Here is a 71,383-nt window from a genome sequence, read left to right as displayed (position 1 = left end):
AAAAAAGTGTATCATGTAATGACTTCCTCATGATCAGTCCCTCAAACTGTGTGAGATCCGCTTCATCCCTTCCTTGAATATGCTGTCTCCAACCACGTCCCTTCCTTGAAGATGCTGTCTCCAACCACCGAGCCCCTGCATGTGTGGAAGGTTGGAGGATCCACAGAAATCCTATCCAAGGGGCCTCTTCATTCCTGCGGCTCTAATTGTACTTACCGCCCTGGGGCTTGAGGGTTCTCCTAAGTCACAGAGCTGCAGCCAGTTCCCCCAGCCTTCACCCCAGTGAGCCCAGAGACCTCAGCATCCGCATATGCCACGCTGGCATCATCATTTTTTTCTCCCCAGTCTCTGCTCATCCTTGTGGTCCCGATCAGAAAACGGCACTCCTGCTTCCCTCCACCCTGGCGGGAAAGCTGCACGCACATTGCTTCTGCTCCCTCTCCCTTTCTCTCTCCCTTGCCTTTCTCTCACCAGCAGGTCACTGGGTTGCCAGGGATTCCCCTCCCTCCCACCTGCCTCTTTTAGCCCCATCCCCCCAGCCAGAGCCCTTCAACATTGACTGCCAGTGCAGGTGCTGGCGTAAGAAGCTGGGACTCTGCACACCCCTGGGTCCGTGGCCCCTGCAGGGTGGGGCTGATACCACCTTCCACAGACTTCCACCCAAGGTTGCAGCCTTGAGAGGTTTCCTCCTTCCCCGGCCTGCAACCCGCTCTCTCACAGGTAGGTCTCACCAAGATTAATTCCTTGATAAAGCTCTTGCATGTGAATCTTTATCTCAGGGTCTGCTTCTGGAGCGCCCGACCGCAGGCACCTCTTGCTCCCAGTAGACCAGTCTACACACCATCAGGTCAGTGCTCTGTTTTCTCCCCACTCCAGGAGATCCCGGCCTCTGAAATGTTCTTCCCTTTCCTTATTGCCGGGTCTACCGATACTCAAGGTCCCTTCCAACACTGCACGCCAGGAAACCTTTTCCTGTTGGCTCACCTTCCCTCTGGCTTTAGCAGAGTGCAACTGGGCTGTGTGCTGCCCGTGACCTGAGGCCCTGGGTGTACCGCGTGCACTCAGCCCCGGCGCTGCCGTGTCAGGGAGGGAAGGCGTGCACAGCCCTCCACCCTCCCCGTGTACATAGGTAAGAACATGCTCACTTGACTTTGCGTCTTCTATCTCTTTGTCAAGCTCCTGGATTATTCCAGTTGCTCAGCAAACATCTTTTTTCAGCCCTGGTAAGAATCAGGGCTGAAATTTCCCATGTCCCTCCCAGTAAGGCCATGGAGACAGTGAAAACGTTTGATGCGATCATGCTGGTTGATTCTGTGCCCTGACCACCCGGTCCCTCCCCAGCACTCCTAGATCCCTCCACGGGCCCACATTTAATGGGTGACCTTGGCACAGCAGAAAGCTTGGGGACCTGCCCCAGCATCTCAGCAAACGGCCAGTCCAGTGCCTGGCATGTTGTTAAATATTTTGGGGTGTAAGTTCTATTTGTGTTGATAATTTCAGGCAAGAACAAGCAGAATCATTACCACAAAAATCCGCAGGGCCAGCGCACAGTGACCTGTGCCTCTTGGCCCTTTCCGGGCCAAGTCAGCCCTGGTGCCCAGGCAGATGAGACGCACATGCACAGCACCCCCATGGCAACAATGAGGCGGCTCTGGCACTAAGCAAGAATGGCGGGCGGGCAGCAGCCTCCTGGGCACAGAAGCACACCAGGTCCGTGACAGTTGGGAAGGAAAGCTTTCTACCTAACACCTCCTCTGCTCCAGGACAGTTTGGACAAGTGTGGTCTGGACCCAGAGCAAAGGAGCATTGGCAGGAGCCCACCACCAACCAAAGGGCAGGCTGTTGCCCCTACTGAGCCCCCTGCAGAGAGGCCAGCATATCACATGCAGCATTTTTCCAGGTCATGCCAAAGTTGAGAGCTGTTTCCAAGCAGGGCACAAAGGATTCCTACTTAGTGCTTTAATGCAGACACCCTGAGTAATTTCAGGCTGGTTTAGACATGCAGGATTTGAAGCAGAGCACAGCAAAACAGTTTATAGAATTAATTAGGACATGAATCAGTGCAATTTGTTAGACACTGCAATATTGCCTTTCATGCTAATTTTTAAATGGCAGAGACCATCAGGGGCTGGTGGGGACCAGTGTTCAGTGTCCCGTCATTAGGAAGAGAGGAATAACGTCATAGTCTGATGATCAACGCTACACTCCTGGGCAGATGCTTTGGGGGGGCCTTATATTGATTGTCTAAATCTCACCAGGTTTGGCAGGACAGGACTGCTGGTGTCCACAGCTGTGGAAAGTTCAAGAGATCACGTAGGCTGGGCGCAGTGGCTCACTCCTGTAATCTCAGCACTTTGAGAGGCTGAGACAGGTGGTTCACCTGAGGTCAGGAGTTCGAGGCCAGCCTGACCAACATGGTGGGATCCTGTCTCTACTAAAAATACAAAACTTAGCCAGGCGTGGTGGCAGGCACCTGTAATCCTAGCTACTTGGGAGGCTGAGGCAGGAGAATTGCTTGAACCCAGGGGGTGGAGGTTGCAGTGAACTGAGATTGTGTCACTGCATTCTAGCCTGGGCAACAAGAACAAAACTGTGTCTCAAAAAAAAAAAAGAAAAAAAAAAGAGAGAGAGATAAAGTATCCTTGGCTGAATAAGGACTAAAACTCTACACACACACACACACACACTTTATGAGAGGCACATGCTCTGATATTGTGTAAAAATAGTATAAATAAATTGACATGAATATGGCTTCAAAAGCAGATGAGTTCAGTTATGAGTTAGATTTTTTTCCTGTTGGCTGAAGTGGGTTAACTTAAACAAATAATGCTTTTGCAATAAAGAAGGAGCTACATTTCCGTCACAAGTAGGCAGACTTGGATGAGATGAACGATGCTTGGCACATGTCTGTCAGCATTCAGTCACACCTGTAGTTACACATCCTTGCTGATTTCATCTCATTTTGTTTTCCTGGAAGGGCCTTCAAGCTGCTGCTTGAAAATTACATGTCAGTGGTGGGAAAAAGAAAACAACAACAAAAAAGTGGCTTTTCTTGACTAGCTGTCAGTCGTGGGGGTTTGTGTGGAGTCGGAAACCATTTCTCCTGTGACTGGCAATTGCCACTTATGGATCTATTTATTTGGAGGAGAAAAGAGCTGACACAAAAGGCTCCCTCTGAAACTCTGTACATAGAACAAAGCAGCACACGGCGAGATGCAGAATTCCATTAGAGGACAGCCCTTGCGCTCGCTGTCCTTCACGACGACCACCCTGCAGGCCCATGAATAGAAGCATCATCCACCCAGCGGCCTCAGTGCCCGGCAGCGTGTCTCCAGGAAGGAGAGGCCCGGGCACAATGCATTTCTCTCAGGCTTAGCTCAGCTTCTCCGGGGGTTTGCACGACTGCAGAGAAAGCTCCTTCAGGGACTCACAGTTGGGGAGGCCACTCCATGCTGTCACTCCTTTCTGTCCCTCTGAAACATTTCTTCCTCCTATTCCTCTGTCTTAGATGACATTTTAACTGGCATTTTTAAAAAATATTTTTTTGCCGGGCGCGGTGGCTCAAGCCTGTAATCCCAGCACTTTGGGAGGCCGAGGCGGGTGGATCACAAGGTCAAGAGATCGAGACCATCCTGGTCAACATGGTGAAACCCCGTCTCTACTAAAAATACAAAAAATTAGCTGGGCATGGTGGCACGTGCCTGTCATCCCAGCTACTCAGGAGGCTGAGGCAGGAGAATTGCCTGAACCCAGGAGGCGGAGGTTGCGGTGAGCCGAGATCGCGCCATTGCACTCCAGCCTGGGTAACAAGAGCAAAACTCCGTCTCAAAAAAAAAAAAAAAAAAAAAAATTTTTTAAGTAAACAATTAAATAAAGTCTTGAGTTTCAAGTTCCCCTGAGCAAAAATATTCGGTGCCTCAAACTCAGCAGAGGCAAAAAAACAAACTCACTGAAGTCTCCTGCATCCCTTCCTACACTCCCTACTTGCGTTAGAGGTGTCAGCACAGTGGCGAGTCAATCTCACAGCCCCTGACTGTGGTTGTCCCCCAGGCCCCTGCATCTATCTTCCTGTTCCCTATCCTGGCCCCTCTCTTCTGTTTCCAGTGACATGCCCCGAGTACACAGACTCTGCCCACCCTCCTGCCCCAGCGAGAGACTGTCCCCAGCAGTGCCTCCTCCACACCACTGCCAGCTGCCCACCCCTGCCACCCCCATCCCAAGAGAGAGTGTGCACACATACATCCAATACACACACAACTCAGCCAACACACACAACACACCCACAACACACCCACCCAACACACACAACTCACAATATACCCAGCACACACCATAACCAAGACACACCCTAACATGCAACACACACTCAACACACACAACATACACCCAACAACCCAACACAGACATCCACACACAACACACATACACTACACACAACAAACACACACCATACCCAACAACACATACCCAATACATACACACAATACAGCCAATGCACACAACCTAACCAACACACATCACACAACACATGCCCAACACACATACAACTCACACAAAAACACATACCCAATACACGCAACACAGCCAACACACGTACAACACACATCAGACAACACACCCAACACATATCACACAATCACACACCCACAACCCACACACCCAACACACAAAACACATACCCAACACACATACCCAACAAACACATCACAGCCAACACATACACCCAAACACATACAACACACATCACACAACACATACCCAACACACATCACACAACCAACACACACCCACAACACACACATAACACATACCCAACAAACAGCCAATATACACCACACACACCCAACACACAACACACATCACATAACGCATACCCAACATACATACAACACAGCCAATATACACACAATATACATCATACAACACACACCCAATGCACACACACAACCAACACACACCTAATACACACCCAACACATACCCAACACACACCCACAAGAAACATGCCCAGCACACAGAAAACACACCCAACACACACCCACAACACACTCAACACATGCTCAACACACACACACCACACACATACCCAACACACAACACATACACAACATACACCCAACACACAACAAACTCACCACTCACAAACATACCCCACGCCCCAACATGCACACCTCAATACACATGCACACAACAGGAAGACAACACACACAAACACACATATACAACACACACATTATACCCAACACACACCTGCAACATACACATACACAATACGCACACAACACACACATTTCCCAAAATACACAGCACACAATATACTCAACAAACACAGCACACATACCCAATACACACATCACACATACATCTCCAACACACATAATATCCACAATACACCCAACAAATACACACCATGCTCAATAACACACACCCCAACACATGACATATACAAGACACACACAACACATACACTCAAGATTTCAAGACACACACAACCAACACACAGACAACACACAAACACAGATACATGCTCCTATCGGCCTTTCATGATGTTCAGGATAACACCTGTAAACCATCCCAGCCTGATGTATAAAGCCTGCCACAGATTACTCCAGCCCGCTTCTCTTCACTTTCTTTCCCAACTCGCTCCAAAGATGACACATTTAGGGACTATTTGAAATAAACTATCACTTGCAGTCAAAAGAATTTTCAGTGGAATATTTTGTGGTTGTGTTTATCTGTTCTGTAGGCGACAACAAAACATATACATACACATACACATATACATGTATATACAGATACACACATATATACGCATATACACACATACATATACACGCACATACACACATACACATATATATGCAGGCATACATGTATACATATATACACACATGCAGGCATGTACACATACATGTACACACCTACACATATACACACATACATACACATGCATGTATACACCCACATATGAAGTTTAACACATTTGTGTATGGAGAGAAGGGATCTTGTTCAAAGGCAGGCTCTCTGCCCTTGCAACTTTGGAGTGGAGATAGGGTGAGGTTCCCACAGAATCTAGACGCTGATGCAGCAGATCTACTAGCTCATAGTTGGCATCTTAGTTACAACTCATCACAGCAGCTGTAATCCCCAATTTATATGTCAGTGACTGAATGAAGATTCTTCCAGGGCAGGGGTCGTGTCTTCATTTGCACGTACTGGGTGGTCCCCGCAGGGTGTGAGCTGGGCTTGAAACCGCTATAATCTATACAGAACCAGGATCTGAGAGCTCTCCTGTACCAGGGGATGGAATGTGGAGTGGCGTGGGGTCGTGGTTCTCAGTAATTTGGGTGTGAACCTCCATAAGCCTGCATTTGCAAACAGCTCCTAAAAGTAACTTTCAGTAAGCTTCCAAAACCCTTCAGGCAAAATGCTTTTTGGGCATGGGGGTGCTCCTTAAGCCATTCCACAGCACTGTGGACTCCTTGGAGACACTGAAGCAGGGGCCGGCCTAGGGGAGATGGCTGGAATCTTGTGATGGAATTTACAGTCTTAGAAAGGCCTGGTTGTCCCCAAAATATCTTCCCCTACTAAACCTGTCATCACATGAGAAATCCTCCCTCTGGTTGTGTGGCTGTGGATCTCAGCCCTGGCTGTACCTTAGAATCACCTGCAAAGCTCAAGCTGGATGCTCGAAGCTTCCACCAAAGATTTCAGTTCTATGATCTGGGGTAAGCCTGGCATCAGTTCTTTAAAAGCTCTCCAGATGATTCTAAGGGGTGGTCAGGATTGAGAGCCCTCACTGACATGCCAGGAGCCACAAAGCAGCAGGTCCTCTTCTTTATGCTTCTCCACCAGCATTCATGAGATTGTTTCAAAAGAGTTACTGTGATTGAGCTGCCAATGGTACCTGCTTCCATTTTCACTTTAAAATAAGAAATGTATGCAACAATTATTTCAAAATTATCCCCTTAGAGCTTGCTACCTGTTAGTGTTCAGGAGTGAGCCCATGTGGCCCTCAGCAAAGGAAGACTCAGATTTTGCTATTCAGTTTCCTGAGTACAGCCAGGTGGGTACATCTGACAGCCACATAATTTTTCTCTTTCCTTCCTTCCTTCCTTCCTTCCTTCTTTCTTTCTGACATGGGGTCTCGTCTGGTCTTGAACTCCTGGCCTCAAGTGATCATCCTAGCTCAGCCTCCAGACATTATTCTTTTTTTTTTTTTTTGAGACGGAGTTTCGCTCTTGTTACCCAGGCTGGAGTGCAATGGCGCGATCTCGGCTCACCGCAACCTCCGCCTCCTGGGTTCAGGCAATTCTCCTGCCTCAGCCTCCTGAGTAGCTGGGATTACAGGCACGCGCCACCATGCCCAGCTAATTTTTTTTTGTATTTTTAGTAGAGACGGGGTTTCACCATGTTGACCAGGTTGGTCTCGATCTGTCGACCTTGTGATCCACCCGCCTCGGCCTCCCAAAGTGCTGGGATTACAGGCTTGAGCCACCGCGCCCGGCCCTGACATTATTCTTAATCTTAGTTTTATATGGATTAATTTACACCCAAAATGGACATTGGCTAAATAAATAGAGTATTTGAAGCACTGGCATTTATACATTCATGAAGAAAATAACGATTATGTTATTTTCCGATTATATTAAGTATTCCACAAATATTTTACCAATTACATTCATTGAATTGAAACTCTTAAAGGACATCAGTCTCTAGTGTCTCAAAAATCTTGTCTAGAAGAGGAAATATAGTGATTCTTTAATCTAATTACTTTTCCGTTTATTAAACATAAAACTCAACAAAGGAGACATCTTCTCTCTTACCATTTTCAGACAAAATATAAACATTTTAGAGAATTGAGGTCATAATCCATTCTTGATGCCCTAAGTATGATTCACTTCAACTTGCATTTTACCATTTGCTGTTTGCTCAAATCAAACACAATATAACAGGTCATTTTAAGAATGGTTTGTCAATAAATTATGCTTTCTCATGTGAAAGTGGGACATGGTGACTCAGGCCTGTAATCCCAGCACTTTGGGATGCAAAGGTGGAAGGATCACTTGACCCTAGGAGTTGGCGACCAGGCTGGGCAACATAGCGAGACTACAAAAAATTAAAAACAAAACATTAGCCAGATGTGGTTGTAGCTACTCAGGAGGCTGAGGCAGGAGGTTCACTTGAGCTCAGGAGTTTGAGGCTGCAGTGAGCTATGCTCACGCCACTGCACTCTAACCTGGGTGGCAGAACCAGACCTTGTCTCTTAAAAAAAAAAAGAAAGAAAGAAACCGGGCACGGTGCCTCACACCTGTAATAGCAGCACTTGGATCACTTGAGGTCAGGAGTTTGAGACCAGCCTGGCCAACATGGTGAAACCCCATCTCTACTAAAAATATAAAATTAGCTGGGTGTGGTGGCGCGTGCCTATATTCCCAGCTACTCAGGAGGCTGAGGCAGGAGAATGTCTTGAAGCCAGGAGGTGGAGGTTGCAGTGAGCTGAGATGGCACCACTGTATGATCTGTAGCTTGGGCAACAGAGCAAGACTCTGTCTCAAAAAAAAAAAAAAAAAAGAAAAGAAAAAGAAAAAAGAAAAAAGAAGTTGACATTTGTCAGAATCAAAATGGAGTCACTTGTGTCAAACGTTGACAAAATGGAGCTGGGTAAGACACAGAAAACTCTGCCCAAACCAGGCCACTGCAACCTTACACAAAAAATATTTCTGCAAGAAAATCTGCCCAGCAAGTGCCTTGGACTGATGCCATGCTTGTTATTGATCAGTGTAACCAAGGATACTTGTTTCAACACAACTTATGTAACCCTCCTCATTTGACCTTTAAAAACACTTGTCTTCCCATGCCTCCCTCAATATGCCCACAGTTTGCTATGGCACACATATTCAGCACTGTGATGCCCATTCCTAAATAAACTCATTGTCTTTGGAAAATCTTCCTCTGTTATTCAGACTCACACTCATATAAAATTAAAGTATGTTAAATAGCACAAGCCACCCATTAAATGAGAAAAGTGAGAATGCATCAAACAAATTAGGATCATCATTAATATTACATTCAAAACACTTTGTAAGACATCCTTCAACATAGTGATCTAAAATAAGATACTGACATTAAGATACTGTGTGCTCAATGGCATGTAAAAATAATACATTTTTATTTTAAAGGTGATTTTCATATTATACATTATGTGAAAGAGGTTCGTAGGCCAAATACTTTTGGGAAACAGTATCTTTTTTCTTTCTTCCTCTTCTTCTTTTTTTTTTTTTTTTTTTTTTTGAGATGGAGTCTCTGTCTCCCAGGCTGGGGTGCAATGGCGTGATCTTGGCTCACTACAACCTCCACCTCCCAGGTTCAAGTGATTCTCCTGCCTCAGCCTCCTGAGTAGCTGGAATTACAGGTGCCTGCCACTGTGCCCAGCTAACTTTTGCATTTTTAGTAGAGATGGGATTTCACCATGTTGGCCAGGCTGGTCTCACATTCCTGACCTCGTGATCCACCTGCCTCGGCCTCCTAACAGCTTCTTTTCTTTAACTTGGTTATTGGACTCACACAGTAACTGGTTAAACAGAGACTTTGGGTTCCCACCCAAACCCAGGAAACAGAGCATCCAAGAGAAATGCCAGGCCCCCTCTGTTTTTAATAAGCACCCCAGATGATTCTGATGATGAACCTGATCTGGGAAACACCCATCTTGTTAGAAAGTAGGTCCCCAGGGCAGAAAGAAGCCAGAATATCATGCTTGCTGGCAGGGGAAGGAACGGGCTGGGTAGAAGGAGGCCAGATCTGAGTGTAGTCCTGCCCTGGAAGATCCTAGAAAGCTGAGGTAAAGGCAGGACGAGCCAAAAGGGATGAACGGCGGATTTGGCGAGGCTTAAAGATAGAACGCGGTAGACCCAAATACTTATCTCTGATGTGCCTCCTGTTATGTAACCTTGGGAAAGTTACTGACCTCAGGTTCCTTGTCTTTATAATGGGGATTTTTTTAAAAAAATCAGTGTTGTCAGATTGCTGTAAGGATTAAATAAAATCATCTAGGCCAGCTTTTAAACCCAAAGCAGCTAAACATACACTGAGAACCCAAGAGCCTGAGAATGGCTCTGAAGAGTGATTTTGGCTGTCTTTGACCTGTCTTAGTGAAATTATTATATTTCGTGAAACTTTCCTATTCTTTTAGGGATGAACAGTTTCTTCATAAATCCCACCAGTCTGGGATCCCATGTCATTTTACTTGGCTGGTCCTTCAGTAATTAAACATTCTCTCCAAGCCTGGAAATTATGATTCTTTGAGGTGGTTAAGTTAAAGCATTTAGTGAATAAGGCTAGACAATGCTGTGTTTTTAACATAGTTTCTGCAAGATTTTCTGGGTGAAGATGAGTGCTCTAGAGAAAGGGGGTTTTATGTTGCCAACCTCTATGAAGTGAGCAAAGAAGCTAGGCTGGGGGTTGGGAGCTGCACATGCTGAGACCTTTGATTTAATTCTCACTGAAAGCAATCTTTTATTTAACATCTTTCTGCAATGAAAATATAATTGTTAGGTTTACAAATTGGAGGTATAATTCTAAAGACCATAGAGTAACTCACTGGAAACATGCTAGCTGGTAATGAGATTAGAGGCTGAACTCTCAGACATCACAGGGAATAAAATACATATTCAAATGCCCTCCTGTATCTTTCAGGAAACCAGGGATGGGCTCCCAGTGCAAATAGATGTTAATGCAAATACAGTGTGCATATATTAGAGAAGTGATGAAAAATAGAAAGTAATCTTGAAACCTCCCTTTTCCTTAAAGAGATGTGGCTGTTTCTGAATTGCTCCTCTGCAAGGCTGCCTCTGCCTCCTCTCCGTGTGGCTGGCTTTGCAGAGGCTGAAGGGGACGGCCTGGGAAGACACATGGAAATGAACCCAGCCTGGCTGCTGGGCAACCAGCATGCTCAAGATGCAAACTGAACTCCAGCAATAAAGTCAAAAGGAGGGGAAAGAATGAAATGGCGATTTTCATCTTTGTCCCTTGTGGTTAGGCATGGTTCCTCTCAATCTATTGTTAGACTTGATTGTATTTCCCTAAGTCTACTTGCCTTTCAGACACAATGCTCATCGCTGCTTAAAATGATTAGCATATTCCGGCAGCAATTCCTACAGCAGAATTATGCCACATGGTGATAATTCTTTGTATCAGAAGAATGGTATCGGGAGTTTGGGACATTCCTGTTCATAAAGTTACATATCCATAGGTTCTCTCCTTGATTTTTTCTCTCAGTCTATAGTCTGACTAAAATCCAGCACAAGAAAGGTGTAAGTGAATTTTATAAGAAGAACATGAATCATCTGCTACAACAAATCCGATGTGCCATTTAAAATTTACTAGAAAGGTCTAAAGCCAATGCCTTTCAAATCGTGAACTCATCTGGGTTTGGTGGTACAAGTCTGTAGTCCCAGTTACTCAGGAGGCTGAGGAGGGAGGATTGTTTGAGGCCAGGTGTTTGAGGCCACAGTGCACTCTCAACATGTCTGGAAATAACCATCGCACTCCAGTCTGGGCAACACAGGGAGACCTCATCTCTGAAAAAATGTTTTTTAATATTATGAACTCAATCTGTAAGTGAGCTCATTACCATGGAGAAAGTTTCCCTTTAAATGGGTGAGGCGGGGAGCAGTGGCTCATGCCTGTAATCCCAGCACTTTGGGAGGCTGAAGCAGACGGATCACTGGAGGTTGGGAGTTAGAGAGCAGCCTGGCCAACACGATGAAACCCCAACTCTACTAAAAATACAAAAATTAGCCAGGCATGGTGGCACATGCCTGTAATCCCAGCTAGTTGGGAGGCTGAGGCATGAGAATCGCTTGAACCTGGGAGGTGGAGGTTGCAGTGAGACGATATCATGCCACTGCATTCCAGCCTGGGTGTCAGGGCAAGATAGAAAAAAAAAAGTGAGAAAATGGGGAAAATAACAAATGGTCTGATGTCTATGTGTGACCCCAAACCTTATTATCCAGGTAGCATTCTCTAGAAGGGTCAGAGACCATGACCACTTACTAAGTGTTAGACAACGCTGTGCAGACCTCATTAACTGTATAGGTTACTTTTGCACCAACCTATACAGATTTCTTCTACTTGGAAATAAAACTGTGGTGGAATTAAAAAATTGATGTGGGAACTTACCAGCGGTACCAGATAATCAGTTTCTAGAATATCATGCTTCCTTTCCCGCAGTCCCTGAAAGACTGATGATTAATGATCTCTTAGACTAATAAATCTAAATTTGAAAAAGATAATAGAAACCCTGACCACTTAGTTACTTCCCAAACCACAGAGTACTTGTTTATCTTTTTTTTTTTTTGAGACGGAGTCTTGCTCTGTCACCCAGGCTGGAGTGTGTTGACATGATCTTGGCTCACGCAACCTCTGCCTCCGGGGTTCAAGCAATTCTTCTGCCTCAGCCACCCAAGTAGCTGGGATTCTAGGTGCCCACCGCCATCCCCAGTTAATTTTTGTATTTTTAGTAGAGAAGGGGGTTTCACCATGTTGGCCAGGCTGGTCTTGAACTCCTGACCTCAGGCGATCTGCTCTCTTTGGCTTCTCAAAGTGCTGGGATTACAGGCATGAGCCACCACACCTGGCCTGTTTATCTTGATTTAAGAAACAGAGTACAGAATAACTCTCTGCTCATATTGATGCTGCTCTTACTCTATTTGCTACCTGGTAATAAAAATATGTTGAAGGAAGGAGTGGTAAAAGGATGGAAAAATGTGGGCAAAGAGGAATTTTATAGGGAAAGAATATATTTTTGTTACAGTTACAGAATATATTTTTATTACAGTTGGATAAATATATTTTTTAAAAATTAAAAATTGGATAGTCATAGGTTTTGCATCTGGATTTATAATTAGCAAACTGAAAAAAAAAAAAAGGACAAGTTCCAGATCACCGGCAAAGTTACCAACGCATTTAGGAGTTTCATTTCCTTAGGAAGTGTGCTTGTTCATAACATGTTGTCATAGAAACTTTTTTTTTCTCAGCAAGAGTCTCACTCTGTCGCCCAGGCTGGAGTGCAGTGGCGCGATCTCAGCTCACTACAACCTCTGCCTCCCAGGTTCAAGCGATTCTCCTGCCTCAGCCTCCTGAATAGCTGGGATTACAGGTATGTGCCACAACGCCCGGTGGCTAATTTTTGTTATTTCAGTTGAGATGGGGTTTCACCATGTTGGCCAGGCTGGTCTTGAACTCCTGACCTCATGATTCACCCGCCTTGGCCTCCCAATGCTGGGATTACAGGTGTGAGCCATGGCACCCGGCCAGAAACTTTGTTAAAGTGTTGTTTTCTGGTCATTTTGTTGTTCCACTGAACGGCCTGGGAGAATACCCACCAAGTACTGGGTTAAGAAGAGAGGATACCAAAGTCTCCCACACCTTTGCCTCCCTCCTTCCCACGCTCCCCAACTAAGAGAAAAATGTGTTCATCATTCCTCAGGCAGAAGAGTTCCTGGAAATGCTTTTGTTTGAAAACACTGACTGTGCCTCACTGCTCAGAGCCAAGAACAGAGGATGAGTCCCGCTATTAAGGAATAAACCTTGTGAAGCAGGCGGTGGTGGAAGCCACCGTCCACTTCCTGTACAGTGGAGAATCTGATTTGGGGTAATTTGGGATATGGGCAAATATGTTTACCCACCTTACTAAGATGTGTTTAATTTGATATTTATGTGAAACAGTTAAACGTTTGAGAACGGCCTGAATAATGTGTGGTGCCCTGTCTGTTTCCTGTAGGTCTGTGATTTGAAGCAGGGTATTCCCAGATTCGCTGTCATTTTCCCCTGGCCAGTCTCCCTTCCTCTTTTCTTATACTTCATGAGGGAAAATGAACAGCCACAGCCACAGAGAAGTGAAATCCATCGGCTATGCCCCGTCGGCTATGTCCAACTATATCCTTAGTTGTTAATGTCATTCATTTTTTTGGAAGCCACTTCAAATCCTTTTTGGAATAAAAATAGTTATTATACATAATTGAGCAGTATGTGTGCAGTTGCATTCTAGGAGGAATTACATTTCTTCTAATGTTGGACTCAAAAATGAATTCATTAGAAAATACTCTTTTCAATTCCATTTTCTCTCACTTGGAAAAATACAGACGATGTGTCAAACCTGTTTTCCTGAAAGGGGCCAGAAGCAGCAAAATTAATCACCAAGGGCTGTTTTCATTGAATATTAAGTTACAAAAAGGTCTCTGAAGACCAGACAGTGCTTCAACTACATGCGGGTGTGGTTATGGATGTGAAATATGTGAAGAGCATGTGATTGCTGTTTGCATGCCCGAAGCATGCCCACACGGCTGCCTGGGTAGCCCAGCTATCTCACAGGGATTGCCTTTAAGCAAAACCATCTGTCACTGTGGTCTGAAAGGCGTGGCGTGGGCAGCGACTTTGGGTTTGAGCCTGCCTCTGAAAGGCAGCGCACTGGCAAACTGAGAAATCTAACTTACTGTCAGACTAGGATTTGCTGACGCTGAACCTGGAGTGGAGTTCTAGAAGGAGTATAATCAGCATCAAAAGAGATGCCAGTCTGCTGAACTTTAAAATAGGTTATTAACAAAAAGCAAAAGCTGCAGAGTAGTCTGCAATTGCATAGCTTCTAAACTACGGCTGTGGTTTAGCCTAAAGTTGCTCATCAGAAATAGCACTGGTTTCTAGAATATACACAGCGGGACAGGAGTGGGAACAGCATAAAGATCCTCAAGCATAAACTTGCACACACACACACACACACACACACACACACTCCTTGCTCAGATAACATAAGCATTATCAGTAACTTTAATTATTTGTAAAATAAGTAAAAAGCAAATGTTCCAGTTATTCTTAGTTCTTCAACCATTGACCTAAATTGGATGCTTTTGGAAAGCAGTTTATATCTCCTTATAGATCTATTTACTTATTTTTTAAATCTTGGCCTTGTGACTTCTGCTCTGGGCTAACTGTGATCAGGTAGTTTTGAGTATCTGAGTTAGAGGACTCCTGAGAAAAGAAACTTCAATTATTTTTCTGTCTGGATGAGTGTCAGAACAATTCATCCTAACAACTGCTATGAATGCACGTAATTCTGTAAAAGTTGCTCCTTGAATCAAGACATGGGCATTTGTTCCATTGCCTTGAGCTTCTTTCTGGCTTCAGTTCACCAAACCCTTTTTGCTTGGGCAGAATTTAAGCCCCGTGGGTGAGGTATACACAGTCATAAGACAATGAATCACAGAAATTCGACCACTAGCTAAAATATTTGGGAGGTGCAGACAACTAAGGTAAGTATTTGGGCTGCGCTTGGAAGCAAATATTCTGGCCAACTAGAGAGAAGGAGAGAAGGGTAAAATAGAGGCTTTCACTGAAATACACTTGTCTGTATTCAGCAAACCTGGGTGAAAATATGAATACACAAAAAAGCCAAAAGGGAATCAGGATGTGATTATTTGTTTTAGAAAGGAGGGTGACGTGGGACTCTAATGTTCTCTTGGCTTGCAGTAAGATCTCTTCAAACATCATCTTGACATAAACTTTCCCCCACTTACTTAGACTAGCCTTCAAGAAGAATCAAAATCGTGTCAGTGACACAAAGAGAAATAAACCAGGGCTTCCCATCCTGTACGGGAAAACTTCTTGTCTTGTATATCACAGTAATGCTCTTGAGATTCTCACAGAAAGGCCACAGGAGGGAGGAGACAAAGACACAGGAAGAGCCTAAAGTCGCCTGGAGGGTGTGGACGGGAACATGGTGGCAGGCAGGAGGGACTTCGGAATGGCAGCCAGCATACACCACCACCTCACGGAAGCCAAGCCATGTCTGTGAATTGTGCATTGCAAGTGGTGAGAAGCTGCTTGTCCTGTCCTCATTGGGCCAGGAACCTCCAAGAGTACCCACCTGCCCATCTCTGTCCAAACACCTCGATGAGCCCCCTCGTGTTACCTTCCTTGAATGGCCCAAACCATACAATTCCCCCCAAAACAGCATGGGTCCTTGCTATTCAGAGATGCTGTTGGGGACAAATCCAAGCCTGTTATGTGGGTGAAGCTAAGTGGTGAAATATGCCACCTGCTACAAATTCACGTCCATTCAAATAAATGTATAGACATTTAGTCAAACCGTATCTTTCCAGGAGCCTGTCTACTCCATCAGGTAAGGGACAATGGAACTGAGCCTTGGTTTTCTGAACCAAGAGCTCTTGCTCACCTAGTCCTAAGTGGATGACCGTGTGATTAGATTGAGGCTGCACAAAATGAACAAAATGCTGGACACATAGATATGAGCAGGTACCAAATGAGGTAGACTCAACCCCAAACCCCTCCACAACTCCCTGAATGAGACTGAAGGATCTCAATCCCCTTTTTACTCCCTCATAGAATAAAAGCACGACTGGGTACCAGTCTAGAAAGTCTCTATGTTCCATGATACTACTCATGCAAATACAGTCAGGACAACATCTGTGCCCTGCAGGGCATTAATGATTTTTTAGGTATTTTTATTTTTATTTTTTTATTTTTTAAGATGGGGTTTCACCATGATGGCCAGGTTGGTCTTGAACTCCTGACCTCAGGTGATTCACTCACCTTGGCCTCCCAAAGTGCTAGGATTATAAGTGTGAGCCACTGTGCCTGGCCTGGCATTAATGATTTTACAACCAACATTCACTACAGTTATGATCACAAAAGTCCTTTTCTCTAAAGTCCTCTTCAGCTAGAATGTTAAATGATGCTATTAAAGTTTAGTTGAATATCTATCTCGGGGCATTTGGGTGTAAAATTCAATATTCTGGACTTAATTTGCTTGGGGGGGGGCTGTTGTCTGTTTTGGTGAGTGGCGTGTGACAAGCCAGGGCTTCTCAGGAATAAGGGGGCTTTAAAAACAGCTGCTGCCACACTAGTCATCACCCTGTGGATAAGTCTATGATGCTGTATTACAAGTTCATGGCTCCATGAATTCGTATTACACACAAAACACAGTGTTGATTGATTTTGGTTCTTTTTCTTGACCTTTGACTCAGTGAATAATAACCAGTTTGGGACTAATTTTAATGTGCTTGATAAAAAAAATCATAGCCATGAATGCTTAAATAGAATCTGAGCCTTAATATCACTGTGAGAATGTCAGTAGAAATAAGCTGGGCATGGTGGCTCACATCTGTAACCCCAGCACTTTGGGAGGCCGAGGCTGGCGAATCACGACATCAGGAGTTCAAGACCAACCTGACCAACATGGAGAAACCCTGTCTCTACCAAAAATACAAAAATTAGCCGGGTGTTGTCCCGCACACCTATAATCCCAGCTATGGTGCTGTGAGCTTGTAATCCCAGCTAGTTGGAAGGCTGAGGCAGGAGAAATGCTTGAACCCAGGAGGCAGAGGTTGCAGTGAGCCTAGATCACGCCACTACACTCCAGCCTGGGTGGCAGAGGGAGACTCTGTCTCAAAAAAGAAAAAGAAAAACAAACAAACAAAAAAAACGAGAAAGTCAGTAGAAATAAATGGTTTCTCAAGGCAGACAACCGGTCCTTGAAACCATGTTTAGATTATCTGTATATTAAAAGGAGTATAAATACAAATATTATTCTCCCTCTCCAACCTTTTCTTGGAAAAATTTTCAAATATTCAGAAAAGTTAATAGAACAGTATAATAAAGGCCTAAATCCTTTCTCTTAGATACAACAACTATTCACGTTTTGCTGTATATGCTTCCTAGATTCACCTACTGAATTATTTACTTATTTATTGTGAAACCAGTTGAAAGACAGTTTTTAACCTCACAACACTTCATTACTGAGTACTTCAGCATGCAAAGCCTAAAAACAAGAACACTGCCAATGCAAAATACCGTTATTGTACTTAAGAAAATAAACAAAGGCCAGGCGCGGTGGCTCACGCTTGTAATCCCAGCACTTTGGGAGGCCAAGGCAGGCGGATCACCTGAGGTCAGGAGTTCGCGACCAGCCTGGACAACATGGTGAAACCCTGTCTCCAGAAAAAAAAAAAAAGAAGAAAATAAACAAAACTTCTGAAATATCATTTGCATCCTGTTTATATTTAAGTTTTCCCAGTGGCCTAAGAATTATTCCCTATGCTTATGATATAGTTTCATTTTTATGTACTAGGACATAAAAATTCATTGACAGTTGGCTTTACTCTGACGTCAGAAAGCAGTATTTGAGAGGCTAATCTAATACTGAAATTAGCATATTGGTAAATGCACCCCTAAAACCAGTTACTTGAAGGCATTTTATCTGAGAACAAAGTTTACCTGGCAAGATCACTAGAAATCTATGTTGGGGAACTGTCTATATGTATGGCCATGTAGCCGACAATTAGCAAAGGTTACTTTGAACTTTTCCCAGGTCCAAATCACCATGGAGCACTTTACAGCAGATGAAGCTGGGGTCTTGATGATCTGCTGTTCATGTGTTAGGACAGCTTCCAGTCTACTGGAAATTTCAGTTGCAGAGTCTCCTCATTTCATCACCAAATAGACTTAAGAGGTTCCTCAGATGTTGTGAGGATTATCAGACCCAGATAGGAATTTTTACATGAAAAGATGTCCATCCTACAATCCCAGTGCTCAGATCTATTTTTAAAAGCATGTGGAGGCCGGGTGTGGTAGCTCATACCTGTAATCCCAGCACTTTGGGAGGCCGAGGCAGACAGATCACCTGAGGTCAGGAGTTCGAGACCAGCCTGACCAATATGGTAAAACCCTGTCTCTACTAAAAACACAAAAATTAATTGGGCCTGGTGGTGGGCATCTATAGTCCCAGCTACTCGGGAGGCTGAGGCAGGAGAAGTGCTTGAACCTGGAGAGGGTTGCACTGCACTCCAGCCAGACTCTGTTTCAGAAAAAAAAAGCATGTGGGTATACCCTCAGCCAACAAGACAGGATACCTGCACTGCCCCTGGGCGGAGAACGCAACCTTCACCATTTGCTGCTCTTGGGACACGGCAGTCTGCAGAACAGAAGAGGGCCCTCCTGTCACAGGATGTACATGCTAGTGAGGAGACAGGTCATAATTCCTGCATGCCGTACACTCTGAAGAAACACAAAACACATTGAGACAGAATGATGGGCAGGGGAGGGAGTGAGCGCTTCCAGATGGGTGGCCAAAAAGGGCCTCTCTGAGTCGGTGGTGAATTCAAGCCGATATCAGGGAGGGAGCCATTCGGGAGGATGCAGGGCAGAGTTTCAGGCTGGCACAGCAGCGACCACAAAGCGCTAGATATGCCAGGGACCCGAAGGGCAGATCTAGGAGGAATGTACCAGAGAATGCAGGAGTGTGAGGGATACAATGAAAGGCTGGGGGGACAGTGTGAGGCACAGGCCTTGTAGAAGCCTTGCAGGTCAGGCTAAGATTGCGGAGTTTAACTTTGAAGCATTAGAGGGAAGCCATTCGCAACCCACATTTAGTAACTGAATGGACTTCGATGGCCTGCTTATCTGTGGACCAATTTTCCTCTGCTCCTCTTTGTTTTCTACGTTTTCCCAGGCCTTAAATTCTAATTTATCCATTTTTTATTGTATGTATATTTTGGCAAGTCATCTTAAATCTTTTGTGGAATCAAATAAGACACATCTGTATCTACATAGTTGTATCTATGTTTCTATCTATCCATGTGGGAAAAATTCAAAAGTTACATTACTTGTTTGGGGCTTATATTACTGGTTAATATGAAGACCGATGTCTGCTCAAAACATATGAGAACCATTCTGGCCAACATGGTGAAACCCTGTCTCTAGTAAAATATAAAAAATTAGCTGGGCGTGGTGGCGCACGTCTGTAGTCCCAGCTACTCTGGAGGCTGAGGCAGAAGAATTGCTTGAACCCGGGAGGCGAAGGTTGCAGTAAGCCAAGATCACACCACTGCACTCCAGCCTGGTGCCTAGCGACAGAACAAGACTCTGTCTCAAAAAAAAAAAAAAAAAAAACACCAAACATATCAGAACAAAGTTCAGGCACAGAAATTTTATTTTTATTCAGAATATAAGAAAACGCTGAATCCAAGTGTAGCAATGATCTCTTATTTAATCTAACCATATGAAGAGATCCCATGTTTGTTGTGATGTAACAGATAGTTCCAGCATAAATATTATGGGCAAACATTATGTCACTATGTCTCAAGTCAATGTTGATTTCAAAATATTTCAGATTTGTACTTCAAACTTCCCTTATTTTTCCTACATAGTTTCCACAAACAAGCTAACTCTGCTCATGCTAGCCTATAGAAAGTAGGCTGAGTGAATGTCTCAATGAGCTAATAAATGTAAAAAACATAGTTTAGCTTCAACTCCCAAAATAATGTTAAATCACTTAACATATGAATGCATTCACACCATTAGGGAAAATACAGTGGGTTGTGGAGGAGGTACAAACTGTCCATAGGCTGTTTCCTGAATAACCTCACAGCTTATATATTTATTTTAGGAATGTTTAGTGGAATGCCAGTATGTGAAAAGCATAAAACCCCAGTGCCCCGCCCCGCTCCGCCACCATCCATAGGATTATTTAGTGCTGTGACTAATGCTGATCATCTTGGGTTTTCATTGATTTTTAGGAGTCTGGGTGTTCAAAAATGGCAACTTAAATTTAGCAAATAGCTCAGTGGCAGCTTAGGCCTTGAGTCACAAATTCCATCCTTAGAAAGCTAGCAGCATGAAACATAATTCATACTGGCAGAAATTTGCAGAAATGAGATAGTCAGGATTGAGGCTGGGACAGCTTTGGAATAGCTAGGCTGAGAAGGAATACACAGATAAAAGATTCATAGAGAATTCACACTGCACAGAGTCTCGGTGATCATCTGCAACGCCCCACCCCCCCCCCCACTTTCTTTGTATTTGAGGAACAGACACAGGGTGAGTACGAGTAATGGGCTGTGGTCACATAGATATCTCATCTGCAGTGACAAAAGAGAAGTGACCTTGGAGATAATTCAAAGAATAATTTGCTTCGATGAACTTTCAAATTACTGCACCAGTGCCTGTTCATTGCATTAAATTTGGAAAACACAAAAAATGCACAAGGAAAAAGAAAAGTCAGTAATCCCACTCTTGAGAGATGATCACCATGAACATTTTAGTTTGACTCCTTTTAAGATGGTTCCTGCCTGGGATATGAATGAGCCTCCAGTAAAACCTAGACTTGATGATAGGTTGTGAAATTTTCCCCAATGTCTCATTACTGGCCCTTCACAAGATCAAGGGACGGCATTGTTCCTGTGGGAAAACCAGTGTTGGCTCTTGTCTTTCATTCACTTATCCATTTGATAGCTATTTAGTGAGCATTTATCATGTGTCGGGTACTGTGCTAGGCACTGGGAATACAAATAGGAATGAGTGAGTTCTAGTCCCTGCCTTTGTGGAGATTACACTCCAGCAAGGAAAACATAACAAACACTCATTATAATTACGAACCAAGGCAGGCCACCAGGAGATGGCACAATAGTGTCTCTTGACATATCCCAGACCAAGTGAGGCCTATGCTAGGATCAGCCTTGCTGCTCAGTGTGACCAGCAGATGGTCATGAGCTCTGGCAGCCTGTCAGAAATGCAGAATCCCAGGCTCCGCCTAGGCCTCCTGAATCAGAATTTACTTTGTAACAAGTTCCCGGGAAATTCACAGGCACTGGAGGGTTTGAAAAGCCCTGGTCTATGGCCGGGTGTGGTGGCTCCTGCCTGTAATCCAAGCACTTTGGAGGCCAAGGCTGGCGGATCATCTGAGGTCAGGAGTTCAAGACCAGCCTGACCAACATGGTGAAACCCTGTCTTGAAAAAAAAAAAAAAAGAAAAAGAAAAGAAAAGAAAAGCCCTGGTCTAAAGCAAGAGTAGGAATGAGCAGTTCAGGGCAGGTGTGGGAGAGATGCCAGGCTGAGGGCCTGTGAGCAGTTCCCCTAGGGAAGGCACAGGGCCTTTGGAGACCCTGAACACCAGTGTGCTGGCACCCCGGTCAGATCAGGGGGTGAATCTGCAGGAGCTGGGCCAAGCAGGGTCTTCACGTAGGGGTAGCCTGCCACCGGGGGCCTCTCCAGACCCTCTTGGAGGAGCCTTATTTCCTCGATTGCTAAGGACCCAGGATCTCTTCCTGCCCTCCCTGGGCTGTTGTGAGGATCAAATTGGTTACTGTATCTGAAAACATTCACAACTCTGAGGTCCCATTCCTTTGGTTTTGAAAAGAAACAGAGAAGAGCTGCAGTTTTTGCTGTTGCCGTTTTTTGAGCCAGAGCTTCGCTCTGTCACCAGGCTGAAGTTCAGTGGCGTGATCTCGGCTCACTGCAATCTCTGCCTCCGGGGTTCGAGCGATTCTCCAGCCTCAGCCTCCCAAGTAGCTGGGACTACAGGCCTACAGGTGCGTGCCACCATGCCCAGCTAATTTCTGTATTTTCAGTTTGGTGAAACATGGGGTTTCACCATGTTGGCCAGGATGGTTTCAATCTCCTGACCTCGTGATTCACCTGCCTCAGCCTTTCAAAGTGCTGGGATTAACAGGTGTGAGCCACCACACCAGGCCAAGAGCTGCAGTTTTGCGGGATGTTCACTGAACTATTTTACCGTGTCTAGAACAACTGTGTCTAGAACAACTGACCGGTGAGGCAGAACTGAACATGCAAATCATGGTGTTTTTGTGAACAGCTTGTCAATCACATGAAGCTCCAAACTCTTTGCAAACACATGTAGTGATTAAAAACAAAAAAGACCCTCTTTAGTTCTCCCTTCCGGGGTTGGGAGAAGTAACGTAGGTGGGATGGAATGGGGGTTACATATAGCGGAACCTGTGGGGTTAGGGCACCCCAGGGCCAGCATCTCCTCTCCCATCCCACACTCACTGCTCACTTCTGGCTCTAGAAGTTAATCTTACTGATCAGACTCTGGGCAGCATAGGGCCCGCTATTGTGCTGTCAGCTGCCAGATGAATGGGTCACAGAGGGAAACCTGGAGGGATGCCTCCTGGCCTTTGCGTTGTCTTCCTCTTCACTTTGAGGGCCAGGGAGAATAAATAGCACTTAAAAAAAGAAAATCTAAATCCAAACAAAACCGCCACTGAAGAAAATAAACAGGACACCCCAACACCCCTCAGAAGAAAGGCCTTGAGTTTCATGAAGTCTTCTCATTACTTACTCGTATTCATCGGATTGAGGTATCTGGTTTCCAAAGCTCTTACCTACAACAGGGCTCCTCCTTGGCTACACCTTTGTAATTCTAAACCAGGCTTGGAAGATGGGCGGGTGACCCTGAGGGCTCCTCTTTGTTCTCCATTTGCAGATTCTATTATGTAACATCCCCAGCTAATCAGCTGGATTTACAACCCGAAACCGCTCGGCCTCCTCTGTATCTGTTATTGACATTTATATAACACAAGTCCTCAAAGGTGCCCACGGCACCCTTTCGGCCTGTATCATTTTATTTATCCTCACAACAGTCATGGGCCTTTCATTTTTTTTTTAAATTCCCATTTCATGGAAAGGCAAATGGAAGCAAAGACAAATCAAGTGAGCAGTTTAGACTACACAACTGGACTTAATCAGTGGCTGGGTAGGACCAATAGTTAGAAGTAGTCAGAAGTTTTAATACTCACTAAATAGATTCTTTCATCATCATCATTATTTGAAATTTTTTTTTGTCTATTTAATATCTTTAATAATTATATCATTTCTAAAGCTTTCCTCCACAAAGGGGCATTAGAGTTCTTCAATTTACTGCAAACATATCTTTTTTTTTTGAGACAGTTTCGCTCTTGTTACCCAGGCTGGAGTGCAATGGCGCAACCTCCGCCTCCTGGGGTCAAGAAATTCTCCTGCCTCAGCCTCCTTAGTAGCTGGGATTACAGGCATGTGCCACCATGCCCAGCTAATTTTTTTGTATTTTTAGTAGAGACGGGGTTTCACCATGTTGACCAGGATGATCTCGATCTCTCGACCTCGTGATCCACCCGCCTCAGCCTCCCAAAGTGCTGGGATTACAGGCTTGAGCCACCGCGCCCGGCAACATATCTTTTTTAAAGAAGTCGGTCCTTATATTGAAGCTATAATACAAATTTTCTATTTTCTTTTCTTTTCTTTTTTTTTTTTTTTGAGACAGAGTTTCATTCTTCTTGCCCAGCCTGAAGAGCAATGGTGCAATCCACAATCACAAGCCTCCCAGGTTCAAGTGATTCTCCTGCCTCAGCCTCCTGAGTATCTGAGATTACAGGTATGTGCCACCATGCCCGGCTAATTCTGTATTTTTAATAGAGACAGGGATTCTCCATTTTGGTGAGGCTGGTCTCAAACTCCCGACATCAGGTGATCCACCCTCCTCGGCCTCCCAAAGTGCTGGGATTACAGGTGTGAGCCACCACGCCCGGCTATAAAAGAAATTTTAAAATTACGGGCATTATACCGTAAAGCATGATGAAGAACATCTTATTTATTTACTTGAGACAGGGTCTCACTCTGTTACCCAGGCTGGAGTACAGTGGCGTAACTTCGGCTCATTGCAACCTTCACCTTCTGGGTTCAAGAGATTCTCGTGCCTCAGCCTCCCGAGTAGCTGGGATTACAGGCACCTTCCACCACGCTTGGGTCGTTTTTTTGTAGTTTTAGTAGGGACAGGGTTTCACCATTTTGGTCAGGCTGGTCTTGAACTCCTGACCTCAGGTGATCCACCCACCTTGGCCTCCCAAAATACTGTGCCCAGCCATAAAATCTTATCTAAGTAAAAAAAGGGATTTATATTTCACAGGGCAATAAATGCAGCAGATTTCTTATCTTTCCATATCTACAACCAATGATGATATTTTATGGGCTAATTTCTAAAGAATGATAAAAGCCACGTTTTGTTTAGAAATACTACTGTTCACCAGACCACGTTAAGTTGTTTTACAGCAGACACCAGTTTGCCAGGCTGCAGACGGCAAAATGCTAAATTGTGAGTTCAGTAGTGTCCAGCAAGTTGTTTTTCTGAGATCCGGCAGCATGTACTATTGAGAGAGGACACCGTGTTGCCGTCACTTCTCATAGCTGAATCTGCTATGGTAGACCATTCATGTTCTTAAGATGCAAGTCTTAGCAAAAAGCCTCCCACAAATCCACTGGAGAGATCACAATGTTCTGTTTAATCCATTCTATTGCTCCTTCAATTGTATGGTTGATTTCAGGTGCTCCTTTATTTGCTCATTTCTTAGTCTGTCTTTTTGCTTTGTTTATGTCTTTTTTAATTCTCTTCCAGTCAGTTTGGAAGTCACTGCAGTTGCTGCAAGCTTCCCAACTTTTTCGGGAGCAAAAATCCTGCATACCAGCCAGTCACACCACACATTCCAATCTGGGTAGCTACTGAATATTTTTCCTTCTCTTTTTTGATATGGAGTCTCCTTCTGTTGCCCAGGCTGGAGTGCAGTGGCATGATCTGGGCTCACTGAAACCTCTGCCTCCTGGGTTCAAGCGATTATTCTGCGTCAGCCTCCTGAGTAGCTGGGATTACAGGCTTGTGCCACCACACCCGGCTAATTTTGTATTTTTAGTAGAGATGGGCGTTCACCATGTTGGTCAGGCTGGTCTTGATCACCTAACTTCGTAATCTGCCCGCCTCAGCCTCCCAAAGTGCTAGGATTACAGGTGTGAGCCACCTCGCCCGGCGCTACTGAGTATTTTTCTGTAACACCATAGGTCCCAAACTGGGGTCAAATACTCAGTCCTACCGCTGATGTCTTCTTGCATACTTAATTAAATCCAACACTTCATAACAGTCGTCATCACTTTCAAATTCTTGGGGACTGGGGTTAGAAGTCACCATGATACCACGGGTGGCCTATTTTGGGGTGGCCCCTGCCTGCCCTCCTCTTCCTGGCACTTTCAGAAAATAAGTAACAAAAAATACTGAGAAGAAAATATGAATAGTCTTATTAAGCAAATGGGCTTGTCACCGGTGGAGGGTGTCCAGGTTCTCAGAGTCTTGAACAAAGAATCGGACAAAACACACAAAGCAAGGAAGGAATGAAAGAGATTTATTGAAAATGAAAATACACTCCACAGCGTGGGAGCAGCCCAAGCATAGGGGCTCAAAGGCCCCATTACAGAATTTTGGGGAGTTTAAATACCCCCTAGAGGATTCCATTGGTTACTTCGCTTACACCCGATGTAAATATGTAGGATAAAGTCAAGTCTTTTACAGCGTATACCCTTTGGAGAGGTTATTTCCTGTTACAGCTGAAGCGTGAATTGGTCCTATGTTCCCAGCCTCCCGACCCTGTTTTCCTGCCTCAGGCTCACTGCCCGATGTACACAGAAGCCAATACCATGGTACTGGCTTTTGAGAAAAGAAAGGCTTTATTGCAAGACCAGCCGGCAAGGAGACAGGAGGCAGGTTCAAATCTTTCTCCCTGATTTGGGGTCTGGGGCAAGTTTTAAGGAAGCAGAGGGCAAAGGAAAGGACTTAGGAACGTTGGCTTGGCAGGGTCTGTTTGACGGCCTTCAAATTTGGCCATTTATGGTAAGTATGTCGAGGTGGATTTTAGTCCCTATCTTCTGGGCCCAGAGACCCTTCCCTTCTGAGAGTTCGCATGTTCGGGTTCCAGTCACGTCCCAGTCTTCTTCGTTCCAAGGAGACGAATAGCTGCTGCCAGCGTTGTGAGATCAAATCTTTTTCTATTGTGCATGCCTAGGGCTTTGTGACTTAAGAGTTTTTGGCTCTGCTATACCTGTAAGGTAACTCAACATTTTGTTATAAACAAAGTAGGCCCATTTGGGCTAGTCCCGTCGTTACAAGAGCACTTATCCTCACCACCTAGAGTCAAGCGCTGCTGGCACACTGGCTATTTACTTCCAGTTCCCACGGCCCCTGTTTCCATACACAAAATGACACGGGAAACATATGTGTTATTTAACGAACGAGTGTATGTAAGAACACAGACAAAGGAAAAGTCTCTCCTGGCACTCTCCATCTTGACCTGTCCACCAGACCAGGTGAAGGACTGTGAAGCTAGGCTATCTGCAAGTCACTGGCGCAGTCATAACAAAAGCTGGTTATGGTGGTGGGGGACATCTGGGTCGGGAGTGACTCGAGGCAGGCCATCTGCCTTGGGCCTCCAACATTTCGGTGCCGCGCTGGGCTTTCAAGGCTTTTCAGAGCGCCGCGGGGGCAGGGACGGGGGGTGGAGTGGGGTGAGGGGCTCGCCCTGGCTCTCCCACCCCTGCCTACACGCTGTGAGGTCACTCGAGTCATTTCTGGAGCTAACTTGTAATTCTAAAGCACTATTAATTCTCTTCCCAGTAGGAACGGCCTCAGTAACGCGTGGCTGAGTCCGTTTTCAATGCGGGCCGTTTCCCCAAGTCCACTCCCGAGTCCCCTCAAGCGCACCCACGGCGTCCGGCTCCCCCGGGCGCTCTTTCCCAGGAAACCACCTTTTCGCCAGTTTTCTCCTCTCTTCCCACTTCTCCGAGGGCTGCCCAGCGGTCTGTCCGGCCGCGGCCCGGGCCTTGGCGCGGCTAAGGCACGAACGGAATGCGCGGGAGGACGCGGGGCAGGGACGCGGGGCAAGGAGGGGACGCGGGGCACTGAGGGCCGGCCGGAACCTGGGCCCTCCTCGGGGCGGGTGGGGGCGGCGCTCGGCCCGGCCCGCGCCCCCCGCCCCGACATTCGCGGCTCCGCCTCCGGACCCCCGGCAGTTGCCATCCTCTCGCGGGCCGGGTGGGGCGCGCAGCTCCCAGCCCTGGGAGGTCCCAAGGATCGCGAAACGGAAAGAGAAAAAAGTCTGCGCTGAGCGCTTGGCGAGCAGAGCCCGCCCCGCCTCCCTTCCCGGCTGGTCCAGTCACCGACCTGCGGCTCCGGGGCTCCGAGGGAGGAGGCGCGGGGGGGCGCTAAGAGCTAGGCAGGGGCGAGCGCTCGGGGATCGGGCCAGCTCCCGGCTCCGGGGGTTCCCGCGGCCGCAGCAGCAAGGGCTCTGCGGAGGCGGCGGGGGCGCGGCCGGCCAGACCTCTTCCCTTCCAGGGCTGCCCGCGGCGCCCGTTTCCCGGGAGGCGGGCAGGAGGCGGACGCGGCCGGGCCTCGACGTCGACGACCGCGCCGCCCGCGCCTCCCGCGATGGGAAGCGCCTTATAAAGCCGCGCCCTGCCGGCCCCAGCCACTTGCCGCCGCGCCGCCCCGAGCGCGGGCCGCACGCAGCCTCCTGGAGTGCCGGGCCGACCTCGGACGACCCCGGTCCCGGACGCGTCCCGGACGACCCCGGCCCCGGACCGACCCGGGACGACTCCGGACCGACCCGGGACGACTCCCGCCCGGACTGACTCCGTACGACCCAGACCCCGGCCCCGGACACGCCCCGAGCGATCCCGACCCGGGACTACCCCGGCCGGGGCGCGCCTCCTGCGGGCGAGCGGGCGGGCAGGCGGCGGGGCCGGGGCGCCCTTGGCGGGGGCATGCGCGTGGCATGGCCTCGGCGGTGTTTGAGGGCACGTCGCTCGTGAACATGTTCGTGCGCGGCTGCTGGGTGAACGGCATCCGCAGGCTCATCGTCAGCCGGCGCGGCGACGAGGAGGAGTTCTTCGAGATCCGCACGGAGTGGTCGGACCGCAGCGTGCTCTACCTGCACCGCAGCCTCGCCGACCTGGGCCGCCTCTGGCAGCGCCTGCGCGACGCCTTCCCCGAGGACCGGCCCGAGCTGGCGCGGGGGCCGCTGCGGCAAGGTGTGGGGCCGGGGACGCGAGGCCGGGGTCGCGGAGCCGAGGGCGCGGGGCCGTGGCCGCCTGGAAGCGCACGGAGGAGGCGGGGAAGAAACTTCACCCGAGATTGCGACTTCTCCCTCCTGCCCGCAGACTAGGGGTGCCTGGGCGGCGGGTAGGGGGACGGGGGCCTGCTGAGCCTGGTGGCGCCCCCGGCGGAGGAGCGAAATGGATCGGGAAAGGGTCGAGACCGGCAGGGCGGGCGGCGGACCGTCCCGGGGACGAGTCACTTCCGAGGAGGGCGGGAAAGCCCGGTGCTGAGCGGCTCCCAGGGTCGGCCGGGCCCCAGCCCACTGCTAGGTACCTCGGAAGGGCAGGCCGGCGGGCGCTCTGGGAAAGCGTCTGGGAGCGGTTAACTGTGGAGTTCGAGGCCAGGAGTCGCGTCGGGTCTAGCAGCCACCCCCGAGTTCTCCCCGCGGAGGGCGCGCCCCAGCTCTTTGAGTTCGAGGGTGCCACGCAGCCCTTCCGTCCCTCTTTGGAGGGGCCGCCCCGCCAGCGGCTGCCGCAGACAACCAGGGTTCCCCCACCCCACCCCAGGGGGCTAGTCCCACTCGCATTTGATCAGCTGCGCCGCTTCCTCCCCGACCTTGTGACCGTCCTGGCCCTCGGGAATTGTTTTCAGAAACCGTGGTGGCTTCCCTTTTCCTACGGCTCTGCCTGAACTTCCTTTTGGAGGCCAAGCTGAGAGGGGGCTGGAGGCAGGGAGGACTCAAGAGAGAGGTGCTGGAGTTGAGACGGGAGGAATTTCGGGGTGTTGGGGGGAGGCGGGGAGAGGAGCTGCCTGTGAGGGCCAGGACGGGAGGAGTGGGAAGAGGACTTCCGAGCCGGGCCTCCCCCCACTCCCCAGTGTGTGACCACCTGTAGCTCAGATCATTGGGACAGTGACCCAATAGCCTTCCTTTTCGAAGTCGTCCTGTAAGCAGAGACTCCCCCCCTACCCCGAAGCTTAGGGCCAAGTTACTAAAGCAGAGGGTGGCCCATGCAAGTCTCCCTAGCCTCCTGTTTGGCTTCGGTCTTGAGATAGCCTCGGCTTCCCCCATGGTGATGGCCCCCACCCCGGTGTGTGAATTGCGTGGATAATTAGCTGGGTTCTCATGACGCATCGTTTGGAAGGGCTCCCACAGCCAGCCAGTTGGGGCCCTGAGTGAGAAGGCCCGCCTTTCAGGCCTCCCTCTGCTCCCCCAGAGCCTCACATTTATAGCTGTTCTCCAGACAGTTTGGTGTTATTTCAAGCATGGAAGCAGTTTTCCTTGGATTTGCTATTTGTTATGATATTTTAAATTTAACAAATGAATGCCCAAATCAGGAAAGCGTCGTGAAGGAACAGCGGTTTATTCAATGACCTTTCCTGGAACAGGGCTTAAATACATGGAATCCCTGAGCCTGGCTGTGGTCAGGCGTCCTAGCTCTGTGACCCCAGGCAGGCTGGTTGCAGCAGGCTCCCCGTGGGGCTCCTCCCCTGTTAACTTTGCACCTGTGGCTTCTGACGTTTGTGAGGACTGAAAGAAAGGCACAGCGGAGGGTCTGACAAGAGCAGGTCTTTCATAAATGCCGGTTGTCATTGTTACCACCCGCATCAGCTGCTTCTGGCTGGGGTTGGGCCAGACAGTGGAAAGAGGGTGTGGTTTCAGTAGCCTCCACGCAGGTGGAAATGCCTGACCTGGAGCAGCAGGGAGGGCGTGTGTGGAACTAGACTTGCCCTGCACACGCCCTGGCTCCACCTCTTTTGCGCTCCTGTGAATTGTGAATTATGCTGGGTCCCTTACATGGTCACCAGGTGTGTGGACATGCAAGAATGTCTCCAAAGAGTGAAGAAAGGTTGAAGACGTGCATGATTACCACCATGGAGAAAAGACTCGGAAGGGATATCAGAGCTACCTCCAAGTACCTCAAGGGGAACTTGAATCAGAAATAGGGGTCAGAGGATGGTGGCGGGGTTGGTGGGTAGTAAGTGTGAGGCCCAGCGGCTGGGTGTAAAGGATTTTTTTTTTTGGAGGTGGGGTGGAGGGACAGAGTTTCTCTCTATTATCCAGGCTGGCGTGCAGTGGTGCCATCTTGGTTCATTGCAACCTCCTCCTCCTGGGTTCAAGTGATTCTCCTGCCTCAGCCTCCAGAGTAGCTGGGACTACAGGCTCGTGCCACCATGCCTGGCTAATTTTTTGTATATTTAGTAGAGACAGGGTTTCATCATGTGAGCCAGGATGGTCTTGATCTCCTGACCTCATGATCTGCCCGTGTCAGCCTCCCAAGAAAAGGATTTTCTAACAGCTCACCATGGAACTGTTGAAGCTGCTGCCTCGGTTGAGTCCTGGTGGTGGAGACTCCTGCAAGGGCCAGTCTGGCACCCCCTGGAGGGGGTAAAGAAGGGAGCCTGGAGGGCAGAGCGGGAACCATAAGTCCTGCCTCCTTTCTAGTCCTTGGTTTTCTTTGGGACAGTTAGCTGGTCCTTGCCCAGTACCACGTGAGTTTTGTTGTGCAGCGCCAGGGAATTCCTTTCCTTTTCTTTGATCCTTTTAAGTCCAGGAAAATTATTTGCCAAGTAAAATATATCCCAGTAATGTAAAAGCAGATTGCACCTTATTTCCATGCAGATTTATTTTTTGCATAAAAAGATTGTCTGGATATACGAACTATAAACACAAAAGGCAGCCAGATGTGTGTGCTCTGCTGTGCTGTATTGACAATGCCAGCTTTTCTCTGCATAATTCCCTATCAGATTCCCCAGTTTACATGTTTTGAACTGTTTCTGGGCTGGGTTAGATTTGCGTCCTCTAGTTCCATTTAAGAGCTTTGTGAGGAAGTCTGGGTTTCTGAGCTTCTGCTGGCTCTTGGAAGTGTCTGCACGTCCTTAGAGGGTGTGGGAAACTTGGCCCCATTTGCAGTTTTGAATCTGCTAGCAATTAAAGGGGTGCTGAGCCCTTTTCTTGGTCCCTTGAGTATTGCAGTGGGAAAGAAGTGCTTTTTTTCTCTCTGCACACACACTGCGGAGTGGTGCTTGCTTGGAGGCCATCCTTGGGCCTTGTATGTTTCACATCTGCTGGGATACAGTCAGCTCTTGCCTGGGGTGGCGGCACAGTGCTCACTAGCGCACCCTGCTGGCCTTCTGTTTGTGTGAGGTTGGGCCAGGCTGTCCTCAGGACTTGCCCACCTTCTGTTCTCTAGCCCCTTACCCCGCACTCTCGTTCTCCCGCGGGACCTTCTCCATCTGGTTCGGATATGCCCCGCCTCCCTTTCTTGTCTCCCAGCCTTAGGGGAGGGAGCTAGCTGTTTCCTGGGGATATTATCGCTGGGTTACCAAGGTGTTCCATTCTTGTGTTTTCCAAGCTCAACAGCAGTGGGCCCCAGTCTTTCATTTAAATGCCCTCTGTGTGATACCTAACATGGTTCAGGGTTACCCTTTATTTACATCTCTCACATGTAGGAAGGTTTAGGCTTTAAAACATTAACATGCTGGATTTCCATATTGGCAGTTTGAGGCTCCTAGACTTTTTTGGTCATTGTTTTCATAGTTTCTGAGCCAACCACATCACCCCTGCAGCAACAAATTGTATTCCCGAGTAGTCAGGTGATCTTTGAGTCTTGGCAGCTGTACAATCCACGTTTCGGTTTTACATTCATTCATTCCATCCAATGTCTGCACAGTGCCTACCATGTGTCTAGGTGAGGGTGGCACAACAGTGAACAGGAGACCGAGAACATACCTGCCCTCATGATTCTTATATTCTGGTTGGGAGAAATCCAATAATAAACAAGGCAAACAAGTAACAAAATATAAGAGACACTGATAATGTTCAAAAGAAAAAAGTAAGCAAAGAAAGGAGCTGTGACTTGCAGGAGCAGGGAAGGGGTTTTGTGTTTATATGGGGAGATCAGGGACAAGTGACCTTTGAATAGAGACCTGAAGGAAAGTGGGGAGCAAGCCAGTGGGTACCTGGGGAAGAGGATTCGAAGCAGTGGGAAGAGCAGTGCAAAGGCCCTGAGGCCTGGTGGGGTTGGGGAGTGAGGAGGTGCAATGGCTGGTGTGGAGAGTGTTGGTCAGGCAGGGAGGGAGAGGGGCATGTTGTGGTCATATTTGGGCTCTTTGATTCAGAGAGGGCTCTGAGCAGAGAAGTGATGTGGCCTGACTCAAACTCGGGCTGCTGTCCGGAGAAAGACCAAGGGAGGCAGGTAGTGGGGCCTGGTGCAGCAGAGCAGGTGGGAGAAGTGGGCAAATGCTGATTTGAGTTGAGGGAGAGCCACAGGGGCACTGCAAGGCCAGACGTGGGACGCAGAGGAGTGTGCGGATGACCCCAGCGTTTTCAGCCTGAGGTGCAGGACTGGCAGGATTGCCATGAAGGAGTCTACGGGAGGAGCTGGCATGAGGCGAAAGGTGGCTCAGGAGGGCAGCTTGGGAGGCGGGATTTTAGCTTTTTTTCTTAGTCAGGCCCGTGATCATGAGCCTGTGTGGTGCTAATGTACCTGCCTGTGCTCACCTTCATCACCAAGGACATTCATCTACCTGCATGCTAGGAGACTCTCAGACTTGAGAGCTGAGTACAGCGAACTAGCATCCGGGACATTACCAGAAAAGGGCTGGACACAGGTGTGACCGCCTGAGTCCCACAGCCGTGACAGCTCTAGGAAGTTGCGTGCTTCGATCCAGAGCCTGAACCCACTCATGCTGTTCTCAGGTGGACAATGACGGGGGAAGCTCTGTGTTACCCTGAAACACAAGGGAGACTCCCACCCGAGGGGCCAACTGCAAAGCCAGGGAGTTTACTTTCTTAGTAACAAGTGGCTAAAAAATGATCATGGGCCACACGAGTCCCAGGCAGCAGAGCAGGGGCACAGAGGCGCCATCTCTGGCCCAGCTGGTGGGCCCTTGCAAGTGGGGTGCTGGGTGAGCCTGCCCTTTGCCTCCAGCCACAGCCCTGCCCCCATGCAGAACTTCACCTGTGTCCTTCGGCCCCACCCAGCAGGGGTAGTTTCACTTCTCAGGGGACTTGGATCTTCTTTTCTGACTCACAGACCTATTTTTGACTCTCTTGACCTGGCCAAGTCACCACGCACTGGGGGCGCCCTGCCGGAGCTCCCGTGGGACCACCCACCTTCACGCAGCCTTCTCTTTCTTCTGTCTGGCTCTTCTTTCCGAAGCCCAAAGCCTGCCTTCCACTCTGCTTCTCCTATCCTGCTGTACCTGGGATCCTCTTCCTTTTCTGTAAAGGGCCACTGGGCTGCGTTTGGTTTGCGGCCCCTGACATCTCAGATTGAGCTCCTGGACCCCAGGTGACACCTAAGCTCACCTCCCAGCTGGAGAATGGACATGGACCTGCCTCCAGGGCTACTGCCTTCCACGGTGGCGGTTGGTGCTGAAAAGCCGCAGCTTCGTCGCAGAGCAGCCAGGACTCGAGAGGAGCTGAGCGCTCACCATGTGTGGTGACATTTTCCAGACAGACACCTCTTGCCATGCCCCCTCTTGCCCTGCCCCACAGGGAGTGGGGACATCAGACAGACCATGCAGCTCTTTTGCCAACTTACACCTGCAGGGTTTCTTCCCATTTTTAAGAAGCTGCTTATGTGTTAGACTCAGAGGAAGACACAAGGTGGGCAGGCGTTGGACGGGGCACAGAGCGGGAGGGCAGAGCTTGCAGTTCAGACTTTGACGGGTACCAGCTCTCAGTCTCACCACAGATGATCGAGGCCTGCCAGATTTCTGGGTCACCCACCTGGGACACAGCTGGGCCGTGGTGGGAGGGGTCAGCCCCTGGCTCAGCCACCCGGGACACAGCTCAGTTACAGTGAGAAGGGTTAGGTTCAGGGATTCCCCACCTGGGGACACAGCCAGGCCTTCATAGGAGAGGTCAGACTGAAAGCACTGGCTTTGGACCCAGACAGGTGGGGTTGGATGCTGGCTTTGCCACCTACATGTCACTCCAGGCAAGTGGCTCAGTTCCTCAAGCCTTGGGTGCGTTGTTGATGTTATAGCAGTAATAACATCTGCACGCAGGGCGGTTGTGAGCACCGAAAACAGTGGTATCCGCAGAGTGCCGAGCACCAGGCTGGATGCGTGCAGGCTGCTGGCTTTGGGACCATCCGCCCTTTGCCCTGGCATGTGCTGCATTCCCTTGATGACAGTGGTCTGCGGGAGAGTGCTGGAGGCTGGCTCTTGGCAGGACCGGCTCACTCATGGGCCTACCCCCTTCTGAGTGTGGCCCCCCCATCCTCCCTGGGAGAATACCCCTGCCCTGGCTAAAGAGACAGAGCCCACAAAGGAGGTCATCACCGACTTCAGTGGGATTCCTAGAACTGGGCCTGTGGCCTTGCTGGTCCAGAAACTAGAATTGGTGCTGTGTGTGAGCCAGGCTTGGATTACCATGGAATCCCGGGGGCCATGGTACCTGTGATCCTAAGAAAGAATTGTTGGATGTAGTGACTCATGCCTGTAATCCCAGCACTTTGGGAGGCCGAGGCGGGGGCGGATCACTTGAGGTGAGGAATTCGAGACCAGCCAGGCCAACATGGTGAAACCCCATCTCTACTAAAAATATAAAAGTTAGCTGGGTGTAGTAGCACATACCTGTAGTCCCAGCTACTCGGGAGGCTGAGGCTGGAGAATTGCTTGAACCCTGGAGGTGGAGGTTGCAGTGAGCTGAGATTGCGCCACTGTACTCTAACCTGGGTGACAAGAGCGAGACTTTGTCTCTAAATAAAATAAATAAGGATTGCCAAGTGCACAGAGTTCTTGTGGCCAGACCTCCGTGGGAAGCTGTCGCCTCCTTTCACAGGATTTGTGAGGCCCTGCTTGTCTTTACTGGTCTCGGCTCTCCCCACTCCTGCCCTCCACATTCCCCATGGCACTCCCCTTTTCCCCAACCCCTTTCACCCTTATATCTGCTCACCCTTCAGGCTGCCTCCTGCCCCGGAGTGGGGGGATGCCCTGCCGTACCTCCTCCTGGCATCTGGATTTGCCAGGTGGGGGACGCTTTGTGGTCCGCGTTTGCCTCCTGCTGGCCCTCCTGGCTAGCATGAAGGTGCCGGGAGGCCGGGATCTCGTCCATCTTGTTGGCTGTGGTATCCCCAGCCTGGTGAGGAAGGAGCTGTGGTGCTTTGGGTAGAGCGAGCCAAGTGCTTCCTTCCCGCCTGGGTGCGCCGCTCCCCCCCCAGGTACCTGTGTTGCTGCAAGCCCGACTGGCTAAGTGGATGGCTGTTGGAAAATGTTGAGTGTAAAATTTAGGCAGGGGATTTGAATTTTAGTGGGGAGCAAAATGAAAAGGCCTAGAGAAGGCAGGATTATGGGAAAAGCAGAGCTCAGTGAGGTTAAGTCAAGCACTGCTTTTTCACTCACTCCAGGAGCCTCATCCCAGGTGCAGGAGGCAGTAGCTGCTGCAGAGGAAGGAAGGGAGGCTTCCCTCAGGCCCCGCTTTGGATCCTCCGGTTGTTCTCTGTTTCTTCCACGCCTTCCATCGCTTCCTCCTACGTTCTCAGCTCAGCTCTTCACTCCAGTAAAGATGTAGGGCGCGGGGTGGGGCTGGCTGTGGACCAGCTGCTGGGCGCCCCTGGTGCATTGCAGGGTGGAGGTGCGGGGGGGAGGCCTTCTGTCCTGGCGCAGGTGGAAGCGCGTGAGTCTCCGGAGAGCAAAGAGCAGCCCCAGGTTCCCGGAGAGTTAGAACTTCCTTGGGATGTTTAGATATCCGCCGAACCACCAGCTAGTGAGTTCTTAACTGGCTGCCTCTAAGTATTGACTGCCTGTTTAGAAAACAGGTACTTCGGAAGTTTTAAAGGTTTTCCCGAAACATTTTAGATATTTATTTTCCAAAATGTGTATTATACCCCACCTTTAAAGAGTGTCTGTCTCCTATGCAGACACGAGATGAGGCTCCATCCCCCCTTCACTTCTGCGTCTGTGTAGTGTGCTGACGGGCACGTTTGTTAAATGGAAAGGACACAGTGGAAATGTAATTTATGATTCAGTCTGAAAGTTCACTTCGAAGAGCATTTCCCCGGGGCTGTCTGTTGTGTGCGTGTGGGAAAGCGTCCTCGGAGCGCTCAGAGAGGCCTGTTTTTGGGTCGTGGACGCTCCTCCGTGCGTGACCTCCCAGCGCACCCGAGCTGCGTCCGTCCTGGAGTTTCAGAATTGCAGGAGCAGGACGCCCTCCTGCTAGAGTCAGATGGCCCAGGGCCTCCCTGAGGAAGCTGGTCCAGTTACCACAAGTGTGGAGCTCAAAGCCTCCACTTCCCAAAAAAGTGCGACTCTGGACCCGGGTTTCTGAGCCTCGGAAGCCGCGTTTATGTTGGCGCTCACTGTCAGACCCTTGTGCTGACGCCAGCGCCTTCAGTTCTGTCTCCAAGAACAAATCAGGTGCTTGTGTTTGCAGAAAAGCAGCGAATCCCAGACTGACAGATACCGTGCTGTTTTCAACTTCCCAGGCCAAACTGCTTTAGAAAGAAAAGTCACACCGCTGCCTCCTGCTGACACGCGGCCCCCCAGTGCGTGTCCAGTCGGCCCACTGGTGTTCATGCACTGATGTGTTACCAGTTTTTTGGTTTCAAATTCTTAACTGTTTGGCTACATCTGGATGAAATTCTCATGTCACAAATTGTGTAGGATGAGAGTTTAAAAGTTGAGGTCATATTAGCGATTATACTTTATCAGAAGTTAGAACAGTTTCCGGGTCTGTGAGCTCTGAGCTTAAAACTTCAGCGTGCCTTGCAGTGAACGCCGTCCTGCGTTTTCTGCAGAGTGCGCGCGCCCCCTTCTGGCCAGTCCTGAAAGCCGACTCAAGCGGCTCTGCTTCCGTTTCACGGTTCTCTTACCTGCCTGCCGTATTTATCTGTGTGATCTCAGACAGCAAAACTAACTCGGACAAGAACCCCACAGAATTGTCATGCCATGAACAATATTTGGACTAGAAAAGCAAAAATTTTAGATGATCTTAATTGTATTTAAGTGCAGTGTTGAAAGCAAGTTTTCAAATCGTTGCTTACGATAAACAGGTGACATTTGGAAAAGTTCCACTAGCTATTGGAAGCCGAAGCACTTGAGTTTCGAAGGAAGAGTACACCAGGTAGGATAGAAAGAAACGCACATGCGCGCAATAGTTTGCTCTGGGGGAAGCAGTACTTTTTAAACTTACAGTTCTTCTCATCTGTTTCTGGAAAATAAAGTGTCTTAAACGTGGATTCTGCTCAAAACTTCTTCTTTATAAATTGGAGTAGTTGTCATTTGGGGTGGTGGCAGCAGGCATTTGAGGTTTTCATCTGTGAAACAGAGAGTGAAACCATCCAAAATTGCAAAATGAAGACTTCTTTCATTTCTGCACTGTGGTCCCAGTGGACAGCTGCACAGTTTTTTTTGAAAAGCATTTTCCTTCCACATCAAATACACCCATCCGTTTGGTGTGTTTAAAACATTTTAAAAACAATTGAAGCGGGGAGTAGGGAGATGTGAACTTTGGCATTTTAAGAAGGCCAGGCTGTCTGTAGCTTCTTGCCGGGGCCACGTCTGGATTGGGGGCAGGGAGGCCTTTGCTGCTCAGGGCAGCACGCGACCGCATTCTCGTGGCTGTGCTCTGGAGCTCTTCTGGCAGCAGCTGTCCCACTGTGCTGCTGTCAATCAGGTGGGTTTCAGTACGTTTAGCAGAATTCATCACTTCATGAATCAGCTGTGGCCCCTCCTGGCAAAGGGACCAGCACTTGTTGTCTTTCAGGTGGACTGTCTCTGTGGAGAAGGGACCACAGTGTCCTGAGAAAGCTGATGCAGATGGCAGCTTGTCACCACGAGCAGCCAGAACAGGGAATTCATTAATGGAAGTGGCCCTAACTAAAAAGCCTAGAGCTTAAAGAGTAAGCCCTGGTCGTTTCTGTGCTTGCAGGGAGGGATTCCAGCTCTTCACTTTCCCCATCTAAATTTTCCCAGGCTGCTTTTGTTTGGTTGGCAAGCATGTTTACATACTCACTGAGCACAATTTGGCTTCCATCCAGAAACATAAAAACAGGTGAAAGGAAGCAGTGTGGTTCTGCACATTTCTGCAAATAAACCAGCGTGGCTCAGCAGTTTTACTGCCACTTGGCCCTTGAGACTGTCCTTTGAGGCTGGTGACCTAAGAGCCTGCTGCTGGTCATTTCTGCCTGGGGTCAGGCAGAGGGTAATGATGACAAGACTGAGACTGGGGTGCTGCCCCAGGTAAGCTGGAACCCACACAGGAGACTGGATGACGCCTGTCTACTTGTGCCTTGTCTGATGCAAGTTTATTCTGCCAGCAAACAGCGAACATCGCATCCCTTGTGTGGGCCGGGCACTGTGCTGGTTGCTGGTCACAGGGAGATGAGCCCGAGGCGCCTCCTGCCCTATGGCTCCCACTAGTCCCTGGGGAGACCCGCAGGTGAAGCACAGTCATCGTAGAGGAGCAAGAGGCTGTAGAGGGCGGGATGGGCTTTCTGGGCCCACAGGGAGGACCCAGTCCCATCGTCACAGAGCAGGTGGCTTTTCCCGAGTGGATTTGCCTCATCGTGAGCCTGGAGATGGGGGAGGCCGGAGAACAGGACAGCTCTCCTGGAGGCTGTTGGGCAGCAAGGGCCTGTGTCTCGGGGTTGGCGTGAAGATGGGCTTTACAGGGCACAGAGTTGGTGAGGTAGGTGGGCTGGGGTTGGGTCGAGAAGGGTCTGCATGCTCAACTAAAAATACTAACGGGGTTTCCAGGTACACTTGCCTTTCTATAGTTTAGTCTGGAAGGTGAGTCACAAAGAAGATAGTGTAGGTAGATAAAATACAGGATCCAAAGTTAGGTCTGAATGTCAAATAAGCAGCAAATGTTTTTAGTGTTAAGCCTGTCTCTGCTTTTGCATTATTCATTGTTTATCTGAAATTCACATTTAATTAGGCATGCCGTGTTTTATTTGCTAAATTTGGTCATACTAAAAGGAGACCAGTGTACTGCAGAATGTATTTATCTCCTTAGTGTTACCCTTGTAGGTTAGTAAGGCAACCAAGAGGTGCACGTGAATCAAATCAAAGATGTAGCCAAAGAGATACCAGCCAAGCCAAGGTAACAGCGTTACGAACCTCTGTAATACTTACAAACTGTTAGATCGCGCTTTCTGTCCTATGAAATGAGTATACACGTGCTGGATGCATTGACTATGCAAAAAGTCAGTCTCGTGAACCGAATACAACTACTGTGTCATCATTTGATGAACTTAAAACTAGTATTCTAGCTGTAAGAAAAGCTGAAATAGAACAGTACTTTTGCGTGCCTTCGAATAAAGAAGCACTTTGTGGGAATGAGTTATATAATTGTCTTTTCTTTAAAAACAGCTTTTTCGGAATTTTGAATTGGCTCCCTTTTCCTCAGTAGACTTCGCTGTAGCAAGCAGAGGATCAAAGCATTTTGGTTGAAAGAGTGGCGCATATATACATCTTGCAGTATATAAATATTTGAAATTCTGTGTAAATTGCAGTATGTAAATATTCGAAATTCTATGCAAGGAATTCAGGGCTTGGGGAAGAGGCATCCAGAGAGTGTTACTTTTGTTGTTTTCTGTTTTTCTTCCTGCTCCCCGCTGCTTGCCCCCGGCATGTGAGGAGGTGGGGTGAGGTTGGGGAAGAGGGCAGAGGGTGGTCCAGTCCCTTCCTCTGGTGACGGTCAGGGCATTGTGCTTGGGTGTAGGCACAGGCCACGTGGATGGAGGCCCCAGGGTTTACTAGTGGGTGACTCACAGACCACAGAGCCTGCCCTTCTTGGACCCTTATACCCTGCACAGCTGGCCGCCTGGGCCTGTGTGGCTGATGTCAGTGGAGGGGGCAGGTCAGACACTGCCAGGCAGGGATGCCTGCTAGGATACCAGCTGAGCCAGGCTAAGGGGCAACTGGCACGTGACTGAGGAAGTGGGGAGAAGGTTCCTGGCTTCCACTGACCCCGTGGACCCCAGTTATGAGGATGCCCCTGTGGCAGCCCATGCTTTCAGAAGTGCCTTTGATCTGTGTCTGGGGAGCTGTGGCAGCAGTTTCCATGGGCTCTGTGCTCTGGGGCCTCTTAACTTTAGTCAGGAAGTATAAGAAATTTTATTTTTATTATTTATTTATTTATTTATTTTGAGATGGAGTCTTATTCTGTCACCTAGGCTGGAGTGCAGTGGTGTGATCTCGGCTCATTGCAACCTCTACCTCCCGGGTTCAAGCGATTTTCCTGCCTCAGCCTCCCGAGTAGCTGGGACTGCAGGTGTGTGCTACCATGCCCAGCTAATCTTTTTTTTTTTTTTTTTTTTTTTTGAGACGGAATTTTGCTCTTGTTGCCCAGGCTGGAGTGCAATGGCACGATCTCGGCTCACCGCAACCTCCGCCTCTTGGGTTTAGGCAATTCTCCTGCCTCAGACTCCTGAGTAGCTTGGATTACAGGCACGCACCACCACGCCCAGCTATTTTTTTTTTTTTTTTTTTGTATTTTTTAGTAGAGGCGGGGTTTCACCATGTTGACCAGGATGGTCTCGATCTCTTGACCTGGTGATCCACCCTCCTCGGCCTCCCAAAGTGCTGGGATTACAGGCATGAGCCACCGCGCCTGGCCCTTTTTTTTTGTATTTTCAGTGGCGACAGGGTTTCACCATGTTAACCAGGATGGTCTCGATCTCCTGACCTTGTGATCCACCTGCCTCGGCCTTCCAGAGTGCTGGGATTACAGGCGTGAACCACCACACCCAGCAGAAATTATTTTTATCTCTTTTTATAAACCTATTCAATGAATTGCTTGAAAACTGAACAGACTTTTCCCCTGTAAAACAAAATCAGATCAGAACTTCTGCAAACCTTAGCCTCTGTGACTGGTAATACTAGGTTGGTGCAGAATTAAAGGCAGTCATCACGGTTTTTGCCATTAATAGTTCTAGAACTTAAGGCTTTGTGGTTTCATCACGGCTCATAGGCACGTTTGCATCAGCGTCAGTCACACTGGTGTTGGGGAGAGGCCAGGATCCTTGGGAACCTCCTTCCCCATCCCTGCGAAGCTGAGGGATAGCAGCTATGATGGGAAGACTTCTGCTCTCTCTGCATTTCTCATGGGGAGCTAGAAAAGCACCCGAGCCTTCATGCCTTGTGCTGTGGTGTCTTAAAAATAAAATACTGTAAGAGCCACTCAGGCATGTGGTGACCGTAAGAAGCACAGAGGCTCAGATTCCTGGAAAGTGGCATGAGTCATGTCCACTTTGGTTTTCTCCAGGCAGATTCTTTTCCTTCTGAACATGGCATGTAAATGGCTGGTCTAAACAGGGGCTCCATTTCCAGGGGTCTGCGATCTGGGCAGCCGTGGCCAGCAGAGCGAGTCCTTCCCTGTGTCATTGGGGGTGGGCTGGTCCTGGGCCAGCACCCCAGCTGTAGCCACCATGCTGATGGGGCCTGAGCCGCCCTGGGCTGAGTTCTGACCGTGAGCAGGGTGATTATGGAACCTGCCAGGCTGCCCTACTTGGAGGGATCTTACGCCTCTCATCCCCCTTTGAGATTGACAGCACCAACTCCATCACAGACTTACCATTCATTGGGTAGCTGAAACGTTGAATGTTCCCGACGTCGCATTCATTACAGAGGACCACACTGGCGGTTCGTGGGCGCCTGTTATGGATTGAATTGGAAGCATATTTCCTGGTGTGCTTTTCTGACTTTGGGCATTTCTGTCTCAATTCTAGGACTGGTTGCCATAAAGGAAGCCCACGACATAGAGACCAGGCTCAATGAGGTGGAGAAGCTGCTGAAGACGATCATAAGCATGCCTTGTAAAGTGAGTGTGGTCAGGCCCCAGGCTGGGTGGGGATGTGGGTGGCCTGGCACCTCCTACCTATGAAAGGCATCCGTCCCCCAGAGAGTTGACTCACTCTGGCTCATTTGCCAGTTTGTTCCCTCCCTGGGGACAGCGTGAAGTACCAGGTGATAGGGATGGGGGTGGAGGCATGCAGGTGTAATCAGGGAAAGAAGGCTTTTGTGGGCTGCAGTGGCTCGGGTGTTTCCTCCCTGAGGACAGCGTGAAAGTGAGGGATACAAGGAGATGTGAGCAGGATGGGCATGGGGCCTCTCGGCTGCAGAGGGCTTCGCTTTCTGCCTTGGCTCAGAATCCACTGTCTTGCGGAGGGGATTTGAGAACAGACACGTAGAAGCCATGCGGAACGTTGGCATCAGCACATCGAGGCACATTGCGTGGATTTGACTGTCAGCTCCCTTTCCACGTCAGCCTGTGGGCTTCGTCCTGAGTGGTGGTTGAGAACCCGGACTTGAGCGCCAGGCAGAACTCCTTCGCTCCTGGCAGCTTCCGCTTCTTCCTGGCAAATGAGGAGAGTGAACACAGCCTACAGTTACTATAGAGGGAGGGAGGCGTGAGTGAAACTGGAACGTTGATCGGAGCCATGATTCCCTCCACTGCCCAGGCTGCTGAGGCCTTGTATTCCTGCCACCTGGGCCGGGAACACATGAGGGTTGGGCAGTGAAGGCAGCCTCGCCCCTGCGGTCAGCCATGGGGCATCCGGACATTCATGGGGTGTTTGCATCACATGGGCCACCTCTGAGGAGGAGCAGGGCTCTTGATAGACAGGGCCAGTGTGTGGAGGCTGTTCATTTTTAGTAAACCCTGTATTTCTCCCCAGTATTCTAGATCAGAAGTTGTACTCACCTTCTTTGAAAGATCTCCTCTGGATCAGGTGTTAAAAAATGATAATGTACATAAAATTCAACCCAGCTTTCAAAGTCCAGTCAAAATATCAGGTAAGAGCCACGGGGGAGGTGTGGGGTTGGGAGGGGGTACTGCTGTGGGGGCTGTGGGGGCTGAGGCTTCACAGAAACCCTCCCAGCTGGCTGGCTGTGCAGCTGGGCCGCACTTTCCCGGAAAGGCAATCCGAGAGAAATGCACACACAGGGAGAGAGGCTGTTTCTTGATTTCCCGAGCGGTGTGTTTCCCTCTGCGGCTCTCACTCCTGCTGTGTCCACTGGGGTTTGTTTGGCATGTAGATAGGAACTCAAGAAATGGTATAACCATGAACACATTGAGGATATAGTTTGAAGCGAACTACTGGAATCCATAGTTCAGCCTGCTGAAGCGAGACAGCCCATGTCACGCGGCGTTGGACTTGGTTATTGCTCATAGGGGCAGCCGTAACAAAAGGGACGCACAGGCTTAGGTCTCCTTAGTGTGGACGTGGGACTGTGTCTCCTGGCACAGGAAGGAAAGAAGGGGAAGCCTGGGCTTCTTGGCCAGTCCAAGTGTGGTGACTTACTACGATCTGGGTTGCAGGTGTCGTGAGAACACTAGACTTGTTTTTTGCAGCACTGTTTTGGCAAAGGCTGCCGAGGAGGATTTCCTAGGGAAAAGAGCTCTGTCCTGGGAGTCTCTAGGACTGGGTTTCCCCAAGCAAGTGGCAGTTGCCTTGTGACATAAGAGGTGACAGTTGCATGCGATCTTGCCATGGCCTGCCTGGTGGACAGAGAGGGAGGGGAACCTCAGGAGACACGGCTTGGTCAAAGGAGAGCACCTCCATGACGCCGTGATCTGTAGGAAGGAGAGCAGGGGCCTGTTTCTGAATGGAGGGGGAAGCCGAGAGAAGGAGGGGTGGAGGACTCAGAAGGATGTCAAGGAAGAACAGCAGATGAGGGGGATCTGAGCCCAGGGCTGACTCAGAAGGAGCTGGGGAGACCAGAGGACAGTGGGGCTGAGTGACGGATGCTGTTGGCTGTGAATGTCGCCTTGCTGATTATGGGCCACAGCACAGGCGGGATTCTGAATTGCGTGCTTGGGAGAACTGGGTGAGGTGGGCAGGTTCTGGAACCTGGGTTTAAGATGGGTTTGTAGATATTAATAGGATGTATGTGTTCAGGGTGGTGGCACTCCTGACCCTGTCTGTGGCTGCTGCTTTGTTTCGCTTTTTACTTTTTTGTTTTTACTGACACATAATTATTGTACATATTTATGGGGTAAACTATGATGTTTCAGTATATGGGTACATTGTATAAAAATCAAATATTTAGTATGTTCATTATCTCAAACATTCGTCTTTCCTTTGTGGTGAGAACGTTCAAAATTCTCTCTTCTAACTATTTTGGAATACACAAGGCAGCATTGTTTTTCTTCCCTTCTTATTTATTTATTTACTTATTTTTAAAAGATGGGGTTTCACCATGATGGCCAGGCTGGTCTTGAACTCCTGACCTCAGGCGACCCACCCACCTCGGCCTCCCAAAGGGCTAGGATTACAGGCGAAAGCCACCACGCCCAGCCCCTGGTCACCCTGCTGTGCAGTAGCTTGCTCCTGTCACTGTAACTTTGTGCCCACTGACCAGCCTCTCCCTGTTCGCTGCTGGCCCCTCCTCAGCCTCTGGTAACCGCTGTTCTACTTGCTGCTTCTGTGATCTCCCCCTTCTTGAGACTCCACATATGAGTGAGATCTTGTGACATTTGTCTTTCTGTGTCTGGCTTATTTCACTTAACATAATGCCTGCAGGCTTAGTCATGTTGCTGCAAATGACAGCATTTCATTCTTTTTAATGGCTGAATAGTATTTCATTGTGCATATGTACCACATTTCCTTTATTCATTCATTGGTCGGTGGACACTTTGGTAGTTTCCATTGTGTTGGCTGTAAGTATATGGATTCATTTCTGTGTTCTGTATAGTGTTCTATTGGTCTATGTGTGTTCTTTATGCCAGTACCATGCTGTTTTGGTTACTGTAGCTCTGTTGTATATTTTGAAGTTGTGTAGCGTGAGGCCTCCAGCTTCGCTGAAGATTGGTTTGGTTATTTGGCATTGTTTATAGTTCCATATACATTTTAGGATTGTTTTCTCATTTTTGTTGTTGTTTTGTTTGTTCTGTTTTGAGACAGAGTCAACCTCTGTGGCCCAGGCTGGAGTGCAGTGGCACAGTTACGGCTCAAGTAATCCTCCTGTCTCAGCCTCCTAAGTAGCTGGGACTGCAGGTGCACCTCTCCATGCCAGGCTAATTTTTGTATTTTTTGTAGAGGTGAAGTTTTGCCGTGTTTCTCAAGCTGGTCTTAAACTCCTGAGCTCAAGTGATCCACCTGTCTTCACCTCCCAAAGTGCTGGGATTATAGACAGCCTAGGATTGATTTTATTTTTGTTCCTGTGAAGAATGTCATTCATATTTTGATGGGGATGGCATTGAATATGTAGATCACTTTGCGTGGTATGCTACTTTGATATCTCTATAAGATAGCTTCCTGTGTGTCCTTAGACAAGAGCAGTGAGTGCAAGAGCCCCTCCTTAGCTGGCACTGGGTCTCCAGAACCTTTATGGAGAGTGAAGATGGCTGGGTCCTTCATCCTGGCTGAGTGTCTACAGATCCTCATCTCATAGGGCTCACAGAGGGCTCTGGAGTCCTAATTGTCTGTTTCTCTGGGTTTTGCATTTTGTAGTGTGGAGCCTGGGGAAGCCTTGTTCTTTAGTCTGAGCGGGGAGAGTCCTAGCACCAGTGTCTCTGTTTCGCTTTGTTTTGGGCAACCGAGAGAGCAAGGAGCAGCAGAGAACTCTTAAGGCCTTGCCTTGAGGGAGAGGCTGGGCCGCTGCTTCAAGCTGACCCCGAGGCTCCTGAGTGAGAGTGACAGATTAGAGTGAGAGGGATCGATTAGAGCTGCCTGGAGCTGCCTCTCTGTTGGAGAAGTTCCTGTGGCTCAGCGCCTGGAACGTGCTCCAGCCCGCCCTGGCCTCCTGTTTCCATCAGTGACTTTTATGAACACATGGCCCACGTGTACCCTAAGGGGTGAGCATAGTGACATGAAATTTAACAGGGAGAAATGTGGAGTCTCATGTTGCAATTGGGAGTATGTTCTCTTTGCCTTTTTGCAAGGGCTGAGGACAGGTTTCAGCCGCTGCTGTCTGTGGCCTTCTGTGCATGATGGGGGGTACAGCGTCCAGGTCTAGGAAGGGTCCTGACCTCCTTGTGCAAGTCAAGACTGTCCCTGGGAGGCAGCTAGATGAATTACTGCATCCAGAGAAGAGTGTCTGGTGGGCAGGGGTCAGAAGAATAGGGGGAAATGTAGAAGAGCAGCTGCGAGGACGGGATGCCACCCTCAGATGTTGGCGGGCTGCCACGGGGAGGGGCCAGGCAGAGGCTGCACAGGGCCTGTGGGTTGCAGTAAATGTGGATGACTTTGGCTCAGCACAGAACACGTTCTGCCATCTGGGGCTGCCTAACGTGGAGTCTGCACCGGCCTGTGGCTGACAGTCTCATTGCAAAGGCTAGGGGCCCGGAGGTGTTACTTCAGGAGGCGGCAGGTGGTACGGCCTCTTGCACCCTTGCAGAGCTGAGGGTCCCAAGTGCTCTGGGTATCTGCCTCCTTCCTCTGCTCTGCCAGTCACCGAGTCAGATGTTCTCCCTCTGAACTCCCAGACCCCCTCCGATTTCTGCTCCCCATCTAGCTGGCTCCTCACCGTGTCTAAGGGAATTTCCTAAGCTAGAGCAGTTGTGTGGGCTGGTGGCGAGGCAGTGTGCTCACCCACGCCATGCCAGGAACCTCCCATCAGGAATGCTTTTTCATGAAATTACTATTGACAATGGCCCCGACATCCCTTTGAGAAAATGGCTCACACATTGGCACATCATATTCTCCATCTTGGTCCCATACTGATGTGTTTCTGGATCCGTGGGTCCCCAGGCTGGGGCTCGGGGTCTGCAGAGCCCTGGTGTCACCTGAGACTGTCCACATGGCTTTCTTTCATGCCTTCCCCTTTCTCCAGGACATGAACCTGAGGACTGAGCCAGTCATCCCAACACTGTGACCTCCGAGGCTCATTAATTGATTGTTTTAAAAGCTCACTCTCACAATCAAGCCAAGTCCTTGGCCATTCTGGGCATTCAGAACCTGGCCCACTGATGTACGTGGGCCATGGGAGACAGGCACTGACCCTCTCTGCACTCATCATGTAGGCTGGGGATGGGGGCCCGCAGGTGCCGAGTGCCTCGGCTTTTCTGGGACAGTTTAGTTGTCAGGGGCTCCACTAGATGGCGCCCGGCGCTAGCAGTCGCGTGAACCGTGTCCACATCCTAGGGCCACGGAGAGGACAGTCAGGATGGATGGACTGCAGCCCTTGGCAATGCCTCTGACCAGTGCAGCCTTCATCATTCTTTGTCCAATGCTTGTCAAATGTAAGAAAGCAGGAATCTGGAGCATTCTGTCCCATGACTGCAGCTGTGCAACGTAGAAGGAAATGCAAACCTCAGTTTTGATCTGGTAACTTGGACTCATCAGTATCAGCCACAAAAATCTCAACATTCAGGTTTAAGAGGGCTGGAAATGAATCACAATTTTATTTTTCATTAATCTGGCTTCTGGCCAGTCTCAACGTTATGTTTACTATGTAGCGGTAGCCCAGCTGGCCAGATAATAAAAGGGCACTGCCTTGGGTTTTGTTCCGCTGCTGGAGTGTGTTGGAAATACAGTGGGAGAGAGGAGGTGAAAGGGAGGAAGGCTGGAGTGTGAATGCTTTCACGGCTGAGACTGTGTCTGCTGAGAAAAGGAATCGAGTTATTGAAGTGAGGAGTTGCAGCGGTTGTGGGGCGCATGAAAACGTGGCTGCATCTAAAAAACAGAAAAATTGCCATTAGGCAGACAGGCACGCTGGTAATTGTTGCAAAAAAAGATCCATTGATTGATAGAGGCCAAGATTGGGGGTGAAACTTTGAGGAGAAACAAGATTTGCATGGCCTCGAGGCATCCTCCCTGGGAAAGGTGGTAGCTTCACTGTGGAGACAGCTGGCAGAAGCCTCCTCACCCAGGCACTCCGACCTCCCCCCCACCCCCATGTGCCACTCCAGCTCTCATGCAGCCTCGCAGTGTAGGCTTCCTGCCAAAAATGCATCACCTGGATCGAAGCACTCTGAAACTGCCAGCAAACCCAAATGGAGGGACATTTGCCAATATAGCTCAGTGCTCTCTAAAAGGGTTGTGGTCATGAAGGACAAGGAAGATGGAGGAACCATCAGCGGTCGTAGGAGACCAAGATAGAGGAACTCATGGCAGCAGGGGGTCCTGCATTAGGGTGAGCACGGAAAAGAGGAACATTGGTGGAAAAACTGTTGAAATTCGAGTGAAGATCTTTTGTTTGGTTAACCATATTGTGCCAATGTCAGTTTCCATGGAAGAGCAGGGCTGTTTTCATGTGGAAAAATAGGAGTGTAAAAAAATAGCTTGAAAGTGAATTATTTCATGGAATCAGTCATGCATGCGATTAAAATGGTTACATTGGTCAAAGATTCTTGCTATAGATACAGAGCTGACTTCTAAGACATTCACGTTGTATGTTTGAAGAGAGGCCCAGATGCTATAATTTTTCTTGAATTACAACATTTTCTTCCCTTCTCTTTTATTTACATCGTAACAGATGTAAGGACATTACCAACAATTGCAACAGCTGTCAGGAAATGCAGATCTCAGCCTTGATACGGTCACTTGAACGCATCAATTTCAGCCACAGAATCTGATCGTTCAGGTTTAGGGGGCCTGTAAATAGAACATTGTTTTTCATTAATGTGGCTTCTGTATCATTTCAACCTTACTTTGACTATATAGGGGTAGCCCAGTTGGCCAGTTAATGAAAGGGCACTGAATAGTCACAATAGATCACCCAGGACTCTTTACTGAGCCTGCAGCATTTGCTGGATTCTTCACATACATCATCTCCGTCTGCACACTGGACTTGGGAATGGATACCGTTACTCCCATTGTACATACAGATGGACAAACTGAGCGAGAGGTAACGTGCTCTCCAGGTCTAAGTAGCAGAGTGTCCCCAGCTGCACAATCTACATACTCTCCAACCTGCTCGTGCCTCCTGAGGAGCCAGCATCCCACACTGCAGACACGCCATACTTGCTAAAGCTCTGGCCGAAGGCACATGGCAAGTTACCGGCGGACCTTGTTACAGGTCAGCCTTCCTGGTTCCGTAGCCATGAATCTCAATGAAGCCTTTTGCTTGAAGGTACAAGTTCATGGTCTACACCATCCTCTTGTGAAAACTGACCCAGGAGGGCAACTCCCCTTTAAATATCTGCTGTCTTGTGGTTGAAACGGGGCACAGACTACAGGCTTAGCAGGATCATCTCCCTAAATCAGTGGTCCCAACAGTTAGAGGCTTGCTAGAGCTAAGTGCTTTTTCTTCTCTTTTAAAACTGTGGACCTGTACTAATGTGTACAGCTTTTCCTAGAACTTTTTTGTTAAAGTGGCCAAATAAACAAAAATATAAACTGTTGCAGAATCTATGCTCCATTTTCAACTAGCACAAGCATGTGAAAGCTGTGCACATTTCCCTAGGTTTTAAGACAATTTGTTTTTCAGTGAACCATCTCTTTCTGAACCCAAGTTGGGAATGAATGTTCCAGAGGTTGCTGCACACCTACCAGCTATGTAGCCTGGCTTGCCCCAAACTTTTTTGAGGTCATGGGGCTGAGAGCAGAGGTGGGATCTAGGAGGGAATGGGAGCTTCTCAGGGACCATCTTTAGTGAAAGGCAAGAGTCTAAGCAAGGCCCCTCTCTGGGCCAGGCCTGAGGCAGCAAGGTCCATGCAGGAGGCATCAGACATACCTTTAGTGTTTTCCAGGGCCCAATCAGCCTTGCAAATAATTAAACCACATGTATGTGCATGAGGCTCCTTATCATAGGTTAAGGAATTATTTCTTACAAGTCTCTTTTTTGGGGGCACTGGTAATAAAGACTCCATTTTATAGAGCTCCAAATTTCACATTTAAGAAAGATTAGGCATGCAAGGTAACGCTTCAGAATTTCCTTCAGAAGTGATTTGCAGCAGCGACATTTGTTTTAACTTGTAGGCCACCATCCAACCAAATTCGCTTTGCAAAGGGGTGGGAGAAAGGGGAGGGGGCTGTCAGCTGGCTGCCTGGAGGTAGCTCTGAGGTTTCATGTGCTTCCCAAGAAAGACAGATTTGGGTCAGAGTTAATGAAAACAATAAAGGCAGTGGTTCTGTGCTGCTACCCATTTTAGATAGAGAGGTGAGGGAATCTTAGTTTGTCTTGTTCAGATCTGGCAGTTTTCACAGTCCGCCTGTTAGTGAGGCTTCGATAAGCATCTTCTTTCTGCCCTTTTTGCACCTGTAAGTGTGGCTGACCCCAGAGCTGGGGCACTGACCCCTCTTTGCTTTGCAAAGCTCCTTCTCAGGGCCCGCAGCCCCACCAGGTGGGACAGGGAAGAGCTGAGGACTGATGGCCCTACGAAACACCAGCAGCCCCTTCTCCAGAAAGACAGGCAGAATTTTAGCGATGACGTGAAGAATCTGACTGATGAATCGACATTTTGATCATATGGGGATGCGAGGAGAGAATCAGTTTTTCTTTCCTCATTTTTGCATTAATTTCCCTAATTCTCTTCATATGGAAAGAAGTTCACAGGACTGAGAACCAAATACCTAGAAAGATTTAAGAATAAACAGAAAATGACCATTTCAGTTACAAAAAAAGCAAATCCATACACCGGAATAAACCAGTCTGAATTGTGGTAAGGCATAAGAAAAAATAAAGGAAAACAGTTGTCCAGGCAACTAAGGCATCCAATGGGGCAGTGAGCGGTGTTCCTGTGGGGCGTGGCGTGCCAGGGGAGTGGGAGGGCTGGAGCTGTGCCCCAAGTGGGAAGAGGATAGTCCCTTGGGTTGGAGAAGGCACCAGGAATTTGGAGTTGTTTTTGGCATGACTTTTATGGTGGGGTACATGGAGGTTCTGATTCGAAAGAGCAGGCAAAGGTGGTCCGGTTCGTAGAAGTGAGGTTGGGAGACGAGCAGCCTCGTGAGCAGCTGGAGAGCTTCAGCTCCAGCAACTGGCCATCGCTACCAGATCTCATCTGCCAAGCGAGGGGACAGAAACGCCGTCCCTCAGAAAATACAAATGAACGTTACAGCTGAGAGTCCACCACCCTGGCTTTTTATACTTAGATGGACCAGATGGTGTGATGGGATCCAGGAGTTGATGGGATTTCAGAGTGAGGAGGATCCTCAGAGATTAATACACCTTTGAAATTTCCCAGTGGAGGAAACTGAGTCCCAAGGCCGTGGAACTCATTGTCCTGGCTCTCATTCTCCATTCCAGCCTTTCCAGCCAAGGATGGGCGCAGACTTCCACCCTCTCTAGCTAACGCATGCAGCCAGTGTGGACATAGGAAGTCATTTTTCTTTGTTGGCTTTTCTAAATTACCCAAATCTGTACTTATTTGGAAAAAAAAATTCATTTACATACAGAATTTTATCAAGCAGAACAGTGAAAATCACCTTCTGGTTTAATATACACACTGAGAAGTAACTCGGGAATGGACAACCAATAATACTGTGTGTTCTCACTTACCAGTGGGAGCCAAGCTATGAGGATGCAAAGGCATAAGAGTGATATGGGATTTGGGGAATTGGAGGGAAGGGCAAGGGGGAAGGGACTACACATCAGGTGTAACGTACACTGCTTGGGTGACGGATCCGCCAGAATCTCAGAAATCACCACTACAGAGCTTATCCATGTAACCAAGACCCACCTGTACCCCAAAAACAATTGAAATAAAAATAAAATGCACACTGATCTCATTCAATCAGAATAGCAACCCAAGGCAGTCGGTATTGTTACTCCTGTCTTAGCCACGGGGAGAGCTCAGCAAGGTGTGGTACCCTGGGCAGAGCCACACATCACTGTGCCATAGATCTTCTCTCACACACAGACTCACAGATGTGAGCCCGGTACTCCTGCTTTATACTCCAGCTTTAAGCCCACAGCAAAGGGCATATGGCGAGAGCGCTCAGCCAGCCAGGGCACCTTTGTCTGGGGAGAGACACGCAGCAGGCCTGGCTCCTGTGGGGGTTGACCTCGGCCCTGACATTGCGCAGTGGGGCTCTGAATGGGTCTCAGGTGCACAACGTTCTCTTACAGTGTGGAAGAGCGAGGTGAGGAACAGGTGGAGGAGAAAGGAGGAGGATTGGGGTTAGTCCCAAACTAAAACCTCAAGCATGAACCCCAGTAAGGAGGACTCACCTTACTGCTTTGATTTTCAGAAATCATGAGGTCCAATGGATTTTGTTTAGCAAATACCGAAACAATAGTAATTGACCACAGTATACCAAACGGAAGAGACCAGCACCTGGGCGTGGACCCGACAGAGCACTTGTAAGTATTCTGGTTTCAGTATCGTTTCATAGACTGTCCTAAGCCATTTGCCTTGCAGGATGGGGCTCACTGTTTTTATGGAAGGCAGTGGCTACTCAGAGCCACCCAGCAGTCCCTGTGTGCATTTGGACACTGATTTTAAGTTTGCCTTTCCTAGAGTCTGGTGAGATCTTGATTAGTGAATCTGTGGAGGATGGAGTTGCCAGCTACGAGGGGCATTTAGGAGACATTTTGGGGTTGGGGACCTGGCTTTTGTGGGGCCCTGAAGGGTGTGATGTTGTCTCCAGAGCCAGGAAGTCCACATACCTCACACACAGCGGTCCTGATTCCCTGGGACGGGGACATGTTTGCCTCACGGCTGGCCGGCTATGGGGTGGAGCCTGGCCTGCAGCCCTGTGCTGAAGGTGTAGGCTGTGCCTGATTACTGAGGCTGGACAGCCAAAGCCAGCACTGTCTTCTCCGCTCTTTCTGTCTCTGATTTGACTGTAACACACGCTCTAGAGAGCCCAACACTTGGGGCACTGTGAGGCACAGCAGCCTCAGCCTTGGCTCTCCTCTAGGCATCTTCTTGGTGAATTACGGGGGCACCAGGGTCCCCAGACAGCTTGGCCTCTTTTTCCTGACACAGCCAGCTCCAGGCTGCTTCTCAGCTGTATGAGCTCAAAAAGTTACTTAACCTCTCCTGGCTTCTCTTATCTTCACGGGGCCATTCTGCTGGGTTGTGTTGAAGGCCACAGAGGATGAGTGTAAAACATCCCGCTTGAGACCCCCCCAGAGGCAGCTCTGGCTGCAGAGTCTCCCTGCGGGCCCAGAAATGGCATAGGCTGGGGATGGCTCAGGTCCTGCCCCACCCATTTGCTAACCCTCCACAGCAGCAGATTGAAACTAGAACTAGGCCGGCCACGTGTGGGGAGCCCCACATCCGGGCCTGTGGGCTGCGGGGTGTAAACCCAGCCTGAGCCTGGGCTCCAGCCGGTGGCCTGGGTCTCCTCTGCTGACACCTGCTCTGTGACTGAGCATGGAGGGGTGGTCCCTGAGGCTTGTGGGACTGGCACCTGCTAACAGACCCCACATTCTCAGTTCTAAGTATGTCTCTTGGGTAGACGGTTCGAGAATCTTTCCCAGTGGAGGGGTCATGAGCTGCTGGTGGCAGGAGCTGTGCTGGCCTTGCCCTGACCCCACTGTACATAACTCATTCCCTCATTTCCTGTGGGTCCCCATGCTCGCTGGCTGGCACCGTGTAAGTATGAGGCTGGAGTTAACCATGAATGAAAGAAAGAGGCCCTTTGGCTTGGCAGGGGTAGTGACTGGCTAGGGACTATGGGGGGGGGCGAAGGCAGATGGGGACCCTTCCTCCTCACCATCTGTGCAGGCCCTGAGTCTGCAGTGTGTCCAGGGCACCCTTTTCTATCTCCTGGAGGCCCTCGGCGCCCTGGAATGAGGCCAGATTTAGGAGACAGGTTCAACTGTGCGCAGCCTGGAGCTGGGGAGAAACACATGGAGAGGGAAGAAAGCCGGGAGGAGGCGTGGCTCTTGCGCTGCCCGGGCTGTGTGTGGACAGGAATGGCAGGTCTTGAATAGGCGGCCACCTGCGCCGGGACACCTGGCTCACAGGGAGAGAGGGTCGGGAAAGTCTTGCCAGGAAAGCCTAACAGAGAAAGGCCTGCCTTGGGGCTCAGGGGAGCGTTTGGAGAGAGTTCTGGTTCAAGCTCCTGGGCCTCTCTCTGGCCGCTCCGTCTCGGGCAGTGTGGTGGATTTGATGGTGCAGCTGCAGTGTGTCTCAGGGACGATCTGTTTCTACACTGCATCTGCTGTCAGGGGGATTGGGGTGGAGGGCGACCAACGGCACAGAGAGACGCCATTTGCAGAGCTGGAGGCCTCACCTCCCCACACAGCTGCCCTCGCCGGCACCCGAGGCTGACCGTCCTCGCTGGCACCTGAGCCTGACTGTCTGGCCTGAGCCTGTGAGCCCAGTGCTGCCAGGCCCATGATAGGGCCCCACAGCAGAGTCTTAGCAGGCTGCTCCCCATCTGGCCCCAGGGGGTAGTGGGCACCATTGCCCTGCACTCAGGGAATGAATGTATCTGATCGAGATGGGGGTGGCGGGACTTCTGGGCCTCTGCAGGTGACAGTCTCAGCTGGCGAAGGGATTGCCCAACTTCTGGGAGGTCATCCAGGGCCAAGGCACTGGGCAGTTCTGTGGGGACCTCTGGGGGCTTCAGTCTCGTGACTCATTTTCCCCAAGCATCCCAGTCCCCCTCTGTCCTCATGTCCCTAGTATCGTCTTGTGATCAGGGCAGGGCGGACAGGCAGATGGTAGGACAGTTTGGGCAGGCGCTGTGGACCTATCCGTCACCTGACTTGAGCCTTTCAGCACGTCCAAGGTTCCCGCTCGGGTTTCCGTTCAGCCCTGGTTTGGGGAAGAGATTTCATTCTCTGGGATGAAGTGGGAGAGCTGCTCTGTCCCCCTGAGCTCCCACAGCTCTCCCACCCGCAGCTAGGGCTCTCTGTGCCACGGCCTCCGCTCCAGCCTCGCAGTGCCAGGACCGTGAGCACAGGGAAACCGAGGCAGGGGCTGACTCCCCCCCCAACCCCTACTCCAGGCCTGGCCATGGAGGCAGAGGGGAGGCCCGCCTCTGCAGCCTCAGCCTCTCCTATCCAAATGCCTTAAAGCTGTCTTCCCCCTTGAGGTCAGCGGAATTTGCACAATGTATGAATACAGGGGACGTGTGCTGGCCCTGCCTTCTTCTGTGTCCACCCATGGGCCCGAGACTGTGCAGTCTTCCTGGTCACAGCAAAGCTTTCCAGATATGGCTGAGTTCCTGCAGCTGTCCATGGGCCAGGACCACCTGCAGGCACTGAGAGGCAGCCCTGAGGTGGCTCCCAGGAGGGCGTGCGGCCTCCCTGGTTTGGGTTGAGGCAAATGGCAATAGCACACGCAGCACTGCTCCATCCCCTTTCCTGGGGAGAATGTTCTTGTGCTTTTCTCTTTGTTATGCCCTTTTTAAGACATGGAGCCTTTTTCACTAGCTTAGGAGACCGTGCCGGGGCTGGAGAGGGAGGAGAAGCAGTTCCAGTGCGTGGGGAGTCAGTATAGGGGGCTTTTACGTCCCCTTATGTTTGGGGTTTATATTCTTCCCTTAGTTGTCCACACCCCATATAAGCCCCCCACATTTGGATGCTTCTCATCTTCCAGAGCCTGAGTGAAACACACGCCCACATGCAGGCTTCCCCGCTGGAAGATCCCCATGTGACCTCCATGGGCCTCGCCAGCTCCTCTCCAGCCTCCTCTTCCCTCGGCAGCCTCCTGTGCGGACATGTGCCATCTCCGCTGTGGTCAGGCTGTGAGCCCATGACCATTCTCTCCATGCTGTCCCCAGGGCTCAGCACGAGGCAGGCGCCTCTTCTCTTGAGGACAGATCCTGCCTGCCTTGTCCACCGCTGATCCCAGAGCCTGCCGGGCACGGAACAAGAGGTGAAAATCTGCACTCCATGAATGAAGGCATGAATGGAGGCCTCGCTAAGAAGTGTCTAAGCAAATACAGACGGCAGTCTCCAAGGCAGTGGAAAGCACAGGATCTGGTGGTCTCAGAATAGGAGCCAGCTCACCAGTTAATTTGTAGCCATGGTTTTTTGCACACTTCCTAATGGGCATTGAAAGCCGTGCTCACAGGCCCAGCAGATGATTGATGGTGATCCCAGCAGTGAGCCAGCCCTCACCTCTGTTTTCTCTAATTTCAGATTTGAGAACGGCAGTGAGTTTCCTTCAGAGCTGGAGGACGGGGATGACCCGGCAGCTTACGTCACCAACCTGTCGTATTACCACCTGGTCCCCTTCGAGACAGACATTTTGGACTGAGCCTCTCCATCGGGCCTCCCCCGCCTCAGCCCTTCACTGCCAGTTCTGGTGCTGTCCACTGTACTGGCCGCCATGGCCACCACTGCTGCCCCAGCCCTGGACCTCCCAGAGGACCCAGGCCCCACTGACGCTAGGAGACCGGGGTATCCTGCAAGTGGAGCAGCGGGGGCTCCTAGTGGTCCAGGCTGACCGCGGAATCTCCAGCAATCTGAGCCCACGGTGCAGAGGCCACAAGGCCTTTGTTCTGAGGGTCTTCGCTCCCCGCTTGGTGCTGGCCGGGCTGCGCTTCAGGGCTGGGACAGCTCCTGTGAGCTCGCTCTCACTGTGACTGCGTCCTAGGAGCTGCATCCAAAGTGGCCCAGTCCCCCCGGCCACCCTGGCTCCCCACTGTTCCCTCCCACGGCAAACACATAAAACATCTTGAGGGAGATTTTGACAAGTCACCCGTTCCAGATGCCACAGGCAGGGGATGTTTAGTAATCCAGGATTTCTCTGAGAACTGGGAGGTATGGCTTTTTGTTGTTGTTGCTTTTGACCTTTTATCTGGAAACTGGGTTTGGGTCAACCCAAGAGTGTTTGCAGAAGGCCCAGCATGGTGGGGTATTGGCTGCAGGGCGGGGAAGGCATTTTGACCAGACGCCCTTGTGAGCTTGAACTGAGCGAGCCTTGGTGGTTCTTCCCAGAAGAAAGGAATTGCTTCCCGGCCTGCCAGGTCTCCCGGCCTTCAGCACGGGTCCCGGTGCTGCAGCCACAACACCCTGGTGCGCTCATTGACAGAGTTGCCATCGTGAACCTGAAAGGACGGGAATGGAGGGAAGCCGGGCTCCTTGCCCACGGGAGAGGATCCCTGTGCTTCCAGCGTCTCTGCTCGCAGTGTCTACTAACGACCGACATTTGCTCATGTAAATAATAGTAAATTATTGAGAATTCTAATTCTTTTACACAATCTGTTTTTAATCTATTTTAATTAAATAAAATCTGTGCTCTACTTTGGTCTGTCCAAGATGTTTGTGTATAAAGTATGAAGGCGTGGTTCTTTTTGTCCCCTGCCTTGGGGTGGGGTGGAAACCAAATACCCCGACTCCTCGGGCCCGGCCCCTCCCACTCTTCCAGTCACATGCTGTGAGTTAGAAAGTGTGTTATGTTCTTACCCTAGGGGAATGATCTGTGCACATTGGAAAACGAACACACAGCTTGTTTTATTTTGGAAGAAGAAGGGGGTTGACTTAGGGTTTTTTCTTTTCTTCCATATTTCTTTTTGGCAGCCACAGGAAATCTCTTTGATGACCCAGCTGCAAAGCACATGGGCTTTCCTTGGGTTTTTCATTTCCCTCTGCCTTCCAGCTGCGTCGTTTAAAGCATCCTGATTTCAAATAGACTCGTAGGCAGCAGACTCGGGTTGACCAGTTGCTTTTTACTTGACGCGTCAAATTCGGTTCTGTGTAAGGGTAGGGTGGGGCTTCCTGCTTCGTAGCTAAGGTTAGAATTGATGAACACGTTCATTTTCTGCCCATCTGACTTTCAAGGATTGATTCGCCGATTAGTGTCATTCTCTGTCTGAGAGGCGCTTCTCCCCAGCCATACAGTCACTGCAATGCAGCTTCCTCAGCCATCCCCTTGCTCAGGCTGTGATGCTCTGCCAAGACCTGAATTTGGCTCCCCAGCCCCATCCCCTGGCTCAGCCTTCACTGAAGAAGTTTTACTCTTCCCAATCCTTGTACGGTGAGGTCTTGAAAGTAGGGGTAAGATGTCTGGCCGTCTGCTGTCCTATTAAACACATCAGAGCATTCTCTGGTTTCCATTATTTTTTCTGGAAAAACCTAAGTCTTCTAAGTCCAATTTTCATATTCCCACACTTGAAAGAACGCGAAGTACAAACAAGTGTTTCTTTAGTGCAATGATATGTGCTTACTAGCACTCAGTAGCCCTGTGGGGAGCAGTATGGAGTGGTGGGGACTGTGGCGAACAGGGGTGCTCAGGCCCCGCAGCCAGGGAGCAGCTACCACTGCTCAGTTGAGCTGGTGGTTTTCCCTGGAAGCATGGGCCCGGTATGGCCAGACCTCCTAGTTTTTCCAGGAAAGCTAGAAATCTGACTCTTCTTTGTGAAATATCAAAATTTCAAAGTGTTGGCAAAAAAAAAAAAAAAAAAAAAAAAAATAGATTCGAAACTTGACCAAGTGAAAGAATTGTGAATTTTCAGCCTCTAAACTGTCATTTCAGAAAGTCGATACCCAGAGCAGTTCAGGTTGATGTGTGAGTTTTCACTCTTGCCCGCACCATCCTCCGGGGACTGGCTTTTCTCCTCATTTGGCTTTCATGCTCTTTGTGCTGCTCTGGCAACCGAGAGACCCTTGGCAGCCGTGGCTTGGACACTGCCCTCAGTCACTGACGATTGCGTGAAGGCTGCTGTCATAAACTCCGTTTACTACCTTAGGCTCCTGTGAAGCGGTGGGCAAGTGAAACAAATCCCTGTTGCCAAATTAAATCATTTAAGTCACCCAAGTTTCCTGTTGGAAAAGTGCTTTTGGCATGCACGGTTTATGGGCCGTGGAATCATCTCTTCTTTGTCCGTTTTGCAATAAATGCTCATTTTCATGTATGAGGCCTGCTTAAAGCGACAAATACACAATGTAAACATCACCTAGGCTCGCCACATGATGATTCCTGCAGAATTGATGCTCTTTAGCACTTCCGTCCTTATGGGGAGGCACACGAGCACAAGCTACCCAGTAACGGAGTCGCCTGTGGGCTCATTTATGAGCATACCATTCTCCTGGGTCTAACATTTATTAATAGAAGCACACGTGGGGGTGTTGGCAGCCAAACTGCCCTGAGCAATGTGTCCTAACCTTCACCGGTTTCTCCTGCTGGGGATAGAACACATTCTTGGCTTTCATTTAAGAAGCATTCTGTGAAATTATAAGTTATAAATGATAAAATTATAATTTTCTTTTTATTGCAACTAAAATTGCAATAAAATTGTCCTCTGTGCCTTCTGCAGACCAGTGTTCTCTTCCAGACCCAAGGTCTTAAGATGCAGATTGTATTATTGTTCAGGATGGCAAGGCCAACAGATAAAGAGGTGACTGCCATTGAAAAGATAGTTTGTTATACAGGCAGATCCCACGTCGAGGGGGCACATATGCCCTGGGGAACCATGTGAGGAAGGACCAGGATAGGTCAAGAGGCAGAAGAATCAAGGGAAGACGTAGCAGGAACTTTACTGTGGTTACTGTGGGGAGGAGATAGGGAGGCAGACTAAGCAGGCTTAAAGATTGGCCAGTTTGATAATTTCAGCAGCCTCCTGGAAATAGGGACTGTTCCCAGTTGTCTGGTGCCTGGTCTTGGGGTGATTAGGGCAGGTGGATGGTGACCCAGAGTATGGAAGCCAGTAAGGGAGGTGGTTGGGTGTGGGCTCTGTATGGATTGGTTTGCATGTGTCAAGCAAATTAGCAGATGAGTCCTTTATCATCTCTAGGAACTGGGTCATTCCTGGAGGGGCAGTCCAGGGTCAGCATGGCCCCATGATGTCAAAGCATCAATTACAGAAACCAGAAACCATGGTGATGACACACACCAATCCCTGTGGGTCCCTGGTTGATGGAGGCATTTGATTTTATCTTTTGTGGGAACACAGAGAAAACCAAACGTGGTATGCTTGTATGCTTCATGCAAAAGAGCTTCCAACATGAACAGAGCTCCATGTAGATGTAAATGTTGCTTTTAAAAATTTGAATGGGTGATATATTCCTGTGGTCCAAAAATTTAAAAGCTTTGGAAGGTTTTGTAGAAAGTATCACTCTGCTTCCTGTCCTTATTCTACCTCCCAAAATTGATTAGTTTCTGGTGTATCCTGCCAATATTTCTTCATGCAAATGCCAAACAAATGTAAGCATATACTTTTTAGACAATAGCTGAAAGAATTCCTCTGGAGTCTGTATAATTTAGCATTTATGGTCAATAACAACGTTGCTTGAAGCTATGTCTATATCTTTGTCTGTCTATCTATCTGAAGCACTTTGGAAATAGATGATCTACTCAAACTTGGTAAGTTTTGCTTCTAAAGGGCTTGGCTGATGTGCAGCACATCATATCTTAAATAAGTGTAGTTTTATTAGAATTCTGGGCAAAGCGTTACACGTTCTGTTATTTGCTGCTGTCTGTTTTGGGGGTGGGGGTGAGAATAGGGGTGGTGGGGAAGTGCCCAAGGATGGTGGATTTGCCACAGGCCAAGGGGATGCTCTTGGTCTTACAGATAGTAACCTTGAGAGCACATTTCTCTCCTGTGCGCACACTCATATTAAACAGTCTTGAGGCAGATGTCTTAACAACAAAGTAGCTGCCCATTTATATATTTACAATAGAAATAACTGACCCCCAAATCAGAATACTTAGAAATTATGTCCTGCCGGAGTATTTACTCCCCACAAGTAGGAAAAGTCAAATAATGATCTAAAGCTGGCTCTGCCAATATAGGAAATGTAATGGAGGGAATTAATTAGATTAATGCCTCTGAAAATATTATTGGACCAAGACTTTGGAGTTTTCACAGAGGGCATTTTCACACCAAAAAAAGAAAATCAATAAATAAGCAATTTGAAAAAGTGACTGTACCATGCTTCCCCCCGACCCCCACCCTGTGGACAAGTGAAAACTCGACATAAGCAATGAGTTTATTGGAAATCTCTGAGCTGAATGAAGCGACAACCAGAATGAATTCACCCATGGAGTCTAAGCCTTACTCTCTCTCATGTCAGAGTGGCCTTGCCCATAGGCGACTGTGACTGGAATGTTCAGATGTGGGTTAGGAGGGAGGACCCTCCTCCTAGTCTTAAAGAGTCCCACCTCACCACGGAAACATTTCTCCAGGAGGAGTGTGATGGTAGAGGACGGGGCACTCATGTTCCCATGCTCTAACGGTGCCCTCTTAGATGGAACTACTATGGCTGACTGCTGGATTAGACACTCTGAGTTGGTTGGGTTGGTCTAGATTTCCTCTCCACCAGATGGTGCTTGATGGGCAATGAACAAGTTTGCTTCTGCAGCGCTGCTGCGGCTGACTGCCCTTCCTCTAACACATTCTTCCTTAGATGCTGCGGTACATATAGACAGGTCTTACAGCCAAGATTCAAGATCCATTCTTTCCATTCAAAAAGAATTGACACCTATCATTTATTCTAATCAATTAAGTGTCAGTTTTGGAACATAATGTACAAATAGCAATATTTTATTGTGATTGTATTTTTTTAATGACAGGGTCTCACTCTGTCACCTAGGCTGGAGTGCAGTGACGTGATCATGGCTCACTGCAGCCTCGACCTCCTAGACCCAAATGATCCTCCTACCTCAGCCTCTCAAGTAGCTGGGACTACAGGTGTGTGCCACAATACATGGTTATTTCTTTTAAATTTTCATAAAGACAGGGTCTTGCTATGGTGTCCATGCTGGTATTAAACCCTTCCCCTCAAGCAGTCCTCCTGCCTCAGCCTCTCAAAATGCTGGGGCTGAGAAAAGAGAAGAGATCTGGAGGTGGAGATTTTGGAGGATCGTAATGAAAGAGGAACTATGTAAAGCTATGAGACTGGACTTGATCACCATGAGAGCAAGAATAAATGGAAAAGAGTTCTGAAGACTGAGCCCTGGAGCTCCCTAACATTAAGAGATGCCAGGGAAGCAGAGTGAGGCACATGCGAGCTTGTGTTACACAGCAAATGCTAACTGATACAAGGGCTAATTTCCTTCATGTGCAAAGAACTCCTACTCCTCTCTCTTATTCAAAGAACCCCTGTGAATCAATAAGTAAAATAATAATAAAAGGAGAGTGAAATGGGCCAGAGAATATGAAAAAAGTGAGAAGAATTTGGGGTCCTGGAAGCCGAATGAAGAGTGTTTCAAGGAACAGCCAAGGATCAGTGTATCAGAGAGAGTTACTATACATATGATGAGGATGGGAAAAGGATCGGGATTTCAATACAGTGGAAGTCACTGTTGACCTTCACAAGAGCAATTTTAGTGGAATGATGAGGGCAGCAAAGACATGATTGGAATAAAAAGGCATATAGTAAAAATTCTCCTTCTCCCTCCTGTCAATCATCTGCTCATCTCTTAGAACCCCTACCCCGACCCAGGGAACCACTTTTATTAATTTCTTATTTATACATCAAGAGTTTTTATGTAAATATAAGTATACATGAAAATATATATTCTCACTCTTTACTTTTTTTATACAAAGTTAGCATTCTATGTAGACTTCTGGATACCTTGCTGTTTTTCCTAAGCTATCCTGAGGGTTTTTACCTATCTGTTCTTAAAGAGCTTCCTCATTCTTGGTTGGCTTCTGTACAGTGGTTCATTGTGGATGTACCCTGACCACTTCCCTGTTATTAGACAAATGGGCTGTTACCAGTGTTTTATTGATGATTATAAAAACAATTCTTCAGTGAATGACCTTTTCACAATACACATGTGGATGTATTTATAGGGCAGTTCTTCCAAAGTGGCTTTCTGGGTCCAAGGTTAGATTAATCCATAATTTGGTCAATGTTGCAAATTTCCACAGGAGTCATGCCAGTTTGTGTTCCCGTCAGCAACGTGTGTGAAGACAGTTAAGCTTCGATTGATGGAAAGTGAGATTATTTCCGATATTTTGCCATTGCAAAATAATAAGCAAAGGATACACCTGAATATGCAAAATTTCTTATCCATGAGAATATATTTGCAGAATAGAGATCCTGATTGATTTGCAGGGGTTCTTTCCATTACCACCTGAAGGAAATTAGCCCTTGTATCAGTTAGCTTTTGCTGTATGAGACAAGCTCCAAAGTGGGTGGCTAAACGGCTGTTTATTCAGCTCCTGGTTCTTTGGGCCTGCAATATGGGTTGGGATTAGCTGGGTGCTTCTGCTCTTTGGGACTGGGCTGGGCTGATCTTGGCTGGCTTGCTGAGGAACAGCTAGGGTGAGAGCACTCAGCTGGGTGCTTTTTTCTTTCTGCTCCATGTGATCAATCAGCCTCCTCCGTCAGTGGCCTAGGCTTTTTCACAAGGCAACTCATGGTTCAGGAGTCGTCAGAGCACAAATGCTCTCATGCAAGTGCTTTTCAAGCCTCTGCACCACATTCCTACTATCCCATTGGCATAAGCGAGTCAAGTCCAGTGTCCATGTGGCAAGACACGACCCAAGGCTGTGGATACAGGGAAGCATGAACAAATTAAGGTCGTTACTGCGATCAATCCATGGCGGTCCACAAAGGCCTAATCTTTTTTTTTTTTTTGAGATGGAGTTTCGCTCTTGTTACCCAGGCTGGAGCGCAATGGTGCGATCTCGGCTCACCGCAACCTCCGCCTCCTGGGTTCAGGCAATTCTCTTGTCTCAGCCTCCTGAGTAGCTGGGATTACAGGCATGTGCCACCATGCCCAGCTAATTTTTTGTGTTTTTAGTAGAGACGGGGTTTCACCATGTTGACCAGGATGGTCTCGATCTCTTGACCTCGTGATCCACCCGCTTTGGCCTCCCAAAGTGCTGGGATTACAGGCATGAGCCACCGTGCCCGTCAAAGGCCTAATCTTAATTCTCTGTCCTCTAGTACCTTTATTGATAAAGCAAGGGACTGTGCTAGAAGTGGCAATGATCCTTGAAGCAACCGATCACAACAGTTGCCATTCTGGAGTATGAACTTCCTTACAGTGAAGCTCTTGCCTTCTGTAGAGAGACCACTCATGATGGTGACAGAGCCGTGAGCACCGGGTGCAGGACTATGTGGGATGTAGAATGGGGCTCACTTTTGTGGCTTTAAAAGCAGATTTTTATTTTCCAAAGCAGTCGGTTTTCCTTTACTCAAAGGGAGCTTAATGACCAGGTATCTCTCTGGCATTCCATACAACCCAGCAGGACAGGTGTGATCTCTGCTGATTTCAGCTGCTAACGTGTTTCAGTGGAAACAGACCACATCCAAGCCAGAGCTTTCAGAATCATGCTGGGACAGTCAGATGACTGAAGTGAAATGTTGACTCACTGAAAATAGTCTTCTTGACCCTTGTTCCCATCTAATTTATATTTTTCATTTCATAAATGGAGTTGAGTTGACTGAGTCAGCCCAGGAGCCTGCTATTTTGGGGAGAAAAGTCTATAATAAAATCCATGAAATTAGTCCTCTGAGAGTGTGGGTGGAGAGGTGACACTGGCTGTGCAACCCCTGAGGCATGAGTGTTTCTGTGACGTGGTGTTGTCACCCACGTGCAGGCCTGGGAAACCAACGAGAGCCCTTGACAGAGGGCAGGAAGAGGAGAAGAAGAGAAGTGACTTTTACTGAGCACCTACTGTATCCCAAGTACTGTACAAGGCACTGTGTATACAGAGACGCATAACATGCCCTCTCGGTCCTGAATAGACATCTGCTAGCATGTAAGAAATCCCACAAAAACAGTATCAAGAAGGAAGAGGAGAAGGTGGTGCAGATAGGGAAGGAGGAAAAAGAGAAGAAACAAATGGAATTACAGCAAAAGAGGGCAGTGAGAAGGTACGTCAAAGACCAACTACCTGGAGGGGCATTGGAAAGAGGCCCTGACTGTTTCAGCCTCTGGTTGGCCTCCAGATAGCTCAGTTCACGGAGAGTTTGAGCTTCAAATCCATCCTGGTTGCAGGGGTGGACAGGATCCACAGCCTGTTTATTCCTGAGAATGCGCTGGACTCCCAGCCGGAAACTTCTTTCACTGTCTTCCTTCCACTGGAATTTGGTGTGGTTAAAAGTATTTGGACTTTAAGTCCAAGAGACATGGGTTTAAATCCTCCATCCTGCCTGCATTCACTCACTGGTCTCATGAGTAGGTGTAGGGCGGCTATTCTGCATAGGATCTGGGGTTATAGACAAGGCAGATGAGGGTCCTGACCCTGCGGGGGTTTACATTCTAGCTGGAATAACACACAGTGCAGTGGTTAGTTACAGCAGGGACTGTGGCCAGGTAAATGCATGTACCATGGAGAGACCCGACGTGGCTGGGGATCTGCAGAGGTTTTCATGAGTGAGTGACTTAACTGAGTGCTGAAATGTAGAAGGAGGATAAGTGAGGGGATGGGACGTAGAGGAGGGCAGCCAGAGTGAAACGGCATGTGCAAAGGACCTGAGGCAAGAAGGAAGCGTGGTCTCACTTCAGTTTATGACCTGCTTCCCTGCATTCCTCAAGAAGAGTGAGTTAGGCAGGGCACAGTGGCTCAGTCCTGCAATCCCAGTATTTTGAGATGCCAGGGCTAGGGGATGGCTTGAGGCCAGCAGTTTGAGACCAACCTGGGCAACGTAGTGGGACCCCCATCTCTATAAAACATTTTAAAAAGTATCCAGGCACAGTGATATGCATGTATAGTCCTAGCTACTCAGGAGGCTGGAGGATCAAGCCTGGGAGGTCAAGGATGCCAAAGAGCTATGATTGCACCACTGGCACTCTAGTCTGGGTGACAGTGTGAGACCCTGTCTTAAAAAAAAAAAAAAAAAAAAAGAGTGCATTGACAAGAACAGTGAGTGTGAAATGCCTCATTCGGTGGCTCATAGTAGGTCTTCTCTTTTGTCCAAGGACTTTGAACGTCCACCTCCTCCTTATTAAAGGCCTCTGGAACTTTGCTTTTCTTAAAAAGAGTGGAATTTAGATGACTTTGCAGCAATTGGGATCCAGGAAGGCAGAAGCCCCACATGGCCCAGGATTGGCCTGTGAATGATGAAGAGGTGAAATTGTGTTATTGAGCGAATGAGTAGGTGGTAGATGGCTGCTGCCTCAACCAGTTCTTGGTGGGATTGGCCAGGAGAATGTGTGTTTTCCACTGTTACCTACCTTTGTCAAAAATTTACTGGTTTCTTCTTCACACTGCCTGAACAAGCCAAATGACTATAGGATTTCTCAGCAATAGGTCTCCACTGAGCCTTAATTATTCATATGGATGGATTAATTATTCAAGCTGATGAATTAGGGTGTGAAGCGCGTGGGTTCACGGTAAAACAAGAGCCCATGTGGACAGAGTTCGGCAGAGACAAGACCTGCTGCTCTGCCGAATTTAATTTAATGCGTGCCTGGGCAGAGGGGTTTCTTCAGTCCTGACTTACCCTTGACTTCCAGGCTGCACTCTGTGGGTTTCAGGAGTGACTTCTCTAACACCTTCTGGACCAGAAGAGAAGCGTTGTCAGGGCCTGTCTCTGGGGTGTGGCTGGGCTCCTGAGACAGGCTATGTTGATCTTGAATTGATGATGGCTCTGCCAAGGTTGCTTTTGTGTCTGCTTGTTGATCACTTGCTGTGAAATGTGTTTACTAGTGGTCACGAAGCAGATCTTTGGCATAAATTCTCACCCCAGCAGGGACTGCATGAAATTGAAAATCGGCAGAACCAAGGAGAGGGAGCCCAGTCTCCTGAAAAATGTGGACTCCTTTGAGATGTCTCACCAGGATGGCGGGAGCAGCCTCTCTGGAGCCTCTGAGTGCTTCTGCTGCCCCATGTCACCTCCTCACCCTGGCAGAGCCCAGCTCTCTCTGGGGACCCCACTTTCCTTTCACCCCTTCCAGGGAAGGCTGCTAATTTTCCATGTCCTTCAAGGTTAGCGCATTACCAATTGCAGGCCATAAGCTCTGTCCTGCACAAGCACCAGTATCTCTGAGGCTCCAGCTCCTCCCGCCTCCATCCCATCATCCAGGGCCTCGTCATTCCCCATAGTGCCCCCTCACCTGCAGGCATGCGGACAGTGCAGCCTTAGCACCTTGCTCTCCAGCTCTCCAACCACACTGTCTTCTGCTACCCTCAGGCATGCACTCCCACGGCCACACGCTGCACTAATGATCTGAAACTATGCAACCTATAAAAGAATAAACCAAACCTGCCACTCTGGCTGCAACCTCTTCCTCTTTGTAGCTCAATGTCTTACTGATTCTAACTGCAATCAAATGTCTACGTGTATGTGTTTGCATGTATGTGTATGTGTATGCATGTATGTGCGTATATACCTACACACATACATACACAAAGTATATATACACAGAAACATGTATCTGTGTGAGCGCACGTGCATAATGCACTCCTGGAGTTATTTTTATGATGTAACGTGTACATGTATGATGCACATGTGTGGTGCATGTGTGTACATGTATTGTGCATGTGTATGCACATATGAGGCATGCATACATTTGTACATATAATTGTGGTAAAATATACATAAAGCTAATCACTTAAACCATTTTTAAGTGTATAGTTCAGTGGCATTTAAGTACATTTACAACACTGTGCAACAGTTTCTACCATCCATTTCCAGAACTTTCCATCTTCCCAACCTGAAACTCTGCATCCCTTAAATGCTAACTCCCTATTCTCCTCCCCCAGCACCTGGTAATCCCCCTTCTATTTTCTGTCTCTGTGAGTCTGACTCCTCTGAGTACCTCCTATGAGTGGAATCGCATGGTATTTGTCTCTTCAGGGACTGGCTTGTTTAGCATACTATCCTCAGGTTTCCCTCGTGTCATGGCATGTGATGGGATTTCCTTCCTCTTTCAGACTGAATCATATTCCGTGGTATGAATGTACTACATTTTGTTTGTCTACTCCTCCGTTGATGAATACTTGGGTTTCCGCTTTTCCACTGTTGTGAATAATGATGCTATGAACGAAGTATCTATTTGAACCCCTGCTTTCAGTTCTTTTGGGTGTATACCCAGAAGTGGAATTGCTGGCTCACATGATAATTCTATTTATCTTCTGAGGAACTGCCAAACTGTTTTTCTCAGCAATTGCATCATTAGCTGTGCAAGGGTCCCGATTTCTCCACATCCTCGCCAGCACTTGCTATTTTTCATTTTGTTTGTTTCTTTTTAAATAATAGCCACCCTAATGGGTATAAAGTGATAGCTTATTATGGATTTGGCTCGCATTTTGCTTTGCATTTCCCTAATGATAGTGATGCGGAGCTTCTTTTCATGTGCTTATTGGCAGTTTGTCTGTCTTATTTGGAGAAATGTCTTTTCAAGTCCTTTGCCCATTTTTGAATTGGGTTGTTTGGGTTTTTTGTGTTGCATTGTGAGAGTACTCCATATATTTTTGGTTGGCCGTTTTTTGTTCCTTTCTATGAGATGCTTTTTCACTGTGTCTTTTTGTGTGTGTGTGTGATGGAGTCTCACTTTGTCACCCAGGCTAGGGTGCAGTGGCATGATCTCAGCTCACTACAACTTCCGCCTCCCGGGTTCAAGTGATTCTCCTGACTCAGCCTCCCGGGCAGCTGGGACTACAGGCAACTGCCACCATACCCACCCAGCTAATTTTTGTATTTTTAGTAGAGATGGGGTCTCACCATATTTGTCAGGCTGGTCTCAAACTCCTGACCAGGTGATCTGCCTGCCTCGGCCTCCCAAAGTGCTAGAGTTACAGGCATGAGCCACTGCTCCCAGCCACTGTGTCCTTTGATAGACAACAGTTTTTAATCTTGCATAAGTCCAAGTGATCTATTTTTCCTTCTGCCACTTGTACTTTGGTTGTCATATCCAAGAAATCACTTCCAAAGCCAGTGTTGTGAAGCTTTTCGCCTATGTTTTCCTGTAGTTGTTGTTGTTGTTGTTTTAAATAGTTTTAGCTTTAATGTTTACATTGGTGATCCATTTGGGGTTAATTTTTGTATATCATGTAAGGAAAGGGTTCAACTTTATTCTTCAGCTTTAGAATATCCAGTTTTCTCAGCACTGTTTGGTAAAAAGAATTCCCTCTTCCCATTGAATGGTCTGGTACCCTTGTTGCCAATCATTTTGCTGTGTGTGCGAGGGTTTATTTTGGGGCACTCTATTCTAGTCCATCGGTTTGTATGTCTGTTTTTATGCGAGTACCTCATTGTTTTGCCTAATGTCGATTTGTAGTAGGCAATCAGGAAGTCCGAGACATTCCCTTTGAGTATTTCTACCCGCTAAGATTGCCTTGGTTATTTAGGGTCTCTTGAAATTCCTTATGAATTTTAAGATCACGTTTTCCACGTGCAAAATGTTTTGTCTTATTGGATTCTTTGAATTCATTGATCTCACTCATTTCTCTCCACCATGAATCCTCTTCTATTCTCTTCCATGGTCCATCCTTATCACTGCTTTCTTGCAAACAGTCTCAATTTTCTTGTCCCTCTTTTCATCACACAAGCTTAGGTTCCAACCATCTGCCTTCTGTTGCCTGAACTAATGTGTAACTACTACTATTATTGCTGCTGCTGTTGCTGTTAGGGTAATAAGAACAACTAATACAGGTTAAGTGATTGTTAAGAACCAGACACAGTTCTAAGCACTCTGTATGAATGAACTCATCCAGTTCTCTTAATTCATTGAAATATTGATGGAGAATACAAGAAAGACTAGAGTCCTTATAAATTCATAATTATTAACACAAATGAATACTCAGCACTGGCCTACAATCTTACTGTTTTTCTAGTAGACTGACTTTTCCACTCTCCAAAAATGTTTATTTCTTACTTTCTTCATGTTTTCCAAATCTCAACCTTCCACATTTATTCTCAGTGGATGACCTTGCTTCATACTCCATTAGAAAAATAGAGGCCCTCTGGTGGGAGCTCCTTCTTACAGACTCCTGGGAGAGTGCTGTAAAGAAATAGCAGATGCCAATCCCCACCGGCCAGTGAGACTTGCATTTATTCAATAAAGTTTAATTGACAAAGGCTGAGTCAACACCACTAGAGATTGAAGATTAAAGGACAGGTTCTGATGCCCAGAGTAAACACCATTAGAGGGTAATCTCCCCTTCTGGCATCTTGCTTTCTTTTCATTTTTCTTTCTTTCTCTCGTTCTTTCTTTTTTTGTGTTTTGATATGGAGTATTACTCTTTCGCCAGGCTGGAGTATGCAGTGGCACGATCTCGGCTCACTGCAACCTCCACCTCCCAGGTTCAAGCGGTTCACAGCCTCTCAAGTAGCTGGGACTACAAAGCACTTACCACCACACCTGGTTAATTTTTGTATTTTTAGTAGAGAGATGTTTCACCATGTTGGCCAGGATGGTCTCTATCTCTTGACCTCGTGATCTGCCCACCTTGGTCTCCCAAAATGCTGGGATTATAGGCGTGAGCCGCCGCGCCCGGCTTCTCTTCATTTTTGTCTTTTTAGTGTGGGCTGCCTGCATGCGCGGCACCCTCCTGATGCTTGGAGGTGACCATGCGCAGTGTGTTGACTAGCGTTGTATGGGTGCTTATCTGAGACTTTCTTCCCTTTCTGCTGGAACGCCCCCAAAGGTCATGTCTCTTAATGCGCATGCCCAAGCTCACTTGCCTGATTCCTGCGATTTTATTGGAAGCTTCTGACTCCCAATTTCAAGTGCTTTTATGTACTGGAAAATTGCCTCTCCCTGGTGCCTGCAAGCAATTATCACCTTAGTGTGACAACTGTGGGCCAACAGGAAATCGCCTTTCCCTGGTGCTGCCTGCCAATTATCATTTTTAAGGAGGTAGTGTGGCAACTGCCAAACCATCACCTGATGGTGGCCTGACATTTCTGGAGGGTGTGTGTTGGGGAGCCCTCTCCTGCCTTGCTCATACCTGGCTAGCTACCTACTGTAACACTGGAAGAGCCTGGGGTACAATAGAGGAACTTGTAGAAATTGGTCAGGGCAAGCTGCGGTTGGTGGCAGGGCCAGAAAGGGGACCCACCTTAGCAGCTCAGGCTCCCTTTACACTTGGGCCCCA

The 71,383-nt window shown here is 48.5% G+C and overlaps 1 protein-coding gene and 1 pseudogene across 1 annotated transcript; one reads left to right on the top strand and one right to left on the bottom strand.

The window, feature by feature from the left end:
* Positions 1-23,912: 23,912 nt before the first annotated feature.
* On the bottom strand, positions 23,913-27,725 carry LOC141584380 (FUN14 domain-containing protein 1 pseudogene; annotated as a pseudogene).
* A 403-nt stretch (positions 27,726-28,128) lies between these two features.
* On the top strand, positions 28,129-57,700 carry PXDC1 (PX domain containing 1). Its single transcript, XM_039462687.2, has 5 exons — positions 28,129-28,690; positions 42,380-42,471; positions 43,328-43,445; positions 52,727-52,838; positions 56,580-57,700. The coding sequence occupies exons 1-5, from the start codon at positions 28,435-28,437 to the stop codon at positions 56,695-56,697; spliced, it is 696 nt and encodes a 231-aa protein (XP_039318621.1). The 5' UTR covers positions 28,129-28,434; the 3' UTR covers positions 56,698-57,700.
* Positions 57,701-71,383: the final 13,683 nt, after the last annotated feature.

The sequence above is a fragment of the Saimiri boliviensis genome, chromosome 4 (genome assembly GCF_048565385.1).
Source record: "Saimiri boliviensis isolate mSaiBol1 chromosome 4, mSaiBol1.pri, whole genome shotgun sequence".
In the NCBI taxonomy this organism is placed as follows: Eukaryota; Metazoa; Chordata; class Mammalia; order Primates; family Cebidae; genus Saimiri; species Saimiri boliviensis.
Note: the sequence above shows the minus strand (reverse complement) of the source record. Positions and strands in the feature narration are given on the sequence as shown.

Bases quoted from the DNA above. Each gene is read 5' to 3' on its own strand.
- PXDC1 (XM_039462687.2), top strand. From the start codon at position 28,435: ATGGCCTCGGCGGTGTTTGAGGGCACGTCGCTCGTGAACATGTTCGTG. The intron at 42,472-43,327 runs GTGAGTGTGGTC...ATTTCTCCCCAG, and splicing joins TCATAAGCATGCCTTGTAAA to TATTCTAGATCAGAAGTTGT. The intron at 52,839-56,579 runs GTAAGTATTCTG...CTCTAATTTCAG, and splicing joins GTGGACCCGACAGAGCACTT to ATTTGAGAACGGCAGTGAGT.